At 44.7% G+C, this 72,089-nt stretch overlaps 1 protein-coding gene across 1 annotated transcript; it reads left to right on the top strand.

Annotated features, from left to right (window-relative positions):
- The first annotated feature begins 28,544 nt into the window (after positions 1-28,544).
- On the top strand, positions 28,545-67,554 carry SPARC (secreted protein acidic and cysteine rich). The gene is made up of 10 exons (XM_078653628.1): positions 28,545-28,639; positions 42,908-42,977; positions 51,456-51,509; positions 51,780-51,870; positions 54,911-55,032; positions 56,424-56,544; positions 58,658-58,791; positions 63,335-63,483; positions 65,520-65,668; positions 66,820-67,554. The coding sequence occupies exons 2-10, from the start codon at positions 42,921-42,923 to the stop codon at positions 66,846-66,848; spliced, it is 906 nt and encodes a 301-aa protein (XP_078509754.1). The 5' UTR covers positions 28,545-28,639; positions 42,908-42,920; the 3' UTR covers positions 66,849-67,554.
- The last annotated feature ends 4,535 nt before the right edge of the window (positions 67,555-72,089 follow it).

The raw sequence follows: 72,089 nt of genomic DNA, 5'->3' as shown, positions 1-72,089 counted from the left end.
AGGATTTGTAACAATTCTTTACATTAATTAATTAGGGTAGGGTGAACACCTACGTGTAGGATCAAGTTCATAGAATCCATGTGATAACCAAATTGTAGAACGCCAGAATTTAATAGTGCATACCCTGGTGTGAAAAAATATACAAGAAAAGACCCAAAGTTCCAAAGTTGTCAGTAATGGGTATATAGAAGTTATTTACCAGATTAAATACTCTTCATTTATATAAGATTTCCAAGATTATAACCAAAAGTCGGGCTCTGAAACGATAGGAGGCAATCCTTAGTACCGCAACATATAGGAGCTTACACCATTGAAATAAATACTAATATTATACTCACTCTAACGAAGGTAAGGTCGAAAAGTAAAGACGATCCTCAATTGTATAAATCCACTGAAGTATTCCAATCACTATACATGTATCAAACACTTCCTGTAACAAATTAAATACAGCGGTCTCACTAAAACATCCTAGTAATAAAGTATCTAGTTAATCAATACTTGATCAGTTCTCTATTCAAAATCACTTTATCCTCAACGTAATCAAAACCTTCATTATTGTTAAGTCATGAATTTGCCGTATTCTCCCGAGTCTCGAAAACACGAGTGCGTGTAATATTGCTATTGTCAAAAGAAAAAGAAAGAACATGTAGTTCTTAGATTCCACAATTGGGTGACTAAGGTTCAGGCAAAGATCTCACTAGAAACTACACAGCTTACCTCCCGTAACCGGCGAGTACGCTCTCATCAGAATCACATTCAGCAACTGGCGTGCAACACAAGCGCCCTTTTAATTAAATAGCCTGTTTCCAAAATATCCGTAAATGGTCGCCATCTTGTAGTGTCAAAACTCACTGTATAACTGTTTAATGAAATGTCTGCTAGTATAAATAGTCTTGTATTCACGACAAGAAACTCTAATAATTAACCACGACTACTGACATGTACCTTAAATTTCCAATTATTTCAATTTACTAGTGTCCAACTCATGAATTACTCGCACTAATTACGCATACAAAATATATAGTTTGCAGTACAGTACTTCCATTTGCTAGTATCCAACTCATGAATTGCTCTCACCAATTACGTGTAAAAATTTTTATTTTTTACTCCAAATATCATAAATAATAATATAATGTAACCATCTAAACGTGTATTCGAACCCATGTAGTATTAGAACACATCAGTACTCCAATGCGTGATGCCACCGCTGCCGTCTGTAGTCCTGAAGGAAAATTATAGTACAAGGATATAAATGAATATAGAGATACTGTAAGTTAAATGTGTATCTCCCAGTATCGCAGGAGCTTCGGACTACCCACACACGTCTCAGAGATCCAACCCCGGGTACACTAGGAAATCATATTGTAAGAAATTAAGATACATTTGACACGGGGGATGTTAGTATAAAGTCACATCGAGGAGTACAGATATAAGGCAGAAAAAAGCAAAATAGAGTATAACATCAGTACAGTAGTCAAAAACATGCTTTCACTCCTTCATCAACCATATACATAGTCTTGATATACTAAGCTTAATAATTACTAATATCTAAACGGTCACTAGTTTCTAATACACAGAGGTCACAATAAGGCGAAGCATCTCTGGTGTTATTCATTGTTTTACTACTCCTGACCTAAACGCACTGATTTACCTGTTGCTGCCCGCCCTGTTCCATCGCGGCTGGTGCCGTTTGCGTGGAGGGTGAGGCGAGCCGCCATCTTGGGTAGGGCTGGACCGGATTTAGCGGTCTAGTCCCCCCAAGACAGAGGCTACAAAACAATCCCCGGCACAGAGCCTACCGAGAATACTAGGCTGGTGGCAGCTGCCTGGCTCTCTCTGGGACTTTGTCATATACTTTAAACCACGCGCAGTAAAGGACAGCAATTACTGGTGCTCTGGCGCGATTGTGGCGCCAGCGCTTGGAAAAATTTAAAAACGAATATTTTTAATGTGTTATTCATTGTTTTACTACTCCTGACCTAAACGCACTGATTTACCTGTTGCTGCCCGCCCTGTTCCATCGCGGCTGGTGCCGTTTGCGTGGAGGGTGAGGCGAGCCGCCATCTTGGGTAGGGCTGGACCGGATTTAGCGGTCTAGTCCCCCCAAGACAGAGGCTACAAAACTAATGTGCATATCGGAGCGCAGGGGACGAGCGCAGCGGGCGCGACGAATGCGCGCCGAAGTCGCGCACAAGTCAAGCCCGTCTGCGCCCGTCCGCGGCAGACCGGGGCCCGGGGCCAGAACCCCTGGACAAATACTTTCCTATTCTTCCCCTGAACTGCTACGCCTCCGACCTTTAGAAGATACTGGGCCCGCCTTACCCGCGCACGTCCTAAAGCGTGCTGCTACCTATGGCATCCTACGTCCTAATTTTATTGTTGACCCCTTTTTGTGTCCCAACCCTTCTGCCATCTCTGTACCCTCGTCGGGGGTTGAGACAACTCTTAAATGTTTTTATTTAAACACCAGGTCCATGGTGAAGCATCACATGGACATTTTTCTTTTACTCCAGGCCGAGCAACCAGACATTTTACTCCTCACGGAGACCTGGCTGAACGCCGACTCCCTACCTGACATCTTGGCAGCAGTCCCTTCTAATTATTATATTTTGCATGAGGACAGAGCTGCCAACAAAAGGGGTGGAGGAGTTGCTGCGATCATATTAAAAAACCACATCTTCTCCCCTCTTCCATCCTTCGACCTTATAGGTTCGGACAATATGATCTTTAGGATGGACACTAATAGCGGATCCTTACTCATGGTCCTCATTTATCGTCCTCCCCAAAGCATGCCTACATTCGCTGCATCCTTAGCAGAATCTTTGGCCCCTCTGATAATTAGTCATAGGAAAATTGTGTTGCTGGGTGACTTCAACCTCTGGCTGGACTCTGCTGAGCTGGTTGGGCAGGCAGCCGCACTGAAGGAAACTCTTTCAGACATGAATCTCATCCAGCAGATACACCTCCCCACCCACAAAAAGGGACACAGTCTCGACCAGATTTGGTCGCAGGATATCCCTCTTACCATCAACTCCATCACCCCATGTATCTGGTCAGACCATTTTCTGATTGACTTCTCTATTACCATCACTGAGAACAGGAAACAGCCGCCTCAGCAAGGAGGGAAAGTCAGACTCTGGAAGCACGCTGACCTCCCTGCCTTCATTGATACCTTAACTTTATCCCTCCCCTTATTTGATCAGGATATTGAGGGGTATGAAGAAGCCTTTTCCAGTTGGCTACTTCAGGCTGCTAATGCTCACGCTCCCTGCTCCAACTTTCCCCGCTCCCGCACCCATGACGCTCATAGGTGGTTTACACCTCATCTTAAAGCCTTAAAGCTGCAAGTTCGTCAGAGGGAGCGTAAGTGGCGGTCGGCGTACTCAGATTCTGACAAGGCTGATTATTGTAGGGCACGAAAGGAGTACCAGAAACTCATTCAGAAGCACAAAACCGATTATTTCTCTGAGCAAATTCTTCAATCACGCAATAAATCCAGAGATTTATTCAACATTGTGGAGAGTCTTAGTGGCAGTAACAGAACTTCCCTAGCTGCGGCTCCCACTCAGGATCTCTGCAACACACTAAATACCTTCTTTTTCAATAAGATTTGCACCATAAAGCAAAGCATTGTCACCACCTCATCCCCCTTTTCCCCGGCTGATATCTATTACAATCCTTCCACCCTGGAATCTTTCCCCCCCATTGACGTTGCCTGTTTATCTAAACTCCTCCTCAAAGTTAAATCTGGTTCCCCTGATGATACCTGCCCTCCCTACATCCTGCGGGAAGTGGGAGCCGCCATCCCTGAGAGCATGCTTTCCATGATGAATGGATCCCTCTCACAGGGTTTGGTCCCTGCCAGTTTTAAAAAAGCTCTTCTCATCCCTTTGTTGAAAAAGGCTGGGGCAAATCCATCGGATCCTCTCAACTATAGGCCCATTTCCTTGCTGCCGTACTGTGCCAAAATATTGGAGGCTCATGTTTGTGATAGCATGTCCAAATTTTTGGAAGAATCACAGTACCTTGCGCCCAACCAGGCTGGCTTCCGCCCTCTCCATTCTACTGAAGCTGTCATCGTCTCAGTTCAGAACACCTTGAGGCGGAATGCCGATGAGGGGATCCACCAGGCTCTGGTACTATTAGATCTATCAGCGGCATTCGACACGGTTGACTATACCATCTTGGTCAACCGTGTCGAACAGGCCGGTCTCAGGGGCTCTGCACTGAGCTGGATTCGCTCATTTATTACTGGCCGTACCCAATCCGTGAGGTTGGGCCCCTTCACGGCCCCCACTATTCCTACTACTTGCGGAGTCCCTCAGGGTTCTTCCTTGTCACCGTTACTTTTTAATTTATATCTACGCCCCCTGCTGTACTCCCTTAGGGACACCAGAGTCACCATCTTCAACTACGCAGATGATCTGCAGCTCATCTTTCCCCTAAACACCGAGGACTCAGTGGTAGTGTTTCAAAACACCATGTCTCACATCCTGAGTTGGATGAGCTGCAGTCACCTGAAGCTCAACCCAGGCAAGACTGAGTTGGTCTTGCCTGGGCAGAGTGTACTCAGCTGGAACCCTGGCTTTTGGCCTGCCAGCATGGGAGCCCCACCATCTAAATCGCCCTCAGTTAAGAGCCTAGGAATCTTCCTTAGCGAAGATCTCTCTCTGAAAAGGCAGGTCAGTGCAGTGGTGTCCTCCAGCCTTTTTCAGCTGAAGAAAATTAAGAAAATTGCTCGTTTCTTCTCTCTGGAAGCGCTCACACAGATTGTCATCTCCCTGGTTCTGTCTAGACTGGATTTCTCTAATAGTCTTTACCTTGGGCTCCAGGTCGGCGAGTTAAAACGCCTCCAGCTGATTCAGAATCAGGCAGCCAGACTCATTCTGAATCTACCTAGGAGGCAGTCTGTCAGATTGGGCCTAAAACAACTACACTGGCTGCCTGTTGAGCAACGGGTGGCTTTTAAGACTGGTTGTATTTTATTTAAGTCCTTACACCAATCTGGCCCCATATTCATCAGAGATCTGTTCAAAAAATATGACCCCTCCAGGAATCTTCGCTCTATGCATAAACATCTTCTGACTGTTCCTACTTACAAAAGGAAGCGTCTTGGAGGTTGTTGCTTTGACCATCTTGCGGCTGCCTTCTGGAACTCCCTTCCTTTTCACCTTAAAACGTGTGGAAACATTCTCAGTTTCAGACACTCCTTCAAAACATGGCTCTTCTCCCAAGCGTTCTGATGAGCTCCTTTATGCTTCCTCTGACTGATGCGTTGTGTCCCTGTCTATAGCGCCATGAAGCCCCCGGGCGAACGAGCGCTCTACAAATACATTTCAATATCAATATCAATATCAATAGATACTAAACAGATATGAATATTATTCACAGACTAGTTTATTACATACTTCTGACAATTCTCTTACACCAGACAAGGCGAACAGTCTAATCTCCTAGGAAAAATTGTAGTTCAGGGTCTAAATTTAATCCTTCCTCAACTGCTCGTAAGACCATAATCCATCTCGCTTCTCTACGTCTTAGTTTCAGAATTCTATTCCCGCCTCCCTTATCTACACTAACATGTTCTATTCCATGATATGTAAATATATGGTTGACAGAGTTATTCCGATTTTGGATAGCATGGGAGGCAATGGGGTATCGTGTATCCCCATTCTTGAGGGCACGGAAAGGTTCCATCATCCGATCTTTCAATCGTCTCACAGTACTTCCAACATAAATTTTTCCGCACGTACATGCTATTATATAAATAACAAACGTGGTCTCACAATTTATAAATGATCGAATCTTAAAGGTACCTGTATTGTTATATTCAAAAGATGATATTTTCTTAGTGGCCCATCTACAACAACTGCAGAGGCCACAGTAATAAAAACCAGAAGGTTTAGTACGTCACCAATGTTCTGTCTGTAAGGGTTTAATGAGTCTGGGGTAACTAGGACTCACCATATTTGCAATTGTTGTACCTTTTCGAAATGTCAAACTGGGCTTGTTAGTTAAAAAGGGTACTATGTCACCATCTGTTCTCAATAAATGCCAATGTTTATCTAAAATGGCATACAATTTGTGACTCCCTGCTCCAAAATTGGTAATCATTCTCACCTTCTGCAGATTCTTCGTCCCCTCACTGTTATTCCTAGATTTTAGTGTATCTTCTCTCCTAAGATTAGAAGCTTTGTTGTAGGCTTTCAAAATAACCTTGTCCTTATAGCCTCTGTTTTTAAATCTTCTGGTCATATCCCTAAGATTCGAGTTAAAGTCACCATCATCCGAACAATTCCTCCTGGCTCTCAACATCTCACCAAAAGGAATAGCATCAATCTGACTTTTTGGGTGGCAACTATCTGCACGTAAAAGTGCATTACAACTGGTTTCCTTACGGAGCATTCTACTACATAATTTGTCATCTTTCACAAACAGTTCAATGTCCAAAAAAGTAAGATGTTTAAGATCAAAGTGAGTAGTAAATGACATGTTCTGGTTATTAGAATTAAGATAGGAGAAAAATGAGTTAAGTTCCTCTGTGGTACCCCTCCAGATCAATAGACAATCATCAATGAATCGTCCCCAGAAATAAATATGGTCTATCCAGTTCTGACCTTTAGGGCCCCATATCCACTCCGCCTCTAAGCGTCCCATGAAAAGGTTCGCGAAGGACGGAGCAAATATGGAACCCATCGCAGTTCCAAGTTTCTGTCTATACCATGTATCTTCATACAGAAAAAAGTTATTCTCCAACACCATTTTGGTCATTTCTAAAATCATCATTGTGTGATCTAGGTATTCAGCTGGTCTTTGGTTCAAAAAATGTTCTAGAGCCTGTATGCCTAACTCGTGATTTATATTGGAATATAAAGAAACAACATCTAAGGTTGCTAAAATCATATCAGACTCCCAGTTAACACCATTCATAATATTAAGAATATGTTTAGTATCTTCTATATGAGAGGGCAGATTCTGTACAAATGGTCTCAAATACAGATCTACAAATTGTGAAAGTCTTTCTGTAGGTCCACCAATTCCAGATATTATGGGCCTGCCTGGTGGTTTCTGACGATTTTTATGTATTTTCGGCAGGGTATACAGGCATGGGGCCCTCGGACATTCAACTCTCAAATACAAATATTCCTCACGATCAAGTAAAGTACAGTCATACCATTGTTTCAATTTAGTATTGATCATAGTCATAGTCATAGGTAATGGGTTAGTACTTATTTTCTCATAATACCTAGAATCACTAAGTTGCGAAAAAATTTCTGAATCATAATCCTTTTTGTCCATAACAACGATGTTGCCACCTTTATCGGCCATACGTATTATGATATCAGGTTGCGATGATAGTTCTTTGAGAGCCAACCTTTCATCGTGATTTAAGTTACCTCCGATATATCTCTTCTTGTTATTACGTTCTCTTTTAATCAAATTATCTATGTCAGCAGTCACCGATTTATAAAAAGCATCAACCACATTGCCGGCTGACAATTGCGGTGCCCATTTAGATTTAACTTTACTCCCACTGGAGGAAGCATAACCAGAATTAATCTCTAGGTCCCCCAAAAGTGAGCTAACGGTCACTGGATCCTCCTCATTTTCAGTCAATGACAGCAGAAGTTTAGTATCATATTCCTCTTGTATAGTAAGATTACTGAATATTGGTTTGTTGACCACCCTCTTATCACTGCTGTCATGTCTAGAAAAATGTTTTTTCAATTTTAAAAGTCTCGCAAATTTGTACAAGTCAATTTTAACTGAAAACCAATCAACACGTACAGTTGGACAATATCCCAAACCTTTCTTTAATACCGACACCATATTTTCTGTTAATACAACTGATGAAAGGTTCACAATCTCAATTTCATTAGTACCTTCATTCACTTCCTCCAGGATCGTAGTCTCATTCCTGGCCTTACTTCTTCTGCCTTTGCCTCTGCTCCCTCTCCTTGTCTTTCTCCTAGATTGTTGCCATATCTGCCCCCGGGTTCTCGGTTTCCCATCCTGATCCGCCGGACCTCCTCTAAAAAAGGATTCAGGGTTATACTAGGGGCTGCGCCAGAGTCAATATTATCCTCATTTTCACTGGTAGAAATGTTACTTGAGGATGTATTCAATTCTGAACTAGTTGGTGTTAATCCCTTTCCGATTGATTGCCCTTTAGCAATTAAATGATCAAATTTACGTGCAAATGTGAACACACGTCCCATTTTGTAATCATGCTCGTCTCTTTTCAGTTTACGAGCTTTCCTACGTTTGATATCTGTTTGCAAGTTTGTAAGTATCTCATCCAACAGATTGTAATTTTTAATTGTAGCTTCAGGTAAATTAAGCTGTTTGATTTCATCCTCACAGGTCTGTATTTCAATTAGTAGTTTGGCAATTTTCCTCTCAGCATTATCGATCAAAATCCTAATTAAATTACTAGAACTGCTGGTAAGTTCTTGCTCCCATCTATCTAGGAGGTCCGGTTCTAAATCCTCGTAAGTGGGGATAATCTGAGATCTAAGGCCACGAGGGATACGTTTTAAAGTCAAATATTGCTTAAGTGTTGCTGCATCCCACCACTTATTTAATTCAGACCTTTTGAGTCTCTCAATCTGACAAATTTGGCTCTGAGTCCCTCTTGTTTCGGTTGGAAATTCGATGATACCGCTACATTAACTGAAGAACCTGTACTGCGGTTCTTAAATAAATCCAAGGCTTCTTGTTCACAATTCATTTTAGAAAACTAAATTATACAAGCCACTTGTGGCAGCCAACACCTGAAATTAGAACAATTGTGATGCGATGACCAGGTATAGAAGAGGCGCACAACAAGATTATAGCATTCAATATATACTCCCTATAAAAGTTATGCTACAAAGCAAAGAAAGGAAGGTCACCACTCTTCCTTACAAATCCAGAAGAACTCTTCCGGTTCTAATTTCAGGTGTCCGTGTTACCGCCCTGTGACCTAGGTAATTAGAACGCCCCCTCGGGATTCTGACCTGTGGATTTATCGAGGATGTCATCCTATCCTTGGAACTCCTGCTAACATCTTACTCTCTTATACCTGACAGGACGTTCTACAAGCCCATTCGTGCCTCCAGTCAAGAACTTAACCGATACCACTGCGGCGCCGTCACCATCGCATACCCAGGTAAGAGACCGGCCCCCTCCCGATCGGCCGGCTTTCAGGGCATGCTCATAGATCGCTATCACCCTATCCTCCTGTCTGGGAAGCTTAACACGCACTCATTTTTTGCAGGAGGAAAAAAAAACCCTTGCACTGCTCACCTTTGATTGGGAACTAGCTCGGTGGCGCCCTGTGAGAAGACTCTTCCCTAACCCTCGGGACCACAGATCCAGACTCCGATACACTGTGAGTTCGAGCAATAACGTGGTTATCTTTTGCTTGCCTGCCCTTCACCCACTGCCGACCTGAAGACCGCCTGCCCCACTGTTCCCCCTTAAATAACTTACTCGAGCAGGCCCTCCACAACATCGGCCGAAGTAGAACTCCGACCCCGTATCCTATACTCTGATTTTAATGTATATCTATGTTCTACACAGGGAACTGTTACTGCGACCCCGAGTGAGGTATCCTAATGAATAGGAGTCCCCTCCAAGAACCGTGCATCGTGGAACATTGGCTCCCCTCACTCAATTCAGGTATATTCCCCCTTCTTGGATCCATCACATTCTGTTATTGACATAAAGGTCATGCCTAGTTGAATCGATAGTTATGTTGAACCCAACTATATTTACCGCATCCTTTGTGTCTTTTTTTGAAGTGAGTGGCCCCGTGTTTTGATCATTGAAACGAACCATACTATACTATACTTACCGCTTCTTTTGTGTCCTTTTTGAAGTCAGTGGTCCCGTGTTCTGATTCTTGACACGCACCCCCCGTGTGTTATCTTAGAACCTCGGAGCCTACGGGCCGACGGATACCGAAAGCTCCATTAAACATCACCACCGTCCCCCAGGGTGAAATTTCAGTACGTTTTATCATGGGACCGTTTCGCTATTAGACCTGTATCAATAGGATACTTTTTCACCAGTCCTCCAACTTTTCATATAAACCCTCCGCCCACTCCTAGATTGTGATGAAATGACCCCCTGACCCTAGAGTTCTAGTCACTAATTTGAATGATTGTAAGAATGAACTCCTGTGAACACACTCCCTTTAGAGGAATCCCTATATGTACTGAGTTACGCCCACGTTTCAGAGCTGGAATACACACATTGAGCTGACTTTTGCATTAATAATGTTTAAGAAATGTGCCTTTTCATACTTGTATTAGATATAAACTGTTGGTTTAGAAATTAAAATGAAGGTTAGGAAATGTCCTAGGATTATTTAAAAATATCATGTCAAAGATGCATTACATTTTATTAATACAAAGATTGTTTTTTAAAATAAGATTCTCCTTCATCCACAGCGATCATGTCGCCGCCCCCCCCCTGGTCCTCCTCGCCCTGATGAAGATGCAGCCTAACTAGGCTCAGCATCGAAACGCGGGTTGGCGTGACTCCCTTGGATGGCTACTGTGTAGTGTTTGTTTCACTATCTCATGCACATTGTTTTGCCTCCATATTACAGCTTTAGCACAAGTGGCCATCAGATACCGTCAGTGCAGGCTGCATTGCACCACCATTACTACTTATATATGAGCATATAAATATTATTTTGAGTGTGGTTGTGATTGATAGTGTTCTGAGTGGATGTGAGTGAGAGTATCATTAGTGGATGACTGTGGGAGTGAGCGGGACCTGAACAAATGTATATCTTTTTAGCACATTGTATAATAGATGTATTATCATTTGATGTTGTATGTGTTTCTGACTATTTATGCTGAACCCCCTATCAAAATATTAGTTTGACAAATGAAAAATAAAACATATATATATTTTTTCTACCAAGGTATGGACTTTGTGTGATGAATTGCCAGCTCTGACGTGTAACCCCTTGTCACCTTCTGTTTGAGTGTTAGGATCTCCCTGTGGGACCTTACAAGCTACCCTGGCAGGGTTCTCTCTTGTTCTATTTAGCCGAGGATCCGGTGACCGTTAGCTCACTTTTGGGGGACCTAGAGATTAATTCTGGTTATGCTTCCTCCAGTGGGCTTAAAGTTAAATCTAAATGGACACCGCAATTGTCAGCCGGCAATGTGGTTGATGCTTTTTATAAATCGGTGACTGCTGACATAGATAATTTGATTAAAAGAGAACGTAATAACAAGAAGAGATATATCGGAGGTAACTTAAATCACGATGAAAGGTTGGCTCTCAAAGAACTATCATCGCAACCTGATATCATAATACGTATGGCCGATAAAGGTGGCAACATCGTTGTTATGGACAAAAAGGATTATGATTCAGGAATTTTTTCGCAACTTAGTGATTCTAGGTATTATGAGAAAATAAGTACTAACCCATTACCTATGACTATGACTATGATCAATACTAAATTGAAACAATGGTATGAATGTACTTTACTTGATCGTGAGGAATATTTGTATTTGAGAGTTGAATGTCCGAGGGCCCCGTGCCTGTATACCCTGCCGAAAATACATACAAATCGTCAGAAACCACCAGGCAGGCCCATAATATCTGGAATTGGTGGACCTACAAAGGACTTTCACAATTTGTAGATCTGTATTTGAGACCATTTGTACAGAATCTGCCCTCTCATATAGAAGATACTAAACATATTCTTAATATTATGAATGATGTTAACTGGGAGTCGGATATGATTTTAGCAACCTTAGATGTTGTTTCTTTATATTCCAATATAAATCACGAGTTAGGCATACAGGCTCTAGAACATTTTTTGAACCAAAGACCAGCTGAATACCTAGATCACACAATGATGATTTTAGAAATGACCAAAATGGTGTTGGAGAATAACTTTTTTTCTGTATGAAGATACATGGTATAGACAGAAACTTGGAACTGCGATGGGTTCCAGATTTGCTCCGTCCTTCGCGAACCTTTTCATTGGACGCTTAGAGGCGGAGTGGATCTGGGGCCCTAAAGGTCAGAACTGGATAGACCATATTTATTTCTGGGGATGATTCATTGATGATTGTCTATTGATCTGGAGGGGTACCACAGAGGAACTTAACTCATTTTTCTCCTATCTTAATTCTAATAACCAGAACATGTCATTTACTACTCACTTTGATCATAAACATCTTACTTTTTTGGACATTGAACTGTTTGTGAAAGATGACAAATTATGTAGTAGAATGTTCCGGAAGGAAACCAGTTGTATTGCACTTTTACGTGCAGATAGTTGCCACCCAAAAAGTCAGATTGATGCTATTCCTTTTGGTGAGATGTTGAGAGCCAGGAGGAATTGTTCGGATGATGGTGACTTTAACTCGAATCTTGGGGATATGACCAGAAGATTTAAAAACAGAGGCTATAAGGACAAGGTTATTTTGAAAGCCTACAACAAAGCTTCTAATCTTAGGAGAGAAGATACACTAAAATCTAGGAATAACAGTGAGGGGACGAAGAATCTGCAGAAGGTGAGAATGATTACCAATTTTGGAGCAGGGAGTCACAAATTGTATGCCATTTTAGATAAACATTGGCATTTATTGAGAACAGATGGTGACATAGTACCCTTTTTAACTAACAAGCCCAGTTTGACATTTCGAAAAGGTACTACAATTGCAAATATGGTGAGTTCTAGTTATCCCAGACTCATTAAACCTTTACAGACAGAACATTGGTTACGTACTAAACCTTCTGGTTTTTATTACTGTGGCCTCTGCAGTTGTTGTAGATGGGCCACTAAGAAAATATCATCTTTTGAATATAACAATACAGGTACCTTTAAGAATCAATCATTTATAAATTGTGAGACCACGTTTGTTATTTATATAATAGCATGTACGTGCGGAAAAATTTATGTTGGAAGTACTGTGAGACGATTGAAAGATCGGATGGAACATTTCCGTGCCCTCAAGAATGGGGATACACGATACCCCATTGCCTCCCATGCTATCCAAAATCGGAATGACTCTGTCAACCATAAATTTACATATCATGGAATAGATAGATAAGAGAGGCGGGAATAGATTTCTGAAACTAAGACGTAGAGAAGCGAGATGGATTATGGTCTTACGAGCAGTTGAGGAAGGATTAAATTTAGACCCTGAACTACAATTTTTCCTAGGAGATTAGACTGTTCGCCTTGTCTGGTGTAAGAGAATTGTCAGAAGTATGTAATAAACTAGTCTGTGAATAATATTCATATCTGTTTAGTATCTAACACCAGAGATGCTTCGCCTTATTGTGACCTCTGTGTATTAGAAACTAGTGACCGTTTAGATATAAGTAATTATTAAGCTTAGTATATCAAGACTATGTATATGGTTGATGAAGGAGTGAAAAAATGTTTTTGACTACTGTACTGATGTTATACTCTATTTTGCTTTTTTCTGCCTTATATCTGTACTCCTCGATGTGACTTTATACTAACATCCCCCGTGTCAAATTTATCTTAATTTCTTACAATATGATTTCCTAGTGTACCCGGGGTTGGATCTCTGAGACGTGTGTGGGTAGTCCGAAGCTCCTGCGATACTGGGAGATACACATTTAACTTACAGTATCTCTATATTCATTTATATCCTTGTACTATAATTTTCCTTCAGGACTACAGACGGCAGCCGTGGCATCACGCATTGGAGTACTGATGTGTTCTAATACTACATGGGTTCGAATACACGTTTAGATGGTTACATTATATTATTATTTATGATATTTGGAGTAAAAAATTACATTTTTTACACGTAATTGGTAAGAGCAATTTGTGAGTTGGATACTAGCATATGGAAGTACTGTACTGCAAACTATATATTTTTTATGCGTAATTAGTGCGAGTAATTCGTGAGTTGGACACTAGTAAATGGAAATAATTGGAAATTTAAGGTACATGTCAGTAGTCGTGGTTAATTATTAGAGTTTCTTGTCGTGAATACAAGACTATTTATACTAGCAGACATTTCATTAAACAGTTATACAGTGAGTTTTGACACTACAAGATGGCGACCATTTACGGATATTTTGGAAACAGGCTATTTAATTAAAAGGGCGCTTGTGTTGCACGCCAGTTGCCGAATGTGATTCTGATGAGAGCGTACTCGCCGGTTACGGGAGGTAAGCTGTGTAGTTTCTAGTGAGATCTTTGCCTGAACCTTAGTCACCCAATTGTGGAATCTAAGAACTACATGTTCTTTCTTTTTCTTTTGACAATAGCAATATTACACGCACTCGTGTTTTCGGGACTCTGGAGAATACGGCAAATTCGTGACTTAACAATAATGAAGGTTTTGATGACACTGAGGATAAAGTGATTTTGAATAGAGGTGAGTGACACGAGAACTGATCAAGTATTGATTAACTAGATACTTTATTACTAGGATGTTTTAGTGAGACCGCTGTATTTAATTTGTTACAGGAAGTGTTTGATACATGTATAGTGATTGGAATACTTCAGTGGATTTATACAATTGAGGATCGTCTTTACTTTTCGACCTTACCTTCGTTAGAGTGAGTATAATATTAGTATTTATTTCAATGGTGTAAGCTCCTATATGTTGCGGTACTAAGGATTGCCTCCTATCGTTTCAGAGCCCGACTTTTGGTTATAATCTTGGAAATCTTATATAAATGAAGAGTATTTAATGTGGTAAATAACTTCTATATACCCATTACTGACAACTTTGGAACTTTGGGTCTTTTCTTGTATATTTTTTCACACCAGGGTATGCACTATTAAATTCTGGCGTTCTACAATTTGGTTATCACATGGATTCTATGAACTTGATCATACACGTAGGTGTTCACCCTACCCTAATTAATTAATGTAAAGAATTGTTACAAATCCTGAGTTGTAAATACTACTATCTTCTTGGCTTGCAGCCCTGAAGAAGTCGAAAGGCATGACATTAATGCCAGACGAAACACGTGTTGGCTGCTATTTCTGATTGATGGAAAACAGGATTGAAATAAAAGGAAATGATGCTGTGATAAGATACCTTGGTGTTTCAATAGAGGCTACTCTACTAACTTGGATTTGAGTTTGGACAATTTGAAATCTAAATACTGTGAAGATTACTAAATATATTTGGACCGACGGAACAGTGTTGTACATATGTAGAAAATATTGGTAATGCTCAGCAAAGATATGTATTGAACAAACAATTATTTATTATCAATTAGTCCCCATATGGGAATGGCAGTCTTCACCTGAAGTAAAATCCTTAAAAATACATAAGAGGCTCCTGGAAAGACTCGGAGAAATCTTACTCTAGTAATGTCAAACTTGTAGTCCATTTTTATTCCAGAATACATATCTATATTTTAATTAAAAAAATTGGAAATAAAAAATAAAAAGGCAAAAGTATTTAGCTACTAGCACCGAATCTCAGACGCTGTCTATCCAACAAATGAACCACACATAATAATTATCGAATTTCTGAACCCTCCAAAACCAAAAGATCTGGAAGAAAATACCTGGAGAAGAATACAAACGGAAGGCAACCTAACCTATCCAATTTCACCACAAACTTACCAACACGTCACCAACTGAAGTTACTCTTTTTCAACCCCAGTACCCCGGAAGTTTTCCCTGGCATAATAAAAGCTGTCTGCTTTGTACCTCTAGTACAACAAACAAGTGTATAAATAATTGCAATAACAATGGTTTTCTTACAGGTGCATTGAGATTGCAGGATGCACCCTGTATTATATGCAGGTCACAGAATGTAAAAATATATATTTTTTATAAGTAATTATTACAGCCCATTAACAATGTTGTACTCGTTGTTTCCGCTATCCAGATTAGAACAAACAACATTTTTACTAGTTATGGACCATCAAATTCTATTATAGCCAAAAAACAAAAGCCATGCAGCAAATCAGTGACAAGCTTGTTGAATATTATCACTTCCCACCCAGAAAAGAAACATATTGCTTTATATATATATTATTATATATGCTTTATACAGCAGAGACCCTACGAGCAGCCATGGACCAGGGAATGAAGGCTGTTTTAATCCTACTTGACCTGTCGGCAGCCTTCGATACGGTCTCACATAACATCTTAGTGGACCGTTTGGCTACCGCAGGTGTAGGAGGGAAAGTCTTGGCTTGGCTAACGAACTTTCTTAGTAATAGATGCCAAGTCACAGTGCTGGGTCAACACCAGTCTGAAGCTAAGGTCGTCAGCTCAGGGGTCCCTCAGGGCTCGAGCTTAAGTCCAGTACTTTTCAATCTGTACATGGCACCCCTATTAGAACTGATCGCGTCATTTCAGATCAGTTCAATTTCATACGCTGACGACACCCAACTCATTCTGGTGTTGGATAGGGAACGGCCGAATGCTGAAGAAAACCTTAAGGAATGTCTATCAGCAACATTTAAATGGATGACTGACAATCATTTAAAATGTAACGCTGGTAAGACCGAAATCCTACCGTTCGGAAGTAACAATCTGTTCTCTCCTAGAGTGTGCTGGCCAGTGGATGCGGAAACACCTCCAAATACAATTACATCTGCCCGCAATCTAGGCATCAAATTTGATGACCAACTGTCCTTTAAACATCAAGCAGTGACAGTGGCCGGAACGTGTTTCCAGATTATAAAAACCTTGAGAAAATGTTTTGATTTTCTCCCACTGTCGGCCAGGAAAACAGTTGCAGTGGCTTTAATAAACTCTAGGTTGGACTACTGCAACGGTTTATATGCCGGAGCCAATAAAATCGTTCTCCATAAATTGCAAATGGTCCAACATGCAGCCGCTCGGCTGGTGTTACGTTGGCCTCGTAGGTCCTCAGCTCCAGCAGCGCTCAAACTGCTCCATTGGTTACCCATAGGAAAAAGAATTTTGTTTAAAATTCTCATAATTACTTTCAGGGCTTTCCACCAGCAGGGTCCAAAATACCTGTGCAATGGTTTCAAGAGATATTACCCCACACGTTGTTTGAGGTCTGCCAGTCAGAATCTTCTCACAATCCCCCGATTCAAGCTGGTAACAAAAGGTGGTAAATCACTCTTTGTATTGGGTTCCAAGGCCTGGAATAAGCTCCCGCCCCACCTACGAACACTTTCTCACGAAACACACTTTAGGAAAGCGCTAAAAACTTGGATTTTCACCCTGTCTGAAGCGGCGTGCTGGGAGCTGGTGTAGTGTGTAGCACAGTATACAGGTCATTTCTTTTTCCCCAGCCTCTTCATCTAGGCTGGATAGAGCGCCAAGATACTCCTTGGAGGGTACAGAGACATAATATCGAACTTTTAATATCGAAGTGACATAATATCGAAGTTAAAATATCGATGATGATAAATATCGGAATCACAAATATCGATTACAAAAATATCGTAATAAGTATGTGTGCAGAAATATCGATAACAAAAATATCTAAGTAAAAATATCGTTGTAAAGAAATATCGATAAATAGTAAAAATATCGAAATAAAACATATAGTAATAAATATGTAGTAATATGTGTTATTGTTCTGTAATAATTAATAATATTTAGAATTTATTAATAGTAATGTGTACTTATAAAATATCATAAATTAAAAAAATAAAACATATATAAATTTAGGAGCGGGATGTTGGGTTAATAGGGGATAAGGGTGGGGAGTGTATTAAAAATGTATATATTATAAATATAAAATTGCAGAATTTTGTTTTAAATTAGAAAATATTAAAAAAAAAATATTTTAAAATAAAATTTATATATAAATTAATTAATTGATATATAAATTTAGGAGCGGGATGTTGGGTTTATAGGGGATAAGGGTGGGGAGTGTTTTAAATTTTTTTTTTTATATATAATTGAAAAAAAATAATAAAATTAAAAAAACATTTAAAATTAAAAAAATTTAATTTTTTTTTAAAAATCTAAATTTTAAAATTATGTTTTCAAATATATTTTTTTTAAATTTTTATATTTGAAATTGATGTTATTTTATAATAATTATTTGAAAATAATATAATATAAAAATAAATTCTTAAAAAATATATTTCAATAGGAGAAAATGTTTTACATTGTTAAATAATTCTACATAAAAAAAGAGTATAACATTTTACATTTATGGGGAAATTTTTTTAAAAAAATTACAATAATTCTAATTTAAAATTAAACATTTTAAAAAATGTTGTTAAAATATTTGAAATTATTTGTAAAACCAATATGTACATAAAAAAAATGTGAAATTTCGAATTTCGCAAATATTGTGAAATAAGTTGCGAAATTTATTCTATAAGAATTTACAATATTGTTCTACTTTCAAAAATGTTTAAAAATGTATTTGATATAAATAATCTGATTATTTTTTTACATTTATTTCATATTTACACATTCGGATAAAGTATATTTGTTTGTTGAGTGTATGGAGTGAGTAAAATTATTAACAATCTATATTGCTGTACAGTTTTATATATTATACTACATTTGAATAGTGAAAATCAACATTATTAATTAGAAATGATAATTTTTTATACATTATTATTGTATATCGTTTTTAAGGTATGTATTTTTATGTAACTAAACATATATATACATGCATTTTATGTACCTTGGAGTGGCAATTTAAATGTATATGTAAATAGTGTCCTAAAGCATTCCTAATTAATGTAGAATGGAGTAGGAATAGTAAATTATATATAATTAGTGTACACCATCTATCTTTAATTAATGTAGACTGGAGTGAGAATAATAATTTTTATTTAATTAGTGTCCAGCACCTACCCCAAATTAATGTAGAATGGAGTGGGAATTGTACAGTTATGTAGATTGAAATGTCATTAAATAAATATTTTATTGAAATAAAATATAAAATATTGTAGTGTATTTTGGAACAAATTTTATTTTTTATTAACATGAGAAAGAACAACAATAAACATTAGTATAACATACTTTTATTACATTTATATGTATTAATATATTTGTTTAATTTGTGTACATTTTATTAAACATTTCAAACAATATTGGTAATAGTACTTAATTCTAAGAATACATATTTAATAAACATAAGTATTGTTAGAAGTAAGAAAAAAGGAAAACAAACATTACAACGCAACTTTTACAACGCACTACCATTACAACGAAATTTTTACAACGCAATTACTATTACAACGCATGTATTTACAACGCTATTTTTTACAACGCAGGTACCTTTACAACGCATACCATTACAACGTAAGTATTGGTAACTATATAATTATATTTTAAATTTTATATGTTTGGTTGTTTTTGAAGGGATATTTTTAAGGGTACAGGCTCAGTGTTAATTTTTGGGGTAAAGGGGTATTTTTAGGGTTCAGGGTCAGTTTTCAGTTTTTGGGTAAAGGGGTATTTTTAGGGTTCAGGGTCAGTTTTGGGTTTTTGGGTAAAGGGGTATTTTTTGGGTTCAGGGTCAGTTTTCAGTTTTTGGGTAAAGGGGTATTTTTAGGGTTCAGGGTCAGTTTTCAGTTTTTGGGTAAAGGGGTATATTTTGGGTTCAGGGTCAGTTTAGGGTTTTTGGGTAAAGGGGTATTTTTAGGGTTCAGGGTCAGTTTTGCGTTTTTGGGTAAAAGGGTATTTTGAGGTTTCAGGGTCAGTTTTCAGTTTTTGGGTAAAGGGGTATTTTTAGGGTTCAGGGTCAGTTTTCAGTTTTTGGGTAAAGTGGTATTTTTAGGGTTCAGGGTCAGTTTTCAGTTTTTGGGTAAAGGGGTATTTTTAGGGTTCAGGGTCAGTTTTGGGTTTTTGGGTAAAGGGGTATTTTTAGGGTTCAGGGTCAGTTTTCAGTTTTTGGGTAAAGGGGTATTTTTAGGGTTCAGGGTCAGTTTTGGGTTTTTGGGTAAAGGGGTATTTTTAGGGTTCAGGGTCAGTTTTCAGTTTTTGGGTAAAGGGGTATTTTTAGGGTTCAGGGTCAGTTTTCAGTTTTTGGGTAAAGGGGTATTTTTAGAGTTCAGGGTCAGTTATGGGATTTTGGTTAAAGGGGTATTTTTTGGGTTCAGGGTCAGTTTTGGGTTTTTGGGTAAAGGGGTAGTTTTAGGGTTTAGGGTCAGTTTTGGGTTTTTGGGGTACAGGGGTACAGGGTTAAAATAAAATTTAATTTAAATTATTTTAATTAAATGAAATTAAATTATATTATATTATTTTTAATTATTATAATAATTTTAAAATTAATTAAATGTAATTAAAATACAATAAATTATATTAAATTAAAATAAATTATAGTATTTTCAAAAAAATTAAATAAAAGAAATTATTATATACTTACCAATACTTATGTTGTAATGGAATGTGTTGTAAAGGTACCTGCGTTGTAAAAACATGCGTTGTAAATACATGCGTTTTAATAGTTTTTGCGTTGTAAAAATTTCGTTGTAATGGTATTCGTTGTAAAAGTATGAGTTGTAACGTCATACATCCAAATCAAATATACTGTTTGAAAAATACATATACAATGTATATATTCAAATACATGTTGTTAGTAAACAATAGTTTAGTATTTATATTAATATAAATATATTAATATTACATTTTGGAACAAACATTTTAATTGAAGAAAATATTGTAGAATAAATTTATTTATAAACATTTTGTTAAACTTTTTGTTAATTTTTTTACTCCATTGCAACATTTTTACAATTATAATAATAAATATTATGTATTTTATAATATTTATTTTTATAATTTTACAAATTGTGCACATTTTTGTAAGTAATTTATTACAAATAAAAAATTACTATTTCTTCATAGTATTGCTTGGTTTATTACATTAACACATACTTTGATTGCATTAAATAATAAGTGTGTAATTTCTATCATTTTCTTTACTTTTGGGTCCTTTATTTTGTAACCGCTTTAGGTCCTTTTGTGTCATTTTGAGGAAGTTCAGCTAGCGGTTGGGAAACACTTCACGTCTCTGAAGGTAAGGTTTATTTTATATGTTTTAACTGTGTTTTAAATTAATTTTGAGAGTAGTTTGGTCGTATTTAGTGTTGTTAGAAGTAAATGTGTTGTATTGGCGATTATGATATGTTGTGTTTGCGGATGTACATTTAACGTACTTTTTAGTGTTGTATTGGCTTGTGTGTAGAGTTAGTGTTTCGATGTTTAAGTTTATTAATCGAAATGTTATGTTGCTATTACTTTTAGTAGGACTGTATGTGTTATTTTATGTGGGTGGGAATAGTTCTTTTATGTCTTTCACTTGCAGGAGTTCCTGATGTCCGAAGGAAGCGTTTTTTTGGGGGGAGAAGTGTTCATTAGTTTTATTAACTAATACTTTGTAGACACTTCTTCACATTTTTCGGCTTTCCTGGAGCGTTTTTTCTACATTTTTCGGGTTTTTTATGGAATTTCGAAAGAGATTTGTGGAATGGATTTATCTATTTTGGGACAGTTGTATTTTTTCATTATTTTTTGGGTAACTGGTATTCGAAACTGGATTATTTTGGTGGAAATGGATTCTACATCATTTGGAATATCTTTGGTAAGTTTTTTTACATTTTTATAATTGTGGGTGGGTAAGGTTTTAATGAATATTGTTTAGTTTTATTTATTTCAAACATAATTAATGTGTGTATATATATTTAATTATATAATATATCTTCCATACATTCATTTTTTTCGAGATAAATTATATGAATGTCATATTATTGTATTAGAACTTTTTTCTATTGAGATTGTTTGTGGGTTAGAGGAGTTTACAGTAGTGTTTTGGCTATTATATTGAGGTATTCCATGCCTGTTGTGCTAGGGTACAGCTTTACTTGTTGCTCTAGGTATTTGTGCATTTGTTTTGTTTGTTTGGATGTTTTTGGAGTTAGTTCAGTAATGGATTGCTCCATTCTGAATTCCTGATAACTTTGCTCTTTTTGGAGGCATGTAATGAATTTTTCTAATGTTGGTTTAGTTCGGCCTGTTGATTGGAGGAAGGCATTGTGCCAACCTTCATCTGCGTTGTTTGTTTTAGATTCTCCATTTAAGGTGCTTCTGTAGACATTCCACCAGGGTATTAAGAATGTAGGATTTCTCCTGTGGCCAGATCTATGGAGTCTACCTATCCAAGTGTCCTCAAAGTAGTCTAAGAGAGGACTTAACTTTGCTTCATTTTGTTTGTAAAATTGGCTGTCTATTAAAAGGTTGTAGTGTTCGGCCACATCTGTTTCAGGGACGTAAGCTAGTGCTATCAGTTTTTTTATTTGATATGCAAAAGATGAGCTTGTAGCATATTCTATGCTTAGAGTAGTTTTTTGTAAATGCCTCCAAAGACACTGATTAAAATGATAATAGCAGCCTTGGATACAGGTATGGGGGTGTATTTTTAAAATAGCTGAGAGCATTGCTTGTTCAAAATCCAGGATAATTTTTTCAGGGGAATAGTCATTTGTTTTTTGTTTGATAATGTTTAATAATTCCATATATGTTGAATTATTTTTATTTGGAAGCAGTGCATATAGTAGAGGTATGTTACAGTTTTGATATAAGCCATGTATTGTGTAAAGTTGGTAGAAAGGTCTGGGACAGATGTTAAAAGTACCGTCCATCATCCAAAATTGGCATTGTTGGAGTTTTATTAAATTTATAGCAGTACCAAAGATTATTATTCTTTGCTCATTGCTTTTATTGTCGTAAATTATAAAAGGTATTTTGTTTAACGTTATAGTTTGGTCATGAGTTAAATTTATATCACTATGGGGTCGATTCCGATTCGGGAAAAAAAACGTCCGTACGATTTGTATCCGGAGCCTTCTCCGTAAGAATCGTACCCGTCCGTCCGAGTCGCGAAGTACGATCCGTATTCCATGAACTTGTCCGAATCGTCGCGATCCGTACGTATTGCAAGGCTGAAACCGTGAACCGTACGACTCGTACACATACCGTACAACTCGTACACATGCCGTAAAAAAAAAAAAACGTAAACGTGGTTACTTATATAGCGCACGTATCACCCCCGCAAAGGGGTCTCACGGCGCTTGCTTAGGGAACCCGTCCTGGTATTCCCCTGTGAGATAACCCCGGCAGGGTATCCACAAGGTGAAAGCCAGGCATCCCGCCGCGAGGGGCCGTAGTGGAGATTAAGCAAGCTATTGCCCAGAGTCGCAGAGTGTGAACCCGTGAGTCGAGTAGGTACCGAAGCGAGAATTATCGAGTCCGTGGAATTTTTAGCCCAAGACCCGCCGAGGCGGGGAATTGAACCCTGGTCCAGGACCGATCTCAGCTTCCAGGTCTGCCGCCTCTAACCCCTGAGCCACACTTCTCCACGATCGGTGTACGAGCCGTACCCCCATCGTACACCGATCGTACAATGGGGGTATGCTCGTACACTGATCGTACAATGGGGGTACGGCTCGTACACCGATCGTACAATGGGGGTACGGCTCGTACACCGATCGTACATGGGGTACGGCTCGTACACCGATCGTACATGGGGTACGGCTCGTACACCGATCGTACATGGGGTACGGCTCGTACACCGATCATACATGGGGTACGGCTCGTACACCGATCGTACAATGGGGGTACGGCTCGTACACCGAGGCGCGAACTCTGCTTTTACGGCTGTTTTCAGCTCCCGTAGAAAAAGGGTCGTACAGTGCGTACCCGACATGTATCGTACTTGCTGTGTCGTAAAAACCAGCCGCGAACCGTACAAATGTCGCGTACCTCTGGTTCCGAGGGAGAGCGTACGGAGATTAGAGTCGTACGGTGTCTTGTACGACTCGTACGGAGTACGGCTCCTGGTACGAATCGTACTTTGTCGTACGTACGGGATGTTTACAGGTACGATTCGTACGGGGAAAAAACGCTCCGTACGACGATTCGGAGCCCTTTTTACCGGATCGGAATCGACCCCTATATGTTTTAGGAGGTGGAGTGGTAGTAGTAGTTGCTTTTTTGGTACGTGATATTGTTCTTTTGAGAGAAATTATATTAGGCATTTGGGTAGTGGCTGTTTTTGGGATTTGTGGAATTTGTTCTTTTAAAATTAGGCTTGTAGGTTTTTGAGAACCTGTACTAGCTTCTTTAATGTTTTCTAATGCTGTTCTGACTTCTATTTCTGTTACATTTGGAGGGTGGTTGTGTTCCCTGGTGTAAAGGACAGTTGCTTCTCTAGTTGTTGCTCTTCCATAACATTTGTTAGAGTAATATTTGCAACATTTCCAATTTACTTTCATCCCAATTTGTTTCTCTTGGGTATAAGTATAACCCATGTAGCAGAGTAATAGTTTCCCCTTTTGACTGGTAACAAATTCAGCTCCTTCTGTCATTTTCTCCTTTTTAAATCTATAAGAAATATATGGTATAGTTATTATAGTTATAGTTATATGTATTTTAAGTGGGAATTATAAATATTTATATTGTGCATGCTTACCTTTGGTTGAAGTTTAGTCTGTGATTTTGATGTTCTTTACTCTTTTCCTTGTGGTCTGTCTTTTCTGGTGTTTCTTAGCTTGAAAAAAAACATTTATTTGTGTTAATTGTTTAGTTATATTTTTTGGGCAGCTTTTACATGTTTTGCTATAAGTTAAAGCTTTTACTTATTTTATCTTTTTGAAAAGTGTTTGGATATACTTACTTTGGTCGTTGTATCTTTGTTTGTTGATTTCTGTTCTTTGATATTTGTTGTTAGTGGATGTTGTAGTGGTGCTAGAAAAAAATAAGGATATATGCATAAATTATTACAATATGTTAGCAATTTTTGATTCTTTAGGAGTTACTGTTTGTCACATCATTTAATTGACTTACTTTGTATTTGTTGCTTGTTATGCAGAGTTTTAATGCTGTTGTAGGTGTAAGGCAATCTGTTCAATTTTCAGTTGTGGCCTGTATTTTCTTTGATGTCTTTATCTGTTAAAAAAAAATAATCATTAAAATCCATATTTCGAAACATATTTTTGGTAGCACGTCTGTTTGCTGTTTTAATGTTAAAGCTTCAATTAATTAATGTTGTCTGAGAAAAAATAGAAAATGATTACTTTTTTAGTACTTTCGTAGTTTGCTTCTTAGTTTTTTCTGTTCTTTAGTAGTGAAGTTTTCTGTAGTGGTAGGAGATAATATACAATACATATGTATGAGTAATTTGTCCTTTTTACTAATTGTGTAAATTTTAGCAGTTCCTTTAATTAAGTTACGTTTGTTACTTACTTTCAATCCTCTTAATGGTAGGTTGAATCTTAGTTTTCATGTAGGCGTCGTCAAATGTATCCACAGTATTCTTTCCTGTCTTCTACTTTTCTCTGGTAATTTGTTAGTTGGATGTAATTGTTTATATAGTGTTTTGGACTTAGTAATTAGTTAGCTATTGGTGAGTTTATGTTTGTACTGTTTTGATTCGTTGGTTTGTATTTTTGAAAAACTGTTGGTGTAATTAATTACCATATATGGTAAACGCTAATTAATGTTGAGCATACATACCTTTATATAATATGTTAAAGAAATAATTTATAAATGTGTAAATCATTTACTTTTAAATGTGAAAATATTTTTATTTATAAATTGTTGATAAATGTTAATTGTAGTGCTAATAGTATATTTTTAATGTTTAAAAGTGTTATAGAATAATATTAAAATTGTTCGATATTGCTTAAAAAACGATATTATTGTAGCCGATATTTTTACTCTCGATATTTTTAACGTACTGTTTATAAATTTTAATTATCGATATTTAAATATTGCAATATATATGTGGTCGATATAATTGATATCGATGTTTATGTATTGCGATATTTTAATTTCGATATTTGTGTATGTGATTAAATAAGTATAGGATGACGATATATTTGATGTCGATATTTTAGTGTCGATAATTTTGTACTACGATAATGTGTGTTTCGATATTATGTCATAGATTCTCCTTGGAGTGAAAGCAGCGCTATAGAAATGTTCCTTACATTACATTACATTATCGCTGACGTGCTTTCCCATCTAGAGCCTGAGGCCCAGTAACAGAATGGATGGGCCAATAGGAGCTCTGGATTGACATACTTTGGTTAAGGACATTACATTTTGGCAATGAGAATCAAAGTAGAATGAGATAAAACTTCAACAACAACACAAGAAAGATACAGTTTTGTGGAAATCCAAGCGGATGTTGGTGGCTAGAAAACATGTAAAACATCCTATATTATGACCATTATAGATCGATTGCTTAACACTCTAAAAACACCATAAAATGAGGTTGCAGGATGTCGCAAAGCATGTGCAATTTGTGCTTAATCGAACACATCTAAGGTTAAGCCATGAGTTACGACTTTACTTTCCACCACCAAGTAAGCTTCTTTACATCATCTCAATGTATCAGCAACTGGAATACCTGTCAATATCATTGTCGTTATCACTTGATAGGGTGCTTCTACCCATAGGCATACACCACACTCTGGTCACACGGCGTGACCGCGTTAAAAGGTCTTAGCCAATTTCCTAAAGGAAAGGAGATTCTCTGTCACCCAAAGTGCTCAGAAAGACTTGGACAAGCGCAATACCTATTTCCAGAAAGAGCCTGATGATTCAGCCAGGAGGGACCACTTTGATAAAAAAGATCTTAGAAATATTGTCCCTTCCGTTTCGTGAAACCTTAGTATGTGAAATGAGTTGGGGTCTATCTTTTGAAACATCGTTCTCCCACAACATTTTCCAAACGTAGATGGGAAGAACTGGGATGTGCTAAACCAAGGGGTACTTCAAGTGAAAATCCCTCTTGTCTGCTTCCAATTTCTTGATCAGAAGGGGAAATGCACCACTAATTAGGACATTGCCAGAAATGTCTCTTAATACACTTCCGTATTGCCCAGAAGATGGTGAATTCAGTGACAGTTTCTTTAGATAATTCAGCAGGATGCCAGAAAGGAGTCTGTGGGTAAGACTTGATATCAGTCATGTGGGAAAGGTTGGTGATCCCAGAATTAAAACCACCTTCCATTAATAACTCCAGGCTGGTTGGCTAACTGTCGAGAACAAGAACTTAAATGAACTATTGACCCTCGAATTAAACTGAATTAACAGGCTTTCAACAATATATCTCAGTGCAATAATTCCCTGCTATTTTCTCATGAGAACATCTGATCTGGGAACCTCAATGTATTCATCACTCTAAATTGTCCATTTGCCACATCCAGATTCCAGTCTTGCAATGTCCTATAACTCCTCTACTGGAACACCCTGGCCCATGGCCTTCATCTTAGTATTCCAACATGACCTCACGTAATTGCAGCACTACCGTGGCAGATGCCCTGGGATCTCCTATTTCCAAATTCCCTGGGCATCATATAGTCGCTTCCTCTGGCTTGCCCTTTGGCAACCTAGGCTGTGCCTTTTCTGCGTGTGGGTTTAGGGGCTGTTTAAATAGTCGCAGAGACAGAAGGTAGGCAGAGCTCCAAGGGGCCTGTTACTTTTTGTTGCATCCACTCTTTGCCGTTTACCTACCTTCTCAGTGGCGAATATCAGGCTACTAAGGGCCTAGTGGAGGGACAAAGACTCAATCCATGTCCCTGATGGCCAAATGGCCTGTGATGTAATTTCAGCAAACCTTGGGGCTTGTATCATGATGGGCTTTGCTGGCTCAGCGCAGAGCTTGCAGTGTGTAAGATTAATTAATTTCACCCGATAGTTCTCCGAGTTAGTGCTTTATTTTCAGAATGCACTGCTCGGAAAAGTGAGCAATGTTTACCTCTTTCTGCTTCTGAGATGTTCTGTCTCAAAAAAAGCTCTCACTCATAAATATCAGGTGAGTTCCTATGTGAGAAAGGTCCCTTGAACTCCAAGGTCATGGAGTCTCTGGAGACGAGAGGGGTGGGGCATTGTCTGCGCTAATGCTCCCTGGCCTGTAGTATTGTTTCTTCTCTGCAGCACACTGCACATCCGATTCTAAACGTGGACTACAACGAACATTCACTTGCAATTCATCTGTTTTCAGTTTCTCTTCGAGTGTTAGGATTTTGCACATTTAATAGACTATAGTTAGCTGAACTCCATGTAAACGATAAATACTTATTTCAGCTCTCAGAAGTAACTGTAAAGACACAATGACACTGTAGAAAACTGCTAAATAAGTACTCCAATACCCTGGCATGACATATCAGCCAAGCATTGGCGATAAATATATTGTATACATCTAGTGATATATGAGCATTGTTTTATTTTGCATTTCCAAGCTATTTCCTGGGCAGTACAGTGTTTTTGTTCTAGGTCTATTCTTGTGACATGGTTTCTGCTATCTTGGCAAGCATGTTATTTCTTACCATCACAAGTGTGCAAAGCTTAAATCACAGGGTTCGGGTTACTATCGAGCCATACATAAGAGTATACTTCCCTTTCTTGCGTTGGGGCCCATCTCACTAGTCACGGCCGGGGCTCCGTGCTGGTGACGACAGGGCCTGACGTCAGAATATCTGCAGGCAGCAGGCAGAGTGCGAGGGGAAGCAGGTTTGAGGGATGGGGCGCGGGAGGGCGGAGGACGGCCCACCAAGGAAAGAGCTCGGGGGCTGTGATTTGCATAGGCGCCCGTAGCCCATCCCAGCCCTGCTTGCCATCCCCGCGCCGGCCCCCGCAGCTCTCAGATTCCTTCAGACCTTCACAGAGCTTGGACTGGAGCTGTCTCTACTGCCTGGATCCGCAGCCGAGGTAGGTGCAGGGCCGCTGTGGAGCCCCGGTCCGTCGGGCGCGGTGTCCCCGGCGCCCCTGCTGGCGCTGGGGTTAAGGTTCAACGTCTGCCCCCTGCTTCTCTTCGGAAGCCTTAGAAGTCCCCCCTAACTTCTGGTCCCTGGAGTAAGGCATCTGTCCTGCTCCAGCTCTCAAGGACCCTGCGATCAGTGCCTGGTTACTGATCTCACGGTCCGTGCGACCCCTGCCTGGCTTTGGTCCCCTACCTGGCTCTACTCTCACAAGTCACTCCAAACTCGCTGTCGCTCTCAGGTGTGGCGTAACTAACCCCTGGCTGCCCCTGTTCGGCGAACATGTGTCGACTCCAGAAGCTCCTTCCTGTCTGCTCTAGTCTCAGGGGGTCCTGCTGCTCCTGGTCGCAGGGGCCCCTTTCTGGTCTGTGTGTGGATTCCTTTCGAGCCCCTGGCGTTTCCGAGCTCAGCCTGGGTGTGTGCTGTTATTCGGCGTGTGGCTGCGACTTTAGCTTCTAGGCACCAGTTCTCTTCTTTGGGGTGAGGTGTGGGGTATTTTAAAAGAGCTGTACCTTATTTCAGGATGTGAGCTGTGTTGTCTAGGAGTGTGGGGGTGGGGGTAGTAAAGTCGCCGTTTAACGAGGCAACGCTGCTGCCCCCACCAAAGGCACATCAAAGGCTCCCGCGGGTACAAACTGGATCAACCGCCTGCAGCACTGCCCGCTGAAAGAAAGTTTTGTGGTGAACTTTTGTGTTTTTCATTGAAGTTGATACAATAAAAAACAAAGGCTTTACGGGCCCGGTATCTTTCGACTTCCCATGGGTTCTTTGAAAGGATCCCGGGATACAGGCGGAGCCCCGTGAAACTGAGGACACTGAGAGGGGCCGGGGGCTCCTGGAGAGATGTAACATTCAGACCTCTCCGAGGAGAGGTGCGCGGATTCCCGGCTCTTAAATCTTGGCAGGATTCGAGAAATGCATTCGACTTTATCGACCGTCGAATACATGTGTGCATGCTCAGATGTGGCGGAGAGATCTGTGCTCTGAGTAGATGACTGCAATTGTGTGGTGCTTCGTAAAGTTGAGCGAAATTTTTAGCATTTAGAGTGATGCTTTTGATTGTGTATTGAGTTGTACATCGCTAGTTGCCTCTGGGTGTGTGTTTTTGTGGGGTTCTTCGTCGTGTGTGTACCTTTTTAGACCATTCCTTGATGTGCCTGGGGAGTTTGCGTATGTTTTGCTCTTCATAAGATCTCTTTGATCTTTGGGATCTGTGCGGCTCTCGGTCTGCTCATCTCTTGGCCTCGGGCTGGACGGAAGAGGACCTGACCTGACTTGCATTCGTGACGTTATACTTCTCTGGACCAGTTTTGGAGATGGTCAGTTTGAGGGCGAGGAGGCAGTTGGGGGGGGGGGGCGGGGTGCAGTTAATGAACTTTTCTTACCCAGATATGGCTCTGCAGCTATATTGCTGACGTGACAGAAATCTCTGGAATCAAGCTCAGTCCATAGGACAGCAGAGCCCAGCATGAAGCATTATTGTGTGATTAATGCCTGGCTTTCTGCGGGTGCTGATGTTGACACGTTGACTGTGATGTCACTTGACAATGCACCGCTGGCACTGACTGCTCTGCAGGAAGGGGCAGTACTGGAAGTGGGAGCCCGTGAAGGGGTTAAGGATACACGTATTGTTTGCCACATAGGCAGAAAAGGGGGAGGGAAGGAGCCGGGGGAGATCAGATTTTCCATCACTCCTGCTGGCCCCTCCCCGTGGCTCTCTGTGCGGAGGGATCTCTTCTTACACCCCCACCCTCAGGAATGCTCTCTGCTGCCAGCCCTTTCAGCTCAGGCTGCCTCGGCTCTCTGCCAGCAGCTTTTGTCCCATGGCCTTTTCTCCCAGCATCCTTCCAGAAGTAACAGAGAGGTCAGCGGCGCCCCAGCCCTGTGCAGACTGCACTCAGCCCCTGTCAAGACCCGCAGACTGGGGCCCTGTTCTGTGTCCGCAGTCAGCTGCGTCCAACACTACGCCCCTGTTTGCTGAACTCTTTTCTTTCAGTCTGCCCCGGCCTTTTCTTTTCTTCTTTAATAATCCCAATAGTTTACCATCACTTTCTCACTGCCTCTCTCTCTCTCCTCTCTGAAACCTCACTTCTTGTATCTCCATTATTAGTGAAGGCCTTTTGTTTTCTTTTAGAATTTTAGATTCTTCATCGTTTCGTCTTTTTTGTTTCACATTCATTGTCTCTTCTTCCTCATTTAATGTTTTTGTTTGTTTCTTTGCAATATTTTTTTTTTACCATTAAAAGATGTCAGAAGTACTTTCTTTGACCTGTAAAAGGCCGTGTTGTCCCCTTCATCGTCAAAGACACATGTTGGCTTGGCATTATTTGTCATGAACCATGTGGCTGATTCACTAAAGAAACCCAAAGTTTGCATTCCAGCTGACAGACATTTCACACTGAGAATTCCCTCCAGATTCGACATTGGATTACAGATGCTCGCAGTGCAGAAAATGGGGCCATCTTCACTGCTGAGCACATATGGTCCAACACTCCATGTTCAATATCGAGCATACATGGGCAGACATTCCATGTTTAGTGGTGCTGAGCACATATGATCGCACAATCCATGTTCAGCGCTGAGCACACATGGTCAGACATTCCACGTTCAGCGCTGAGCACACTCAGTCAGACATTCCATGTTCAGCGCTGAGCTCACATGGTCAGACATTCCACGTTCAGCGCTGAGCACACTCAGTCAGACATTCCACGTTCAGCGCTGAGCACACTCAGTCAGACATTCCATGTTCAGCGCTGAGCACACTCAGTCAGACATTCCACGTTCAGTGCTGCTGGACACATATTTACAGATAGTCGTAGTCCATGTTCCGTACTGAGCCCACACGGACATTCCCTGTTCAGTGCTGCGCACTCACTGCGCACACACAGCTCAGACATTCCTTACCCACTGCTCTGGTATCCCAGGTGGGCCAGTCCATGCTCAACGTCCCCTGCACCCAGACCATGAGGTACGTCCAATACCGAGTGTCCGGGCACCTCAGATGGGACATTCCAAGAGCAGCGCTCTCTGTAAACAGGGCAGACATTCCGTGACCAACCTTCCAGACACCGAGGAGAGGGAGGGTGGAGAGAGAGAGAGAGAGAGAGATAGACAGATAGAGAAGAGAGAGAGAGAGAGAGGCAGGGGGAGTGAGAGCGACCGGCGTAGGGGACAGGGCAGGGAGAGGCGCACCCTCGATTAAAAGGCCAGTGAGAGACTGGGAAAGGGGCTGGAATGAGTTGTTTGTTAGAGGTAGACCTACAGAGCGACAGCAGCTGAAACTACAAGCCGGAGCCCGGCAGCTGCTGGCGGAGCAGAGGGGGCGGCGGTGCAGGTGGGTATGCAGCGCGTCCTCTCTGTCCCCGGAGGCCATGCTTGTGCTCTCGGGAGGGAGGCAGGCTTCTCCCCGTGTCCAGACCTGCACCGCACCTGCGCTGAAGCCTGCTCGCTGGCCTCCATACGCCTCCCCCACACACACGGGCTCCAGCCTCTTTCAGGGGCAGAGATGCTCTGAAGAGAGTGAGCCGGGGATACTATCACCTGGTTTGCCAGGCAACGTTCCTCGCTTCTGATTGGATAGTGGCGGAGGGCAGGGGGTTCAGCAATGGATACAATGTTAGGAATGCAGGGCTAGGGCAGCACGAAGGAAGGGGGCGAGGGTGATTTTAGACTTGCAGGGGAATTTTGAATTTTAAGTGTGGAGCAGTGGAGAAACTGGGACAAAATAAAGCTGAATATTTACCCGTGAGTCTATTAACAATGGCACACTTTCGATATGTAGATTCCCCAGCCATCATGTCTCCACGTTTGCAAAGAGAGGGATTCCTATCTGCCCTGACAAGCGAACCCGGGCAGTTGGATACAGCTCGGGCCCTGCTGGGGGTGCAAAATACTCTAGACTATGGAACGAGAACATAGACACTTAATATGTGATTGGCCTTTTGATTTTCGTTTTATAGGTTATACTCATGAAAAAGAGCAGCATTGTAGTGTGAACGGAGAGTCACGTGTGCAAAGCACTTGTGCTCATAGCCTGAGCGCCTGCACGAGGACCTCATTAAAGGGTCGACAGCGGCTTGCCCTATGTCTGAAGTGATTTTAGTATTGTGGACAGAAAGCACAATCCTTGCCATGATGCTAAGCACTTGTCAAAGGTGAGAGCAAAAACTATTTAATAAGTCGCTGTGCTTTCACTGTCGCAGCTTTCTCAGAATTGCAGTAGAGGCCAGAGGAAAACCAGGAAAATTAGATTGGCACTTTTAGGTTTCACGTTTATTGTGCTTGAACCATCAATCAATCAATCAATCAGGATTTATAAAGCGCGGCTAATAACCCAATAGGGTATCCAGGAATTTGCAGGCCCTGAGACTTATTCGAACAGCCAGGTCTTGAGGGTCCTTCGGAATTCCGAAAGTGAGGTGATGGTCCGGAGGTGCGGAGGATGTTCCAGGTATTTGCTGCGATGTGGGAGAAGAAGCGCCCTCTACTTCTGCCTCAGTAGATGTGGGAAGTATCGGCAGGGGAGAAGGAGGCGGAGCGTAGTCTTCTCAACGGTTGGTGGAAGTTCAGGTGGTGGTTAATGTAGGCGGGTCCTTGGTTGTGTAGAACCTTGTGTGCGTGGCTCGGCAGCTTGAATTGGCATCTCTTCTGTACGGGGAGCCAGAAAAACAAGCTGTTTTCTATACCATACTGTAAGGAGTTTTGGGTTAGCCTCCTTCAGTCATTGGCTTGTTTTGCTTCAAAGCCTTCAGTCATTGACTGGAGACATAGTCAATCATTTCCTGGTCTAACCACTAAAGGATTATTTTAGTCACACTGTTATTATTTGGGTCTGATAGTCTGCCTCCGTTGGGATGCGCGAGGGACCAATTTACACCTGAAATGAGATGGTAGAGGTCTGGTTGCATGAGGGAGCGAATACTGTATAAAAAGTATTTGATTATAAATGTGGCTGTCATCTGGCAAAGCCTAAAGAACTCAGCACTAGGATACCCTCCAGGGTGAGTTGTGCGCTGTACAAATGACATATCAATTAGGGAGACCAAAGAACGGCTAAAAAATATCTATGACCAGCCTAGAATGATGTCACTGTCCATGTAGCTCATGTCTTCTTGTTTCAAGATCTGATGTGGCATACCCTTCAAATAATCCCTCCCCTACCCTTCCTCCCACAGCATTATGGAAATTTCTGCATTCACTTCCCCAAATACAAGTTCAAGGCTCATAATCAAGAACCCTGCCCTCAGACCTTTCTGGCCGTGTATGACTACCACTGGAAACAAGTTGTCATCCTTGGTAACCCAGGACGTGTTTGCACGCCTACCCAGTCATTACCACCCAGATGCAGAATAATTGCAATCGTAAATACATTTGTATAGTGCTTCATACTCTGTTGTGAGGCGCGGAGCAATTTTATCAGATGGCTAGCAAGCCACACTGGGGGTAAGCGCTAGGTTGATGGTTGTTGTGCTTTCAATGAGACCTGTGCTGGAAGCGTTTTGGTGTTGTGCATGAGCGAGGAGATTGGTGCTGTTCTCCTGTCTTGGGTCACAGTGCACAACAGTGAGATGGAGGAAGAGGCGCACGAGGTAGCCTGCACATAGTTTACATTTTTTGGCGGTTTTGAATACCTGCAAGTTGCACTAGAGGTTTTGGGTGAGTACTGATCCTTCCATCACACCTTTATGCTGATTAAAGCAATTTAAGACAACTATTCTATGAATCTTGTAGATTTTAGGCACAAAAAAGGGGAAAAAATCCTCCTTGAGGGCCATTATTACAATCATCCATAGTGCAGGACATTGTTGCACTAAAATATTAATGATGCTTGCAGAAGGATGAGAGCAGGACATTCAGACGTGGACTGTGTTAGAGTCATCTACGGTGCAACCGTTATGTGGCAGATCTCTGCACAATCTGTGAATGACTTAATTGGACTTGAGGTACATAGTTTAGGTTGCTTGATGGTGACTAACTAGACGAATAGGTGCTTTCTATAGGCTCTCTACTGCAGGCTGGACGGTCAATCAATCAATTAGGATTCATAAAGTGTGGCTAATCACCCAATAGGGTATCCAGATGCTTGCAGGTCCCGGTGGCTTATTTGGACAGCTAGGTCTTGAGGGTCCGTCAGCATTTTGGAAGGGAGGTGATGGTCTGGAGTTTATTCAGAGGCTGTTCCAGTTCTTTGCTGCGATGTGGGAGAAGGAGCGTCCTCCACTTCTGCTTCGGTAGATGTGGGAAGTATGGGCAAGTGAGAGCGAGGCGGAGTGTATTCTTCTCGATGGTCGGTGGAAGTTCAGGTGGTGCTAATGTAGGTGGGTCCTTGGTTGTGTAGATCCTTGTGTGCTTGGGTCAGCAGCTTTAATTGGCATCTCTTCTGTACCCCTCTCTCTGTGGTAGGATTGTTCTGTTGTTTCAAAACTTGGGTTAGAAACATGCTTTGATCTAATTTGGTTACAGAGAGCTGGGGTATGATGTTGTATCAGGAACAAATAAACAATTGCAGCCGGACTGATACAATTGTTTTACAGGTTTTAAACCTTTTTTTAAAGCATGCTCTGATTTGTTTTGGTTTAGATAGAGCACTGCATTGGGAGCCAAGAGGATGTAATTGTTATACTTGGACTGGACTGGTTACAGCCAACCATAGTGGTGTGGTAGGTGTGCGACTTTCAGGAGCGCCCCAGTGTGAGTGCTCTGATCTGACTTTAAATGCTGTTCAACTTAGTAACGCCTGCATGCTAGCTTGCTTCTCTGTCATTATCTCTGGAAAACTTAGACCTCAGGTACTTCCTTCATGACCTTCTGATGGTCTTGTATTCAGAATCTTGGCTGGCAAAACATCCTAAAGTTTTGTTGACTGTACAGAGAATGGTGTTCTAGCAATCATGCTGCAACACCTTAATGCTGGTGTAAGTTGCAGTTGAGAGAAACAAAGGCCCTTATGTCCACAGAGCTGGATGCTTCTTCCCTTTTCTAAGGCAAGAGCTCAGGTTTGACCAGACACAATGACCCAGAAGTGTTTCAAGTCCTCTGTTGACCGGAAGTGTGAAAATGTCGGTATGATGTCTGATACTCGCTTCCTGGGTTAATGGTATTGCATGAACTAACCAAGCTGTGTCGGACAAGTGCACTGAGCGTCCTTTGAGCTGTGCAAAAACAGAACCATGTGTGAGGTGGGCTCTCAAGTAGCCTTATGGGTGTGTGAGCCTAAACAAGTAATGGCATGACACAGCACTACAAACCAGCAGGCTTGTCAAAACTGGACTGACTGGGGACCCAAAATTAATGTGGGGCCTTCAGCATACTTCTGTTTTGGCCAGATGGAATAAGCAGCACCTGTTTCCAAGTATTTTAAAGAAGCATTGACAAAGCCAATCAGTCTTACCTTTGAGACCTATTGACTTAGCCAAATGTTTCTTAGTGGTGCTCTACACCTATCCCGATGCTGTGCAGCATGGCTAAAGAGAACAAAAGGCGCTATGAGGTAGCCACTGTAGCCTCATTATTTTGTAGGTGCACTCATGTTTCTGTATGTAAGCACGTGCCAAACAAAAGTACACATGCAGTTTTTTCCTTTATATTGATCAATAAATAAAACAAAAAGTGGATAACATTTTTATTTTCTAAAACAGTTGGAGAAGCAACACAGAGGGCGTGGGTGGGTGATGCAACACGAAGGGCACAGGGGTGGAGGCAACAAGAAGGGTAGGGGATGGAACACAGAGATAGGATGGAAGGAAGCAACACAGAGGGAGGGGCGGAAGAAACAATGAGGGTGGGAAAGCAACATTGAGGATGTTGGAAGATGCATATGTGTGAGAGAGAACAATGTGGAGCATAGGGGGAAGAAAGAATACAAGCAAGAGAGGGAAAGCAACTTGGAGTTAAAGTGAAGAAGCAAGATAGGGAAAAGGAGCACATGGATGGGGCAGACAGAGCAAAAAAAGTGCAAGTAGGGGAAAGTAGCACATGAGAGAGGCAGCTAAAAAACACATGCATTCTTGTGGAGTACTTAAGCAAAAAAAAAACCTGTAGTTCCTTAAAATTGAGTAGAAGGATACAAGTAAAGAGGATGTGTTCCACGGGAGGGATAGTCACAAGGTGGATAAGGCAAGCCATCAAATAAGAAGCAAGCACATTTGAGTGACCATCATACCAACCAATGGTAAGCAGTGGTCAGATCTGGTAAACCTATAATAGGTCTTTTGCAACCAGAGAGCTACACTGTCTGGTAGGCGTGACCTAAAATTGCACTACAGAAAAAGAGAAAAGTCGGCGTTGAACACCATTTGCTGGACTGGCCATACAAACCGCTTCATTATTAACACATACAGCAGGCTTGCTTGCAAATACAAATCTATAAATAAATGTTGCTGAAGGAGAGGGGGCCTGCAGCATGATGTTCCTTCCACCCCCCTTGTGACTGCCCTGCACCAGGCCCCTCTCCCCTCTGATACCTGACACGTGTTTGGCCTTTAGGATCAAAGTTCTCCTCACTTCTCTCTTCTTTCCTTTATTGAAGGAATATCCCACAAGTCATTATGAATCTACCCTTTGCCAAGCTAATGACCAACAGCTCTCTTCTCGGCAGTAAATTTCCACCCTTGTGGAGCGGCTTCCCTTTCCCTCTCCCTGGAGTCCCAGGTGGGTTCGCTCCAGGGTCCCCTTGCCAAATCAAATTTCCGGCAGCTGTTTTTCTCCATGACGGGAATAAAATGTTGACAAATCCACTGCAGAACATCTGGTCTGTATGGCATGGGAAACTGTCGGTAACAGAAGCTGGGACTGTTCACTCTCCCTCTACCCTCTGCACTAAATTGGGTCATGTTAGGGAACAAATCAACATTGATGTTTCCTGCTTTCCAGTTTTTATTGCCTGTTTGCTCTTTTTGAGAGGCTGAAAGGCATGGAGACTTAGGGGCAAAGTATTAGCTTCTGTGTGTCTTAACCCCCCTCGTGGTCTCTGCTTCTGCTTAATATGTCTGGCCTACAGACTTCCTTAGCTGTCTCTTCACCCTCACGTTTTCCCAAAAATAACAATACAAATACAATACAAGCAAGTATTCTCCGTATTCAAGTGGCATTCACATTTTGCGTTCCCCCCACCAGTTCCTACAGCATTGGGAAAGTGGGTCAGTCCACACTTTAGTGTTAAGGCTCGCAGGCCAAATTGTGTTTTCATTTTTTTATTTATTTTTGTGATTGGCCACTTTTGTGATTTTTTAAATTTATTTACATTTTTGCAAACATACGAATGGCACTCTTGGGCTTTGCCAGGACCTCTTAGTAAATGTGCCAGTGTGAAATCAGCCCTTGCCTCTTTTCTGAGGAGAACTGGCACAACTCGTGAGTTAGTTGTGTTTTTACCAATAATTTGGAACATTGAGGAATACCACGGCGAGATATGCTGAGGGTAAGGCAGCCTATGCCATACGGATCCATAACAGGAGGTGTTTACACATGGTGAAGCGATCACCATCATACAGTGCATCTATGTATACAGATGTGCCATGCTTATCAACAGTTTGATGCCTATACACATGCCCCTTGGTGATAGACCACGTGCCTGGAGCCAATGTCAGATACTGACAACAGAAGCGATTCTTTTATCGGTGGCATATGTAACAAGGCGTTCAACCAGGTGCCACCGCATGAAGCTGACATCTGACTGGCTCTTCCTCTCATAGGCATCACCTTACTGTGAGAGGGAGGGGGTCCCCAACCTCTCCCGGATGTAAACTGTCACAGCCTTTTTCTATTTTGTGGATTGTTGGGTAGTTCAAGTGGACCAATTGCCAAGGTTTGTGGATAGGAGTTACCTACCGCAGCTCTGATGCTCTCTCTGATGTGGCGTCCTGGGGTTGCAGGGCTGTGATATCCGTTCTGCTGGATGCCTGAACAGGAACCTCCTTTTAGCAAGTAGGACTGCAGGCCCCATTGCAAGTGCAGTATTTTGGGGAATGCAGCAGTGTTAAGAACAGGAAGTACCACCGTTGGATGAAGCTACCAAGATTCCTCCTATGGTAATGGAGGGTGGGAGGCATGGCCTGGGCGCTGCTGTGATTGCAATCCTTCCCAAAACATTTTTTTTGATTCAGTGCGCTCTAGGCCAGAACGGGTGTTTTTCTATTCAAAGAGATAAACGGACCTCTCACAACAGACACTGTACCAAAGTCCCATTTCCTTGCGTTACGGGATAGACAAGTTCTCATCCCCAACAGGCCGCCTCTGTGTCCTGTCCAGGACTACCCTCCCTGGCCTCCAGATGTGCAAACTTTGAAAGCCAGAGGAGAGCAGGCTTCACACAACGGTATGTGTTCAGCAGGGCAATGCGAGGAGCGGCCTCATCTGTTTGCCCACTCACTGGTAGAGGAAACTTCAGAGACATTTACATAAGTGGAGGCCCTTGGCACTCCTAAGGCAAATAATCCATGTTCTCGGAAGCCTTGCAGCATGATCTGTTTGAGGACTCGAGACCAAGAATCTCTCTGGGGGAAATGTATATTAGACGTAGACAGCCATCACCTAGTGCCTGCCATACTGTTCCACCAGGCAAGCATCATAGAAAAGAGCTGCTAGCAGGAAATAGATTCTAATATGATACAAAACCAGTATTGGAAAGCTTCGAATGGCCTCTCCTTCAAGCCAGCGATCAAATCCACGTCATTGCTCCTACCAGGTCTTCACTTGTTTTTGAAGACCTCAAGTCTTACTGATTGGTTCTGAGAGTCAATCTTTGGAACACAGACTAGCGAGTGCATTGGGTGTGAGTGCCACTTCTTGGAGAATAATGTCTCTGTGGGTTCCAGTCTTGTATTTCTGAGTGCAGTTTGCCACTCGCATGGGCTCTGCTGACTTTCATTGAGTCTCAGAACTGACCGTGATTATTGTTTCTGATAAGAAATAGATTTTTTCCCCATAAGCTGTAATCTAATATTTGCAGACCAACACAAGTTTAATATCTTTGTTGTCTGATACACTAGACAGTTCCATGAGTGTTCCATGAAATTGGAATAGGGGTGGACTAGCGATATCAATCTGTCCTTCTCACGAGCTACAGATACATCCTAGAGCACACATCTAATAGAGCTGTGTTTGGCAACATGATTTTTATTGGAGGAAGAGGCTGTAAAACACCTAAAGAGTGATACACAGACAGTTGAAGATGGAGCATTTGATGTCTGGAAGTTAAAGGAGGTTTTTTAGGTGGCGGTTGATGGACGAGGTAGGAGGTAGTCCAAAGATGAAATGGGCAGCGGCCTTTTGGATGACCTGCAGGTGTTGTGAGAGACAGGTGGGATCACCCAGGTAAGGTGAGTTTCCATAATCTAATCAAGATAGTATGAAGAATGGATTTCCTGGTGGAGATTGAAAGAATTGGGAGAATTTTCCTAAGCATTCAGAGCTAAAAAGTTTCCCATTGCTACTGGAACAAATAAAGACATGTGATAATGTACATAATTCCTGTTTTTCTTGGTGCTGTTCATAGATGTAGAAGCAAGTGTATTTGTATAAAATATCATGACATTTAAACAAAACAATGCAATTATATTTTAATAAGTAGAAAGAATAAGAACAAATGTAGGAACCCTAGTAGCAGCCTGGAGTCAATGGACATAGAAATGAGAGCAGGCCAACGCCCTGAGAGCTCAGCCCTGGGCTTCAACCTATAAAACTCTGGCTCCAAACAAGCCTCATATATCTACAAAAAAAAAGCTTGGGTTGGGCAGAACCTGAATCCATTGATGACTAGATCCTCTTTTGCGTTACAACGTGCTAAATGCTCTCCGAGCAGAGGGTTGGTTAGGGGAGAAAATCCTAAACATAGGATTTTTTAAGCTCTTGAAAAGTGCATAGTTAGTAAGATAGTTTAGCTGGTTGAGTGTGCACTGTATAAATAATTGTTTAGTTTAACAAATGTATTCGTAATTGTGAATAGTTGCACTCTACCTTGCACTTTTTTGCTGTTGAGGACAGTTCCATAGAGCTTGGTGCCTATGAACAACGGTTAATAAATCACCATGGTAGAAGCTATTTTGTGTATTGTGCTATATAGGTTGTCGACCGAAAAGGCTGCCATAAAAGCAATGGGTAGCCGAATTATGATTTAAAAAGTGATGTATCACAAGTAGCCAATTATACATTTGGAAATTTCACATCTAAAACATACTAATTTCTGACTTTTATGGATGGAATCATCAAACGAATCCTTTTTGTCAAATTTTGCTCACCTGTGGAATGGCTTTGCTAGACTGGCATGTTCACTGCTGGTTCATTGAGGAATCAAGTGTTCTGCGCAGGTGGTGCATTATGGGATTTTGTATTGTGAGTGTGGTTCATTTTGTTGTTGGCTCAACATTGTGCTCAGTGAGTTACTGGTCTAGAGGAGCGATGTACTAAGGAAGAATTAAGGATGAGGGCGCTTGTTTAAAAAGTCAAGGGCAGCTTTCGGGAACAGGCCTTGTTTGTGTAGACAGACTGAATCGCAGTGCATTGAATACGATATTTCATGATTGTACCATGGTGAAAGGTAGACAATGTTTGAGGGTTTTAGGTGTTATCAAGGTGAATTGAAGGGCATACTGAGTGAGGCAGAATGGCGTTTGCATGAGTTGGAGGCCATGTTTGTTGAGGCATAATGGTTTTGGAGGTGAATTGAAGGTTTTGTATGTTGAGCTGCAATAGTATTAGCTAGAACTTAGAGGCCATGCTTATTAACACATTTCAGGCAATGCCTGAAAAGCAAACTAAGTTTCTCAAGCAGTGTGAAACTGTATTGAAAGGATGAGCTTATTACTTAAGAGACCAATGTACTACGGTTACAAGGTTGGTAGGACCTTTCATGTGCAACAGAAGCAGAAGTGATCACATCTGGTGAGGAAGTGTAATTTCAGAGAGGTGTCATCCTGGTCGGTTTTGTCTAAAGAATAACAGGTGGTTTTTGTGTTTTGAGTCAATTTACATAATGGAGAAAAGTTTGCAAATTAATGTTTTTCGAAGGTGATGGGCTGCATTTAGGCACTGATGCCTTGAATCTTGTCTGAGACCACATTGAGCCAATCTTTTAACGATAAACAATCAGATTTCAGCAGATTACAGAGGGTTGCTCTTATTCCCTCTTCTTGGCCGGTACTCTGCAAATGCTTATTGTGTAGTGTTGCAATGTTGGGATATTTGAATGACTGAACTGCAATGTACAAATGATGTAGAAGTTTTGTAGCACTCCTGCGGTCCTTCCAAACACAAAACTGCATTTTACAGACCCGCCTCCATTTCCTGCCAACGTATTAAAACCATATTACCTTATTACATTGAACTTCGTATACCTGCTTGTGCTCCATGCCCATGCAGGCATATCTTGGGTTTATTGGGACTTTGATCTCGGCTGGATTCTTTAGGGTGCATTGAGAGGCATAAACTTTCAAAGGTTGTTCAACAGGCAATGGCTCCTTTCTATCCCAGCAGACGTCTCAGAGCAGGGAGGTCTCAGGTGGATATTCAAATCCTGAATCAAAACTGAAGGGACCCCTCGCTCTGGAACATCCTGAAAGCCAGCCTAAGAGTTGAAGCCTATTTCTGACAGTTTCTGAGAAAAATGAAAATTGCCATGTTCATGACATCATCAACAAACATGTATGTCACTTTACCAAAATGCAAGAGGCAATGGACGTGACACTACACCCTGTCTCATCCACTGCAACTTCAGAGAGGTTATAGAACAGCTTGCACGAAAATGTGCTCCTCTACAGCTTCCTTCTTGCTGGCAGAGGGCTCTTTTAAAGGGTAATGTTTGGAAACAGCAGCAAGTAAGAAGGGCTTACTTTCTATGGATTTCGGGGCCTGGTGTAGCTAGGGCAGTACCAGTTGAGTCAAAGCAAGGACAAGCCAGGGTAGTAGTTGGTACTTCTGACGAACACTAATTGACGTCCATGTCAACACACCTTACATAAACCAGTGACTGCTCAGCCTACAAGACCGTAAAACTGTATGCACCCCCTCCCTCCTGTAGGATTGGTGCCTACACCTGTCTATGTATTTTTCTATCTAGTGCCTCCTGGGTGCCACACTAGGTCCTGTTAGATGTTTTCCTATTCCGAAATGCCTTATATGGCTCTGATCAGCTTGAAGGTGGCAGAGCTCTGCTGTGAAGCGCACAGTAATTAAATAAAAGATCATTAATGTTAATGGCCTCTGTTCTCTTCTTATTTTACAGGTTCCACTGCATCATGAGGGCTTGGATCTTCTTCCTCCTCTGCCTGGCTGGCAAGTCGCTCGCTGCTCCAGTAAGTATTGTAAGGAAGGAACCCGGGTGCACCTTTACTGTCCTCAACACAGCTGCTTCCTATCACTTGTTGATTTGATGTTTGTTGTTTGTTGTTTTATAGCCTGTAGAGAGCTCCACTGCCATCTGGCTAGGTGTGTGCTCTAGAAATGCCATATACATACATACATACATACATACATGTGTTAATAGAGTGCTGGAGTATCTGTGAGTGTTCATGTGTGTGTGGGCGGAACAGGGCTATATCGGGGTTGTGACGCGGGGTACCTCGCCTCTCCCGTTGAGTAGTATCTGACAAAGAGATCACTATGCGACAGGAGGCTCCGCCCATCCAGCCTTCCCTGCCCCTCCCTGTCTCCCTCGCGGTAGCAGTTTGGACAGGTAGAGGAGACAGCAGGTACAGTAATCCCTGGCGGGCAGGTGGTGAGGGGGATTAATGACTGCGCACAGGGAGCCTCTGTTCTCTGTTGGGGCCCTGGGAGTTGGGGCTAATCCAGAAACATCTGAGCCGTGAAGTGCATGCGGGTCTCTCGTGTATGTGGGGGGATAAAAGGATTCTAATGTTTCTGGTGGGCCACGGGGCACGGGTATAATAGGGCTGCAGTGCCTCTCTGGTCGTGGGAGAGGAAGGAGGGACTGCAGAGCCCCCCTCTGAGGGTAAGGCATACCTCTGGTGAGGTGGGGTGAGAAAGAGGCTTGTTGAGATGGAATACAATGCCTCAAGGTTGTTAATGCATCTGATGGGGGGATGGTGGGGGAAGGCGTAAGGCTTATAAAACAGACATTGAATGCCTCTGATTCCTGCCGTATTTCTGTCCCTGTGTTGTTTTTCTGGTTTAAAAAGGCTGCCTTGAGCTTTCAGCATCTGCCTCCACTGCGGATCAGTGTGGAAGATGTACTGGAAGCCCCCTGCTTTCATTAATCCTCTCCTTGTCCCCCGGGCCATCCTTCTCTGCGTTAGAAGGCAGAGCATGCAGGGCTTTTGTGTGTACAGGTAGAGTGTGTCCCTGGGGCTGATACATGGCCATCTTATGTGTATGGCGGTGTTAGACGGGGACCCTGAGGGTCGGCCGGATACCGAGGGAGAGATCCCCGAGGGGGACCGTCTCCGGCGATCGTACAGACAAGTACCCTCCCTCCCCACAAACAGGCACCACACCAAGTCGAGTTCAAGGCTTTATATAAGGTTCTTAAGGCAAGGATATCAGCGATACAGGATAACTTGGACCCGGGGGTCCTCTCACTTCTAGTCTCTGTAGGGAAAGGGGGTAGCGGGACAGTCTTGGTACCGGATCGGTACAGGTTGTGGTAAAAGGCGAGCTCACAATCCTCGAGCTGGAGGGTCTGTGGATCGGGCCGCGGCAGCGCCAGCAGGCCAAGGTGATAGTCTCATAAAGCAGAGGGCCGCGGCGGCGCCAGCAGGCCAAGTCGATGGTTTCACGAGGCAGAGGGCCGCGGCAGCGCCAGCAGGCCAAGACGATGGTTTCACGAGGCAGAGGGCCGCGGCAGCGCCAGCAGGCCAAGACGATGGTTTCACGAGGCAGAGGGCCGCGGCAGCGCCAGCAGGCCAAGACGATGGTTTCACGAGGCAGAGGGCCGCGGCAGCGCCAGCAGGCCAAGACGATGGTTTCACGAGGCAGAGGGCCGCGGCAGCGCCAGCAGGCCAAGACGATGGTTTCACGAGGCAGAGGGCCGCGGCAGCGCCAGCAGGCCAAGTCACGGATGAGTTCTTCTCGGGTCTCTCGACTCCAGGATACAACTGCCTTCCTGGTCTGGCCCTGCCCCAGTTATAGGTCTGGTCCCCTTTGATGTCCGGACCCTCGCGCCTGGGGGCCGGGAGGTCCGGGATGAGGGAGTCCAGACACCCAGCAGGGGGGTGGAGCCAGCGCCCAGGCGGCCTGGGGTGATCGACACCTGGCGGAGGAGAGCCGTTGACGATTCCTTCTCCCATTGACTCGCCAAGTGATCACTCTGCCTCCTGGGAGGATGGTGGGGCCTCGATGTCGGGACCGGCCGGGCCCGGGATTAGGGTCGAGTTGAGGCCACGCGGCCTCGTGCTGCAGTGCCCCAAGATGGCGGCCGGGTCGATGTCGTGGGGTAGATGGTGACCCGGGCCAGCTGGGTCCGGAGCTGGTGTCTTGTAGTGTAGGGATTGCAGGGTACTTCGGGTGGTCGTTTGTGGACTCTGGCTGGGGATGCAGGGAGAGCCAGGGTCCTGGTCCCATTGCGGGGAGGGGGGACAGCTCGAACATGCGGCCTGTCCAACATGCGTCCCCCCCAGCTGAAGGCGGGGAGAGTCAGCCATCTTCCTGGGGACTCTCCTCGCTGAGGCGGAAAAAGCGTGACAGGCCGTCGGCGTTGGCGTGGTCCTGGCCTGGACGATGTTCCACCGTGAAGTCCATCCCCTGCAGGGAGATGGACCAGCGCAACAGCTTCGGGTTCTCCCCCCGCATTTGCATCAGCCATTGCAGGGGTCGGTGGTCTGTTTGCACCCGGAAGTGGGTGCCGAAGAGGTATGGCCGGAGCTTCTTGAGTGCCCAGACTACGGCGAAGGCCTCCCTCTCAATGGTGCTCCAGCGCTGTTCTCGTGGCAAGAGGCGTCTGCTGATGAAGACCACCGGATGGTCGACCCCTTCGGTGTTGAGTTGGGAGAGGACGGCCCCCACACCATGATCGGAGGCGTCCGTCTGCACAATGAATTCTCGGCTGTAGTCGGGAGCCTGGAGCACGGGGGCTGTGCACATGGCGGTCTTTAGCTTCTCGAAGGCTGATTGGCAGTCCGGGGTCCAGTTGACGGTTTTGGGGCTCTTTTTGGAGGTGAGCTCTGTGAGGGGCCCCACGATGCTGCCATAGTCCTTCCCGAACCGCCGGTAGTATCCGGTGAGCCCCAGGAAGGCCCGGACCTCCGTTTGGCTCGTAGGGGGTTGCCAGGCCTGGATGGCAGCAATTTTGAGTTGGAGAGGGGCCACCAGCCCGCTTCCCACTTGGTGTCCCAGGTAGGTCACGGACCCTTGGCCAACTTGGCACTTGCTGGCCTTGATGGTGAGCCCGGCTTGCTGGAGGGCGTGTAGAACCTCCCGCAGGTGGCGGAGGTGGTCGGTCCACTGGTGGCTGTACACAGCAATGTCGTCCAGGTAGGCGGCGCTGAAGTCTTCCAGGCCCGCCAGTACCTGGTTTACCAGCCGTTGGAACGTTGCCGGGGCGTTTTTCATGCCGAAGGGCATGACTTTAAAGTGGTAGTGCCCGTCTGGGGTAGAGAAGGCGGATCGTTCTTGGGCCCTAGGGGTGAGGCCGATCTGCCAGTAGCCCGCTGTTAGGTCGAAGATGCTCAGGTAGCGGGCGGCCCCCATCCGGTCAATTAGCTCGTCTGCCCGGGGGATGGGATGAGCGTCGGTCCGGGTAACTGCATTCAGCCCTCGATAGTCCACGCAGAACCGGAGCTCAGGGGCAACGCCCGGGGCAGCTGCCTTGGGAACCAGGACGACTGGGCTCGCCCAGGGACTGTCTGAGGGTTCGATCACTCCTAGGGTCAGCATCTTGGACACCTCGGTCTGGATGCAGGCTCGTACCCGGTCTGGTACGCGGTATGCTCGGTGTCGAATAGGAGGGCTGTCCCCGGTGTCCACATCGTGGAGGCACCAGGGGGTGACTCTGGGGGTGAGGGAGAACAGGGAGGCGAACTGCCTCAGGAGCGTTTGGCAGTCTTGGCGTTGCTCCGGGGACAGGGCCTCGGAGAGCTGGACCCCTTCCACTGAGCCATCCTGCTCGAGGGCCCTCAGTAAGTCCGGAAGGGGTTCGGAGTCTTCTTCTGTCCCAGTATCGGTAGCCATCAGGAGGCTGAGTTCGGATCGCACAAAATGGGGTTTGAGCCTGTTGGCATGGAGGACCCGTAGGGGGTTCCGGGCAGTCTCCATGTCGATTAAATAGGTGACGGGCCCCTTGCGTTCGATTACCTTGAAGGGCCCGGACCATCTGTCTTGGAGGGCACAGGGCTCAACCGGGGACATCACCCAGACCTGTTGTCCAGGTTCGAACTCAATGGAGGACGTGTGCTGATCGTACCACCTCTTCATGTCCTCCTGACTGGCCTCGAGGTTGGCTTTGGCGGTGTCTCGGAACCGCCGGGTCTGGTTGCGGAGAGCCAGGAGATACCGGTAGATGTCCGGGGGAGTTTTCTGGGGAGGCTGCTCCCAACCTTCCTTGACTAGGCTGAGGGGGCCCCGGACGGGGTGCCCGTACAGTAGTTCAAAGGGGCTGAAGCCGAGGGACTTCTGCGGGACCTCCCGATAGGCAAACAGGAGGCATGGAAGCAGTACGTCCCACTGGCGTCGAAGGGGTTCTTCTAGACCCATAATCATCCCCTTGAGGGTGCGGTTGAATCTCTCGACCAGTCCGTTTCCTTGCGGGTGATAGGGGGTCGTGAATTTGTAGGTGACCCCGCATTGCTGCCAGAGGGACTTCATATATCTGGAGATAAAGTTCGTGCCCCTGTCACTGACGACCTCCCGGGGGAACCCCACCCGGGAGAAGATCCCCATCAGGGCCCGGCCCACCACGGGGGCCGTCACAGTCCGAAGAGGGATGGCCTCGGGATAGCGGGTGGCGTGGTCTACGAGGACTAGGATGAACCGGTGTCCTTGGGCTGTTCGAGGGTCGAGGGGCCCCACAATGTCTATTCCCACTCGTTCAAACGGGGTGGTGACGACAGGAAAGGGTTGTAATGGGGCTTTGATTTTTCGGCCACTTTTTCCGCTGGCCTGGCAGGTGGGGCAGGCCTTGCAGTGGTTGGTGACATCCTTCCGCATGTGGGGCCAGAAAAAATGGGTCACCAGGCGGTCGTAGGTTTTATCCTGCCCCAGGTGTCCGGCAAGGGGGACATCGTGGGCTAAGTTCAGGAGGAAGTCTCGGAAGCGAAGGGGCACCACCAGCACCCGACTGGCCCCTAGTTCTGCAATTTTCTGCTCGCTGTAGAGCAGGTCTTGGTCCCAGTAGATCCAGTGGGCCCCCGAGGTATCCCCGGTGCTCTGGGCCAGGGCTTGCTGCCGGAGTCCTTCGAGAGAAGGACAGGTTTTTTGCTCGGCCCGGAATTGTTCCTGCGTGGGGCCTCCCTCCTGCCGCCATTGTGCCAGGTCAGGGACGTCCCGAAGCTGGTCGGGTCCTTCTTCGGTTTGGGTCAAGGGAATGGCTTCTGGGGCGGCCTCCTCTGGGAGGAGCGCGGGAGGAGGTTCTGGCCACTCGGGCTCTTCTGGGCTGGGGACCGCGCGGGCGGTCATGGACCGGGTTGTGACGCAGACCCATTCGGGGAGGCCAAGCATCCCCAGGTGCTCCCTCCGTTCGACAGCTGCCCAGGGAGAGCTTTCAAGGTCGTTTCCTAGGAGGCAGTCCACGGGGGCATCATCGCGGACAGTTACTTTTAACATCCCTGTTACTCCCCCCCACTCGAAGGGGACGCAGGCCATGTGGCATAGGCTTTCGGAGTTGTCGGCTGATCGAACAGGGCAAAGAATGTTCGGCAAGATTTGGTCTGGAGTGACGAGGTGGCGTCGGACCGCCGTTACACTGGCCCCGGTGTCGCGGAGGGCTTCCGCCCGGCGACCATTGATGCTAACCCATTGACCGTACTTCTGTGTGTTGGCGGGAAGGGGGGCCCGCGGAATCATGTCTCTCTCCCCTAAGCAGACCAGTGCCATGGCGGCGGGGGCCCATTCCGAGGGATCGGTCTCGTACTCCTCTTGGTCTTCCGGGATTATTTCTTCCCCTAGGGCCGCCGCTGCAACTTGGCGGGGAGTCGTGTTCGGATTCTTTGGGCAGTTGGGATCACTGGCGTAGTGGCCGGGTCGCTGGCACCTGTGGCACGTAATGTTGGCCCGGAAACCGGCCCGGACGGCAGGGCTTCCCCGGCCAACCGGGGTCGAGGGGTTTCTGGGGGGTGACGAGGGGCCGGGGTCTCTCCCCCGACCCTGACTTCCTCCTCCCCCTCGGGGGCGATACGATCTGGATACTTCGCTGGGTGCGCTCCGGCCAACTCGGGTGCTTTCCCACCGGTCGGCTTCGGCGGCGAGTTGTCGAGGGTCGGTTAGCTTGCTGTCCAGGAGGTGTTGCCGGAGCTCCACGAAGCAGTTGTTCGACAGGTGTTCCCATACGATAAGGTCAAAGAGTTGTTCGTAGGTGGTTACTTTGTTGCCCTTGATCCACCCCTCGAAGGCTCGGCTAAAAAAGTTCACGTACTCCACCCAAGTTGTACCCGGAATCCGTTTGCAGTCGCGGAACCGTTGGCGGTACATCTCAGGTGTGAGCCCGTATCGAGTGAGGAGGGCGGCCTTCATGTGGTCGTAGGAGGTCATTAGCTGGTCCGGGAGTTGCAGCAGGGCGTCCCGCCCTTCGTTGACAAACCTCCCCCATAATCCGGCTCCCCAATCGCTTCGGGGAATCCGGTGGGAGGTCATTGCCACCTCATAGGCTTTAAACCACTGCTGGATATCATCGTTCTTGTGGTATTCCCGGATGACATCTTTGGGGATGTGAACCTTGGGCTCGGTCGAGGCAGACGGGGTCGGTCGTTCGGGGAGCCCGAGGTCTTTATTCTGTTTCTGAATCTCCAGTGCTTTGAGATTGCGCTCATGTTCGTACTCTAGTCTCTTTTCCTCTAGCTCCCTCTGTCTTTGCTTGTCTTCCCGCTCTTCCCTGAGCCGTAAGTGTTCCAGGGTTATTTTTTGTTCTGCCAGCTTGAGTTCCCCATCCAAGCGAAGTCGGGCAAGTTCTAATTCGTGGAGTCTGGTTTTTTCTCTTTCTCGGATCTCTTCCAGGGAGAGATCCGCTCTTTCTTTAGTTGGTGCGGGGCTCGTTTCGGTTGTTTGTGTTCGGGGTACGGCCGTACCCGTTTCTGCCCAAGCTTCTAGGGCTCGTTTGAAGTCTTCCTTTGTGCTAAGACCTGTGGTTGGAAGTCCAAGTTCTATGCAATATTGCTTCAGTTCCCGGTGGTTGTAGTCTTCCAACTTTTCCATCTGAAATTTTTCCGTTGTTCCGCTCTCTATTGACATGGTTGTTGTGTGTGGTGGGGCGAGTGACTTTCTGTACGATTATGCGTAGGTTCGGATCCCGTCGCTGGCCACCAATGTTAGACGGGGACCCTGAGGGTCGGCCGGATACCGAGGGAGAGATCCCCGAGGGGGACCGTCTCCGGCGATCGTACAGACAAGTACCCTCCCTCCCCACAAACAGGCACCACACCAAGTCGAGTTCAAGGCTTTATATAAGGTTCTTAAGGCAAGGATATCAGCGATACAGGATAACTTGGACCCGGGGGTCCTCTCACTTCTAGTCTCTGTAGGGAAAGGGGGTAGCGGGACAGTCTTGGTACCGGATCGGTACAGGTTGTGGTAAAAGGCGAGCTCACAATCCTCGAGCTGGAGGGTCTGTGGATCGGGCCGCGGCAGCGCCAGCAGGCCAAGGTGATAGTCTCATAAAGCAGAGGGCCGCGGCGGCGCCAGCAGGCCAAGTCGATGGTTTCACGAGGCAGAGGGCCGCGGCAGCGCCAGCAGGCCAAGACGATGGTTTCACGAGGCAGAGGGCCGCGGCAGCGCCAGCAGGCCAAGACGATGGTTTCACGAGGCAGAGGGCCGCGGCAGCGCCAGCAGGCCAAGACGATGGTTTCACGAGGCAGAGGGCCGCGGCAGCGCCAGCAGGCCAAGACGATGGTTTCACGAGGCAGAGGGCCGCGGCAGCGCCAGCAGGCCAAGACGATGGTTTCACGAGGCAGAGGGCCGCGGCAGCGCCAGCAGGCCAAGTCACGGATGAGTTCTTCTCGGGTCTCTCGACTCCAGGATACAACTGCCTTCCTGGTCTGGCCCTGCCCCAGTTATAGGTCTGGTCCCCTTTGATGTCCGGACCCTCGCGCCTGGGGGCCGGGAGGTCCGGGATGAGGGAGTCCAGACACCCAGCAGGGGGGTGGAGCCAGCGCCCAGGCGGCCTGGGGTGATCGACACCTGGCGGAGGAGAGCCGTTGACGATTCCTTCTCCCATTGACTCGCCAAGTGATCACTCTGCCTCCTGGGAGGATGGTGGGGCCTCGATGTCGGGACCGGCCGGGCCCGGGATTAGGGTCGAGTTGAGGCCACGCGGCCTCGTGCTGCAGTGCCCCAAGATGGCGGCCGGGTCGATGTCGTGGGGTAGATGGTGACCCGGGCCAGCTGGGTCCGGAGCTGGTGTCTTGTAGTGTAGGGATTGCAGGGTACTTCGGGTGGTCGTTTGTGGACTCTGGCTGGGGATGCAGGGAGAGCCAGGGTCCTGGTCCCATTGCGGGGAGGGGGGACAGCTCGAACATGCGGCCTGTCCAACAGGCGGCCTCGCGTGTAAGGCGTGGTAGGAGTGGGGGTCAAAGTCAACCAGTATCCTGCTGGTGATGGTCAACTACTGCCCCTCGTCTTCTAGAATGGTGAAGCTATCTCTCTGACCGCCATTTTCCTTTTCCTTTCCACAGCAGCAGGATGCTCTGCTAGAAGAGGCTGAGGTAGTCGAGGATGCCGTAGAAGAAGTAAGGACCGCTAAATATTTTTAGATCATCATCACACAATCCAATGCAATACTCCCTTTTTCTCCCTTCCCCTTACCTCCTCTCTTCTCTCATTCCGTCCCTACCCCTTTCTTTCCCTCCCATCCCTTTCCCTTTCCCTCCCGTCTTCTCCTCAGTGCACTCAACTCAAGATTTCCTCTCTCGCCATGCAGCCACTTTCAGTAATAATGTTTCCGTAGCCCTCAATCAGAATTCAAGACTGACTCAACTGTTTTAACCCTTGCTTTGCAGGAGGCAGTGGGGATGAACCCCGTGCAGGTTGAGGTTGGAGAGTTTGATGAAGCCATCGACGAGGAGGAGGAGGAAACAGTGGTTCCAGAGAGTAAGCAGCCTGTCCCTTATCGTTGGATGCGGCTGTCATTCATACCCATCCCACTGCATGATGGCTTAGTGGTGTAAGGAAACCTTAGGGGGCCCTCCTGCAAATGATAAGGGGCCCCCGCAATACCCATACCCTCGAGCTGACAAGCTGAGGGGGCTCCCCTTTATGTTGAGATGAATGGATCCCCTGCACCGTGGGGGGTGTGGGGTGTCGGTTATGCCCCTGGGATAGCTTATTCATGGGACTTGCCCCCAGCTAGTTTTAAATGCATGGACTCTGCGTGTTCAATGGGTTCCTTCTCACAGGAAGCAGGGGACCTAACTTCATGCCTGTCCTGATGTTAAACTCACAAGGCATCAGGAGACTTAATAAGCAATGCTAGATGCTTTTAACTTTTTTGTCCTACTGACTGCATAGTCTGGTCCTCTTGGACTGCTCGCCTCTCGCACTGGCCTGAGATCCAGGCTTCTTTTGGCCTCTTCTTTGACACCAGCTTCTCAAGCCAGGCTCTGTGCCTCCCTCCCCTGTCATTCTTGGGCAGGACCAGGCTGTTGCCGTCACAATGGCTCTTACATCTGGTTTCTCCAGTTCTCTCACTGGATAAAGAAGCTGGGATCTTTTGCTCATTCTCCTTTCACATTAGATGCAAGTCATGTTCTCTCTGCTGTCTATACTCATCACATTGTCTGCAGAACTTGGCGTCTATGAGTCTGTTCCCACCACAATGGCTGCACTGTCTGATCTCTCTGGGTTTCTCTAATCAGTGGTTAGTGGTGGCGGCAGAGCGGCTCTAATCTTATTGGACCTCTCTGCCGCGTTTGACACGGTTCCCCACCAACGCCTCCTGACCAGGCTTGCCGACATTGGCATTGGTGATCTTGCATTACATTGGCTGAGCTCATTTCTGTCGGCTAGATCCCAACAGGTTTGGCTCCCCCCTTATTCTTCATCGGCTAGACCACTCGTGACAGGAGTCCCCCAGGGCTCGACTTTGAGCCCTTTGCTCCATAATATATATCTGACCCCTTTGATTGAACTAGCGGAACATCTGGGAGCTAAAGTTATAGCCTACGCGGACGACACGCAGTTGTTGTTTACCTGGCCTGGAGAGGCGCTGGACACTGAGCAGATCCAGAACTGTTTGTCCTCAGTCTTCAATTGGTTAGCGGCAGCTCAATTGAAGTGCAACGAGGACAAGACTGAAATCCTGCTCTACGGCCAGTTCCCCCCTGATTTTCGATCCCTATTGTGGCCGGAGGGCTTCCCTACACCATGTGCCTCAAACACCTTGGCTAAAAACCTTGGGGTCTGGTTTGGGGAAGACCTTCGTTTTGAGGGGCACATCAAGAGGCTCACTGGTGGCTGCTTTGGGACTTTGAAGTCTCTAAGAAAGTTTTTCCCTTATTTGCCTGCCTCGGCCTGCGAGTCAGTCGCGAGAGCTTTAATTCTCTCGCGCCTGGACTACGCCAATGCCCTGTTCAGTGGTTCACCGGCCTATTTGATCGGGCGGCTCCAGATTATTCAAAACTCCACCGCCAGACTCTTGGGGAATATCTCCAGGCGGATCAGTGTTAGAAGTTATCTGGAGAGCCTGCACTGGCTGCCGGTGCAGCATCGAATCACCTTTAAAATTCTGACTCTGGCCCATAAAGCCATCAATGGGCGTGGTCCTGCCTATCTGATGAAACGTTTCACGCGGTACTTCCCTAACAGAGATTTACGCTCAGCAGCACAACATCTGTTGCTGGTCCCGCGCTTCCGGCGTGTCCGGCTGGGAGGCCACTCTGTGACAGTAAAGGTCGCGCGCGCATGGAACGCTCTTCCTGCGGCTCTGCGTAGCATCAACGACTTCACTGCTTCTAAGAAAGCGCTGAAGACTCATTTGTTCAGAATAGCTGTCTAGTTCGTTTGTCTGGTCTAGGGCTCTGCTGCTACTGTTCCTCTTTCTTTTCCGCGCCAGGATACTCCGGAGTAATTGAGCGCGCTATAAAACAGCTTAATAATAATAATAATAATAATAATAATAATAATAATAATATAGCTCTCCAATTCTCTTATTTCACCCATTGACTGCAGAGCTTGGCCTCTCTCAGACTAGCTTTGGTACAAGTCACTGCATAGTCTAGCCTCTTTATCTCTTTCCACAACAACACTGGCTGGAGAACCAGGACTTTCTCGACCTCTACTTAGCCACTCTTGCCTCAAAGCCTAGTATCTCCTCTAGCACGCTAATAAGTGAACCTGGCCTCTATAGCTCTCTCCCCTTTCACACTGTCTGCCACTTGTGCCTTCATGTTGTCATCTCATCCGAAAAACTGACTGCAAAGCCAGAGCATTTTGGACTTGACACAGTGTCACACTTTGTCTCTCCCTATCACATTGGTTGCACATTTGGCCTCTGTCTCACTGGTTGCTGAACTGGATTATCGAGGTCTCGCACACTGGCTGCTGAGCTACACCATCTTGAGACGCTTACACTTGCAAGAGGCCAGACTCTTCCATGAAGAGTGTTTCGTGGTTTCCTGAGCTGAACTAGAGGTGCTTTTGTGGTGCCAAGTTTAGTGAATCTCCTTGCCTTAGTCTCCAGTTCCTTGATGAATTTCAGGCTGAAACGAAATGAATGTATCTCAATCCTAGATGCATTGTACTGCATGGTAGACAGGCCTGTCTAGCACATCTGGTACCCACAAATGGATGCAGCCAATACTAATGCTGTATGGCAAACGTGCCATTCCTGGTGTGTGATTAGGGCCTTGTCACTAACATGAGGACGGTCCATCCTCTTGTCCCAGGGCAGAGCACGTTGGGATAATTAAACTGCAACGCCCTGCCTAGATCTCTGTTATTGCTTTGCATTTTCATGGATCTGTCTTAGTCTTTCTGTATCACCACCCTGATGGGAACTCTGCTAATCTTCCTACTAATTGCCCCATCGCCGAGAACAGTGGTAGGAAAAGTGCCAATCTTGAGTGCGCTCCAGTAGGCTGATCCTGCTGCACGTCAAATGTCTTTCTCATTTTACCTCTGTGATTCCCCTTAGATCCATGCCTGAACCATCAGTGCAAGCATGGCAAGGTGTGTGAGGTGGATGAGAGCAACAACCCCATGTGCGTGTGCCAGGACCCTTCCAGCTGTCCAGCCAGCGTCAGTGAGTTTGAGCGGGTAAGTCAGAAAGGAACCATGCTCTTTCTACTACTGAAATGATATTGAGGGGGGGAGAGGCTGTTACTTCTACTACAAAGACTCTGGGTAGAATGGAGACAGGTTGCTACTAAAGCGTCTACAACAAAGTCTTTGGGTGGAATGGAGACTGGTCACACCGCCACGAATACACGGGTACTCCTAAGAGACTCAGTGGGTGGTCTCCTACTGCTGAATTAGCAAAATTAGTAGTATTTAGCTGATACTGGTATACAAGCCTTATTGAGGGATGTGGGGGAGAACTGATGTGCTAAATTAACAAGGATCATAGGTTAGTGGATGAAACAACTCCGTGTAGATACATCGCACCAACAAAGTTCAGGGGTTCTGGAAAAGGGCAGTATTCATGCGAGTAGTCGCCAACCAATTAAAACAAAATAGTTAGAGAAGGGTCAATCCCGCTATACTAGGAAGCTTCTTAATGTGAGACAACAAAGCCCTGAGTCTCGCGAGATAATGACTAAGGAATTCTAGGGTTTAGAAAATGACCACAACCTCTCCACCAGGAAAAGTTCATAGGTTAGCTAAGACCTGATAAATGACGTCTGAAACATTCAAGGGGTTTGGGACGAGCAAATACCTCTACACCTGCAATATTCATGAGGATATGTGAGGCCCGGGAGCAGGAGGCCAATAGTCTCTGTCTGCAAGAATCCAGATTTAAGGGGCCAGGGGTCGGGTAATACTACTACAGCACAATATTATGTGGGTTACTGGTGGATAATTCAAAGGTCGGATATTTTCTTAAGGTCTGATACCACTCCACCAGCAATATTTATGGAAATTGGAGCAGACTGAAAAAAGTGCATCAGTGAGATTCAGAAGGAAAAGAGTGCGTCGACATTGTGACACTCATAAGACTGAAATGATTAGAAGAGCTCTAAATGTAACACCAACAAGATTGCAGGGGCAAGAAGCGGTGACATACGGGTAAAAACATGACTTTGGGGGCAGGATGGATTGCATAAATTGGTTCAGGAGGATACCACCAGCGTTCTGCGGGCATAGCTGGCAGATACAGCTGTCTTTTGAGATGGATTGAACCAGGGAGGTGTTATTAATACCGTATCAACAATAATGGGGTGGGGCTGCTCATACGGTTACACTATTCCTAATGAGAGGGAGTGCGGGTTGCGATGAGGAGTGAACCCTTAGCATTATTTTACCCCTCTGCAAATCCACCCTGAGTGTTTAGACGTGAAAAAGGGACTATATTTTACTTACTGAAATGTGTAAGGATGCCTATATTTTTGTAAATAAAAATAGTATTGTGCAGTTGTTTCGGTGATGCTGTGTCTTCTGATGCATTTCATTCATGTTTTTCTCTGGTTATCATGTTCTTCCTGCCATAGGTGTGCAGCAATGACAACAAGACCTATGACTCTGCCTGCCAGTTCTTTGCCACCAAATGCACTCTCGAGGGCACCAAGAAGGGCCACAAGCTGCACCTGGACTACATCGGACCTTGCAAATGTAAGCTTAGCCAGACCTACAATGAGATCTATCCACTCACCATCAAGATATCTCAGCTGTCCAGGAAGAACCATACTTGCACAGTGTCCTGATACTGTCTTTCTTAATCCCTTTTCATGTGCCCCCTGCTGCACTTTTCACATCCGTTCCCTGCTCCCTTACCCACTCTCTCTCACTCTCTTTCCCCATCTCAGTTTTCCCATTCCTCCTCCTCTTCCCTAAGTTCGATGCTCCACGTTCCCTTTCTCCAACCGCCCTGATGCTTTTGTCCTGTTTTTCTTCTCTCTTTGCACAACGATCATGAAAGCAAGTAGGTGTCCTCTGGACTGCTGGTACCAAGGAAAAATGGTGAACCCATCATGAATTATCACTTAACAATATATAAATTCACAACATTCGCAGGTCATTTTCTGAAAATAAACCCCACATTTTACTTACAAATACTATATTTTAATTTATTTTTTTCAACCAATATAACATTTGACCAAACAAAAGGTTGTCACTGAAAATACATTATTTTGTCACACAGACACCAGCTTTTCATTTTTAGTAAAAGAAAAATATCCTGTTCTCACACATAATCTTTCTGAAAATACAATAATTTTAGCCTCAAATTGTATATTTTTTGTTTTTGGTACATAGACAACTTGCATACCCACCACAGATAAGATAGGCGTCATAAGGCAGGCATAATCACAGCATATCAGGGATTGTGCCTCTATCCCTGCGATGGACTGTACATGCAGGGAATGACCATTAGATGCCAGTGATCATTTCCGAATGGCAGAATATGCGCTAAATGCCAGGGATGGCCATATGTTTGCCGAGACGTGCTGCTATCGTCCAATACACGTAACACACGTTATTACTGTCCCTTCATCTAAAGAAATAGCAGCTCTCCTGAAAAGTGCTGCTACAGTCCATTACTGTGTGCAAAGTCCCAGTGAGAAGTATTGTTAATGTAATATTCATTTATTGGGGCCATACTGACGTGCCCAAAAAAATAGTGGTGCCATGATACTTTACTGCAACCATTACGTATTATGCTTCCCCTCTGCCCCTTCCATTTCTTACCTCCGGGCCATGTTGAGTGCCTGTAGTCATTTATTTCTCATTTCAAGCACTATGCAGAGCATAGGTTTCTTACTTTGCTTCCAACCCCCTTACCGACCAGATAGATCGCAGCTGCCTTGCTTTGTTCTGATATGTAAATCAGCACACACAGCACAGTGATAATGAAGCAGGCAACAAGTGCAGCTAGCCCCTTCCCACATTTGGACCCCGGTGCCACTGCACTCAAGGTATGTATGAGAGCTAGGTTCTCAATCTTCTGTGACCCATTGAATGGAAAGAGTTATGAAGTCTCTCTATGCATCCTACATATCCATACACCCACCTCAGGAGTTTGGTTTCCTTCTGCGGAAATCGATTGAATGACTTGATTGCTGTGGACACAATGATTACAGTTTTCTTTGAGATCTATTCCTTTCTAATTTAGGCCATGTTATTAGTAGTTGTGCAATCCCAACATGTGTTGAGCGTCTTCAAACTAAGGTTAAATATATTATCCTTGAGCATGTTTGTTGATGTGAGCATTATGTTGACTGTCTCTGTTATTGATCTTTTACACTTTTGTGTGTGGAGAGGGTTAAAGTCGTTGTCTCCTGCGTGTAATGTGTTGTTGTCATCACTGACTTGCAGGCTATTTTGGTTACACCTGATGTGTACTATGTTGCTCTCTTTAACGTAAAGGTTATAGAGTTTGGCTCTTTGGCCGACATGTTGTCCTTCTTGTGGTGAATGGTTTAGTGTATGTCTCCTTTGAGCATACTTAATGGGTTAACTGTAGTCCAATATTTCCATTGAGTTGTTCTGGTGACATCATAAGTTACGAGGCCGAAGGCACAGTGGTTTGTAATTGTCACCAGAACCTAAAGCAGACAGCCACTTACCCATGGCATCCATGCTCATCCAATGAGATCTTCAGTCTTGTGAGAGCTCTACTAAGAGGTAGCACGGAGATGATTGTCTGACTCCAGCAGTGGTCACTAGTCAGATCTAACTGCGCGGGATATAAAATGGTGCTGAGGGTTTTCATTGTTTTTTGTTGCAGACATTGCTCCATGCCTGGATATTGAGCTGACCGAATTCCCCCTGCGTATGCGCGACTGGCTGAAGAACGTCCTTGTCACTCTGTACGAACGGGACGAAGACAACAACCTGCTGAACGAGAAGCAGAAACTCAGGGTAAGGACAAGGAACAGACAGTCAATCCATATATATCAAACATAAAACAATACACCTTGCACAGCTGGATGCACATCACACACACAGCAATTCCAGGTGGAGCAATTTCACTCTGAGAACAGTATCTGTTGGAAAACGAGGCAGCATCTGTGAGGCCTGCACAAATAACATGACACATTTGTCCTTCACTGGGAACCAAACACCCTAGGGCAGAGCCTGACTCTCAGAGGGTAGCGTTGCAGAGCAGTCTGAGGCTTACTCAAGGGAAGTGGTGTGGGCTAGTAATCGCCATTTGCAGGTGTGCATAAATAGCACTCAATAATTGATTGTCCAGTCTGTACTTTGCTTTATAAAAGTAAGAGTACATTTATTAAACACACACACCACTCGATACTATACACCAATTTACAAATATACATAAGCTGATGGAATTACTCTGTGACATTGCATAACCTCTCCACCCCTCCCGCAGGGGGGTGGGGTCTAGTACCACCACTCCCATGTATGCACATTATCTTGCCCCCAATGCAGTGAATTGGTCTTAACCTGGAGCGAGGGCCCTTTGCACTGGCACCATCCCAGTGGTGACCCCCCCATTACCTCAACAAGCATTAAACAGGCTACACCTGCCTTGGTGACACATGACCCTGACTGAGCATCTCCTACTGACCATACAGTATGCACCTCTTCATCTTAAGGGCTAACAGTCTGAGGTCTTCACCTATGCACAGCAGCAAGAACACATGTTTACGCACACTTTAGAATGACAGTACTCACCACATTTGGCTATCATTAAAAATGCAGTGCAATTACAGCCCCTAAAGGCATCACAGATAAAAGCACAGGTTTAAGTAAATACAGTCAGACACCCTAGCAGGAATGTCTAGTCACTTAAATCCACTTTGCTTATGACATCACCTTGCACTAGCACTTCACATTAACCAGGTGAAATTCAGTCCCTCTACAAGAAATAACCATTAATAATCGCAGTTCAGTGCAATTACACCTCTTCACCTCCAGGGGATCCCCTTCTAGACATCCCCCAACTCAGCCCTTCACTCCTTGATGCAATTATCAAAACACCCTCAGCTGAAGAACAAAAGTTCCAGCCCAGAAGGTGTTAACTGCCAGTCGAGCCCTGGAGGGGTTGATTCCTTAGAATCCCCAAGACACTTGGGGTGGGACTTTGCTCTTCATGTTAGGGGGAGACTGTGCTTCCTCTGCAGCTCCCCCAGCACCTTTGCACATGTAGAGTGGTGACCCCGTTCTTCTGGGGCCACCACGAGCCAAGAAAACGCTGTGTTGCCCTTGCAGGCCGGTCCTGGCCTGCAAGGCCTTGTGGGCTGTGCCGCATATTAGATGAGCGTCTCTACCGCTGCTCCGGAGAGAGCCGCGCTGACGCTTTACCGCTTTTCCCGGCCTCGGTGGGGGGTCCGGTCCCACCCGGACCCCCAGGTGAGCACATACGGCTCGGGGAGCCCACCCCCGGCCGCTCCTCTTCTTTTTTGGGGCCCGGTCCCACCCGGGCCCCTCGCACCACTGACCGTCTTCCCTGGGGGCCCCGGTCCCACCCGGGACCCCCGCGCTCCTCCTTCATTGGAAGGCAGCCTGGGGAGCCCACCCCCGGCTGCCCCCGCCGGCTCACCGCGTGGCCAGCTCTCTTCCGTGCTGCCGCGGGCGCCGGCTGATCCCTTCTGGTCTACCCGCTCCGGCAGGCAGACGCGAAGACTCCCGCAGCTCCCCCGGGACATCTTCGGGGGAGTGCGGCGGCACTCCCCCATCTCCGCCTCACATCGGGGCCCGGGGATGGGATCCCGGGCCCCCTCCATGACTTCGGGGCCCGGGGATGGGGTCCCGGGCTTCAGGCATCTTTGGGGGGGCGTGATGCGCTCCCCTGCATCCCGCATCGGCGGCAGAGCCCCACGCGCTTCGCCGTCTGTCCCAGGTGGGGTCAAAGGTCACCTACCTTCTCGGGGGTATATCTCGGCCCACTGGAGTCCGATTTTCCCCATTTTCGCGTCTTCTTGCTCCTGGTGGCGTCCCCCAGCCACTGGGAGCACTCTCCTTCGTCCTCCGGGTCTCCAAGAGGGTGCATCCTTCAGGGAGCGGTCTTCACTGGCTCCCTGCGCCTCTCTTCTCCCTGCGCAGAGGCCCCTGCTTCTGCGCACCGGTCCTGGGCTCTTCTTCTGGCGCTGTAAGGGCCCTGGGGGGCAGTCAGGGGGTCTCTCCTTCCAACTGCCCATTGCACCAGGCTCCAGCACCTTTCGCCCTCAGCAGACCACACCCCAAGGAGAGCTTCTCTTCCTGTGCAAGTACTTTTTAAAAATTGAGTAGGGGGCTGGCAGGAAGTCTCTGTGTGTCCTATCACACAGCGACACCTCACTTCCCTGCCCCTGCTCCCCCCTTCTTGTTCATCCTCTGGGTTTGTTCAAAATGGCGTTGTCCAGTGTCTCTGGCCACATGGCCTCTGAAAACCCAAATCCTTCCCCCCCCCTCAGTGCCTTCTCTCCTGGGTGCAACTGGTGCCTGGCACCCAGCGACAGCAGTTGATGGATTGACTTTTAGCTCCACCTATCTTTTCTCCCTTACAGGGAAGATCTTCGCTCTGGGAAGCAAGGTCATTAATCTAACCTGCCACGGCCAGACCCCAGCCAGGGACTCAGAGAAATATGACATTTCTGGACGACCCAAAAGCAGTACAAATATGACTTTGGACTCTGCAGAATACTCATTTTCACATCTGCTACACTGGACATTAGTGCGTGTCTGGAATCTGTAGGCTTTGTGGAAGTCATTTTAGCCATGGGCCCCACATCCCCTATGGGGAATAATGAAGTGAAAATACAGTAAAACACACTGACTTTCCCTGGCATGTTCCTTCCCAGGGTATAAAGCCTATTCCATGTCACCACCCAATCCTGCATAAGTCCTGCCACACCATTCACTCTGTAGCTGCTCCTGGACTGCGCACGCTAGGAATCTCCCCTGCGCAGTCCCTACACGTGTGCACACGCATGTACACCCGTGTCTGCATGTAACCAGCACGGTGCCCCACACTCCAGCTGCTGTGCAGCGGCTTAGTCAAGCCAGGGGGACACCAGTAAAATCTCCATGCAGTCTCCTTCATTATGAGTTCACTGTGGGTACTCCCAGAGTATGAGTTCCGCCACAGTAAAAGCTCAACAATTAGGTGCTCAAAAAGCGAAAAATCCGGGCGGCTCATGGTGTCAGAACCACCTTCTAACAGTATCCTTAAAAACACAATGCACAGAAAGCAGTACCACATTTAGGGCGATACTACTAAAACCCCAACACCACATGGAGAAAAATAGAACCAACAAAGAAATAGAACATATTGAACAACAGTATTGTACAGAGAAAATGACAATACACACAGAACAATACCACAGACAGACAGATAGAGAATTTATAACTTATTAAGAATACCGCTAACAGGATAGAATCACACTCAGAACAATGACACCCATATCACACTGAACAATGTCAAGAACAGAATAATACAGAATAGAATATTGCACACACAATTCTAACACAAGCAGAAAAATACCACAAACTGATTAATACTCAGTACATATTGTAGAAAATACTAATCCACATATTGTAAATACACAGAGCAATACTATATATGCTTTAGTTGAATACAGTGCACAACGCAAAATGACGGTGACCCCTGTAGAATGTGATTAGAGGCCCCTGAGCCTCCCACAGCTCACAGATATTAATTGGTCTTGGGCTGCATGGGGACCCCCTGAAGTTTTCAGGTTACCCTGCACCGCAGAAGCTGCAGGGGCCTGCGTTACACCCCTGGTTCAATACAAACGTTCAAAATCCACCCATAGCTATATTCAAGCAATACATGTACATATATAGGCACACTCATGCACATACACCATCAATATGCCCACCAACCTGACCTCGTGTCATGTATAACTAGTGGATGTACTCACTAGTGAAATGCTTTAGTGTATAATTACGCAAACTTTATTCACATGTAAACCAACATAACATAATTCCCGATCAGGGTCCTAAAGATGGCGACCCACAAGTTTGTTCCTCCCTGAGAGATTGAAACATTTTAGGGATGACCAGCCATCGATCGAGCTTCTTTGACGTTCGCTCTTTCTTGTTCCATTCTTTCCTATTCTGTACATTCCATCTCTCATTTACCCTCCCCACACTTGAAGATCTAAAAAACATCCAAAACAGCATACCATAACTATTAATATAATTCTATATGATGCACTAATATGACAAACACCTTCCAGCTACAGATCTATGTACAGTGTAACCTTTCTTTACAAAACAGCTTGTTAGTATCGAAATATCTATGTAATCCCATTCATTCACAAGCTCTCTTATCAAAATCTTCTCAATTCATGGTATAAGAAGAGTTCACACACACTATGGAGCTGTGACAAGATCGCGATCTGCATGTCTGGATGCCAATGACGCTCCACTGGTGAGGTATTAGAGGAGTGGTTGTAAAGCTGATTACTCTATAGTCCCACCATCTGTATTCCAGGTGAAGAAGATCCATGAGAACGAGAAGCGCCTGGAAGCTGGAGATCACACTATGGAGCTGCTGGCTCGTGACTTTGAGAAGAATTATAACATGTATGTCTTCCCGGTCCACTGGCAGTTTGGACAGCTGGACCAGCACCCCGTTGATGGGTAGGTAACCGTGGCTGCACATAGCCTGTCAATTACAGAAACTTAGCTGGGTAGGTGAAAGGGATGGTTACTTTAGGGAAAGATCATGTGGGAACTCCTCTAAAAGTTTAAAAGTTTTTTTTTGTGTTTTTCGACTCGATTTTGTCATAGATTCGCAGGCTTTACAAATATCTGCCATTTAGTGGTTTGTTTGGAAAGTACATCTTAGTTTTTAAAAGTTTTCAAGAAAAAGATGATTTTAGAAGAATATTTGCTTCATTGTAATATTTTTTGTATACCAAGTGCAGGTTTCCAGGCAGACCATTCCACCTGCATGACATTTCTTTTTTTAAAGGCTGCCTATTTCCCTCTTTGGAGTTGTACTTAGCCTAAAAGTTTGCAATGTGGAAAGTGCAGCCAAATGTGAAAAAACACATTTTTTTCCTGTATGGAGAAAGTCCTTATACTACACCCCACCAAATCTTGGGTTGGTCTGTTTCTCCTTGTCATCCTGGAAAGTGAGTAATTTATTTTCAACAAACTCCAGGGCGGGAAAGGTTTGGATTTTAGTTTGTGAATGTTCATAAGTGTGCATGTTGTGGGCATTCACGAACTTACAAGGCCAACCATGCTTTGTGTCACCCAGTTCCCATCCCTTGCATGGGATTGATTGGTTTGGATATAGGCACAATGGAGAAATGGGGTTGGGGTGGGGGGGCTAGATCTGCAGTAGTAAAATCATTTATATCTGCCACGAGACGTTTTGGGTATTCCTGGCAGGCATTAAAGTAGCCATTTTCAGCTGTGATCATTCATTTACAACTCTTAAATTTCAAAAACGTTAGCACTGAGTGCAGTTTACCCAGTCTTTTGATACGCCATGGATGTCATTTGGGAGTAGTCAGGGGTCGCAGCCGTGACCTCTAGCTTGCTCCCTGCTACTCGTTGCACTTCCTTTGCGTCTCCTGGCCTCAGAGGAGGTAAACGATTTGCCCCCTCTGAGGCCAGGGGTCTCAAAGGAAGTTTGAGGAGTAGCAGGAAGCAAGCTAAAGGTCACAGCTTCGACCCCTGACTACCCCCAAATGATGTTCATCTGATACGTGTTTGCATTTGAATCATACACAAGAGGGGGCTGCAACATCTAACCCCTTCGCAGCTGGGCAAATTCCCATGCTGTGTTGGGAGGCGGGTGGAGGGGCGAGCACAGCGCCCCTGTGCTCATGACGAGGTAAGCTCGTCATGAGCCACGGTAGTCGTGTGCTCATGACGAGCTGAGCTCGTCATGACCACACCCGTTTCTTTAGAATGTTTGCACAACAGGGGAATTATCCCAGCGTGCGAGCCTTCTAAAGGTCATGACGAGCTCAGCTCGTCATGAGCACACAAGCACCGTGGCTCATGACGAGCTGAGCTCGTCATGAGATTCGAAGGTGCTATTGAGGAAACTGTTGTAGAATTCAAGTTACTCACTGGTGACAAAAAGGAGAAGAACTCTTCAGTGCCAAAGCATTGAACATCGTTAAAACAATGCTCAAAGTGAAAATTGTTCACTACACACTAGTTGGGACCTTGAAATCTCACACAAAAGGACAATCATACCAGCAGACAGGAGGTGGCTACCTTGTTTTTTACTTTTTACACGTATTAGTCTAATGGTGTTCTGGCTGGGGGTGTGCTGAGAACCGCCAGAGATGGTGAGCTTGTCTGCAAGATAAGCGGGGTGCTGGTTGTAAAGGCTTTTTAAATGATGCAACATAGCGGTAGCTGTCATTACCTGCCCTATAGTGAATATATCATATATCGAAATACATTTTGCAGTAGCAGCTCAGGGAACTGAGAAGTGTGGGCTTAGTACAAACAGCCCCAGTTGTCCACCGCTGGTGTTGACCTTGTTCATACCTTCCCCTTTCCTGTGCCTTTAAATATGTGTCTCTTCAATCACATCTCCTAATCTTTCACCCTTATTGTAGGTTGGCATCCCTTGTAAGATGGCTTCCTCTCATGCCTTCCTCTTGCTTTGTGTGGCTTCTGATACTCACACCCTGTAATCTCTGCAGGTACCTGTCTCACAGTGAGCTGTCTCCCCTCCGTGCCCCACTGATCCCCATGGAGCACTGCACCACACGATTCTTCGAGGAGTGTGACTCTGACAACGACAAGTACATTGCCCTGGACGAATGGGCCAAGTGCTTCGGCATCAAGGAGCGTAAGTACTGGAAAAAAAGAAAAGGGATATAATATGCATCCTTCTCTGCTTTGCCTGCACTGCTGCATTTTCCATCAGTAGCTGGGAAGGTGCCCTGTGAGAAAATTCCATGTCAAGGCCCCAGAATCTATCACCATAAACAAAACAACATTACTGCGCATGCGCACAATCTTTGGCAAAGACCACAGCATTGCAACCGGAATATTGCACATTACTTAGCCAAATCATTAACATAGCGAACGACTCTAGGGTGTTAATCCCACAGCTTTATCTGAGGAATTCTGTAGTATAATATGCAACGTCCAACGTTATCATACTTCACTATAATGTGACATGGTTTGTAGGTTGTATCCTCAAGGCTAAATACTGCATAATTAAAAACTGTATTTCATAAAGGTGCACATTTTAAAAATGTGTTTGCTCGATCTTCTCTGGCAAAAATGGTTACTTGTAACTGGCATATTTGGCAAAATCTCCGGCAAAGTTACACTAACTCAAATTTTAGCTAAAATTATAGCATTCTAAACAAACAAGCATTTAAAAATGCAAATATGTAGCGATTTCTCTAAACGAGCACAATCTTTTCAAAATTAAAGGTGTGTAAATGAATATGTTAAAAAGATACAATTGCTATTCATGAGTTTACGATAAAAAACATTTTGAATAATGTAAGTATTATAACACTTATGTAGGGTTCAATAATTGTTCTTGGTGCCTTAAAAGCTGCAGCTTAGAGAAGATATGTATAGTTTGTTGAGAAAAAGTATGAAAGTCCTCAATGTAAAAAGATTCCCTGGAATTTTGCGGGAGCAAAAACACTCAACTTTGCCAACGCCCTAAAAATATTTTGCACTGACTGCAGATATTGACGGATGCTGGGTAGGATTATTTTGCATATCTCTAGTAGAATGCACTGATGTGATTGCTTGTTTTCGGAGTGGTGGCACTACATGGAAATGTGGGCTTTGGGACCATTCTGAGCCTTGATTACCTGCATGTCTTGTACTGTCAAGGACACATGTATTATAGCCCTGATCATATTTTTTCTCACTTCAGGCGTTCAGAGAATTTCTCCAGTAAATCTTGGCGATTGCTTTGTGGTCAACTAACACTTCTTCCTTTCTCTCCTTTTTGTGTCTCTTTCACTGCAGAGGACATCGACAAGGACTTGGTGATCTAAGCTGGCTGTTGCTGATGTGCCTCTTCTTCCCGTTGGCTACTTTTTTTTCCAGAAAAAAAAAATGACAAATAATACAGACCTCTTGTTTTTTAAAAAAAACTTAATTTCTTGGGACAAGGTGCTAATATAGATCTGAAGACGTATATTAACGGTGCTAAAAAAGGAAAAAAAGACAAGAAAACTCATTCCTAGTGGCCTTAACCTAAACCACTAAGACCTTAATTCTTTTACTCACTCCCTGTCACTCTTGGGCTTTTTCTTCCCAAAATGATTGTCTGCTTTTACCTGATTTAACACTTAAGGTTTCCTAAAATTCCATGATGGTCCAGTGTTTCACTTCTTAAATAAAACTTTGTTTATATTGTTAACTAAGGAAAATATTTTAAATTAAATGCCCACTACCCCGCAATCCCCCAGTTTTTTGGAGGGCTCGCCCCTTTTCTATGGTGAAGGGATGTTGCCAGCAAGAAAATATGTATTAAGACTGTCAAGTAAGCGGTAGAAGGTATGCAGCAGCAGGTTTACAGGAGGCTGACAAGAGAAAAGGTTAGGAAGGAACAGTGAAATCCAGGTGCCCAGACATGGTTGGTGTTGTTTGCAGGGTTCCAACGAAGAGACGTTGAGGGCATAAGCATTGGATTTGGGCGATGAAATGCAATGTGTTGACAAATTAAAACTCTGTAAAAAGAATAAACATCAAAATTTCCTTCTGGGCCCTATTATTTCTGGTTGGGCCTCTTCTGCAAGATGTGGAGGCGCGATGCAGTAGCAAATATGAACGGTTGCCTGAGGACCTTTTTCCTCAGCATTGTCTGCGGCATGGTCCCATTGGAAGAATTCCACCATGCAACATGTTGTCGCACATTGCATAGCGAAATCGCAACTAGAAGGCAAGACTGCAAAAATTTATTCCTACGATAGTGGAGGCAATGGGATTGTTATGGGCATTTGGCAATTGAAAAGAAGCTTTGAGTAAAGAATTAGAACCGTACTATTGTGGTAATATATTTTTGCAAAAAATATGGCTGATTGTGTGGGTGGGGTGGAGCAGGTGGGATTACCTTCAGGCTCAGGCCATGCTGTGGAGGAGTTGGCATTTTTGCAAAGTCCCGCACTCATGGGCTTGGCCAGCTGCAGCTAGACTGAGTTGTCTTTCCTTGATAAGGGATGTTTCACCTGGAAGTGTGGATAGGATCTCGCAGGCTGAGAGCTCTGCCACTCTCAAGGTTTGCAGTGACTTAATTTCTCTGAAGTATTATTGTATTTTGTGTGAAAATGGAACCAGCAATAAAGAATTTATGTCACATGGCGAAAGCCTGCCTTGCATGCATTTCTGTATCGACCGCTAGCAACGTTAATCACAATTACTACTGGCCTCACTCCCCTCGTACTCACACACCACCCTCTCCTTGTGTATATGCAACAATGGTGTTGCTGCTCACCGAGTGATGATGCATGCTGTGATCCTGGTCTTGCTTGTGAGCATTCAAGCAATCCTGCAGTGCATGTCCCACTGCAGTCACCCTCCTAGGCTGCAAAGAACTCATTCACAAACTGTGTTTGTCTGCGAGCACTATAGCATGCAATCATTCTGTTTATTTGCCACACTTTGCATGCAGGCGCACCATGATCATGCTGGATGGATCACAATCGCTTTAAGTACGCTGACAAATATTTACTCATTTTCCCTCCGAAAAAATTGAAACATTTTGCACAATTCGCAACCATGTACAGTTCTTTGCATGCAAGCGTGCTCTCCAATCCTCTTTCAATTTGTGTTCTTAATTATTTTAATAGTGCCCTGTGTGCTTGAAAAACATTTGTGAAAACCACCTGTGCCCCGTTTCGACTCCGTAAATTGAGAAGTTAACCTCATAATGACATAACAAATGTTTGCCCTTCTCTGCCATGCACCGCGTATGTTTCCAATAAAAACTCTGCGTTTTTTAAAATGTCATGTATGTGATGTATGCAGCCGGGCCCTTGCTCAAAATTCACAGAATATGGGACAGTACTAAAAATCATAGGTAATAAACGCTGCACATTATAAACAAATTCAACAATTAGTTCACAGATTAAAGACCTCATTATAAAAAAAAATCAAAGCCCAGCTATCCAAGATCATAGTAAAAACAAATATGAGAAAAATAGGCTCAAGAAATACGTTCTCGGCTCCTTTGAGACTCCCATTGGCAGAGAACCCAATCGAAAAGGGAAAAGCAAGCTTTCCATTACATTCCTGGGGAGCAGGTCTGGAGAAGACCTCTTTCACAGGTATACAAACGCGTCTTAGGCTCCAAATTGTGCCAGTGCCTTCATCCAGGTGTAACTTCTCAGCTAAATAGCTAGATTTCCCTACATAGCTTTTAAAATGAGATTTTCCAGTTTTAAAAGCAGACTGACAACTTAAATAGCCAAATGTATGTGTTTGAATTTCGTCTCTTGCGCTGCTAAATCTACTGCAGTCTGAAGCAATCACGTCAAAGGTTGAACTGTAACATTGTGAGGTGGTATAAAGTCCTCATTTGTTCGCAACATTGTGCAGTTGAAATGTTGCCTTTGGTGCTGTGACTGTCGTTGCAAACAGTCATTTCAGCCAGAGAGTTAAGTCGAGAAGGAATCAAAGATATTGGCAGATGAAATGCTAATTTCGACAAGAACCTGTACCTCTAAAAGAGACGAGGAGGGTGTTATCTCTAATGAACAAGTTCCTGGAGTATAGAGAAGAGATTGTCTTGGGCTAAGGGAATTTATGAAATAGCAGTGTGTCAGTACAAGGGACTGAGTCCTTCAGGCGCTGGAAGCCAAAACCTCAAGGGAGAAGTTTGTGTCCTTCTTAGAGCAGATTCTCAAGCACGGGCCCTTCAGAAAACCCTTGAAATCAGAGCTTTTCTGTCTTTGAGGAATCGGGCTTTGATTTCTCACAAAAATGTAAACGGAAAACTAGTGGATAGGGAGCCCTCGCATTCCAATAGGCTCTTAGGTACCCTGGGCCAGCTTCAAATAAATATTTTGTTTTTTCCTATTAGTTATCACTCCCACTAAGCCTCTCTTGCATACGGGCCTCTTACAAACATCAAATAACATAACCTAGTGTTGCGGTTCTGGTGATCCGTAATGACTGTAGCACTTTACAGTACTCAGTAATACAGGGATCACAGGGCAGCCGGGGACCCTCGGCAGGCAAGAAAAATGGACCCAACTGCTTCCCACCCCAGGAGGATAATAAATGACAATCATAGACCGGTGGCTCCTTCAAACGTCTATCTCTTGGTCCCATTGCACTGACTGCACTACTGGCGGCTACCTAAGTGTTGGCATGTGTGTGCGTGTTGGTGTGGGGGTGAGTGCAGTATTCAGTCTGGACAACGTGAAATGACCATCAAAGAAGGCAAAATTCTCCAGCAGAATATTACAAACCTTTACGAGCTATGTGGGCAGGACGCTGTATGACCCACTGCGGAAAAAGGTCACTTACATAAACTGCTGAGGGCTGTCACCATCCAGCACCCTCCACCTAACAGTAGCTATCTCAGCACTACATCCAAGCTAAAAGGAGGGTTAACAGGGTTGTAATACACCATGAAAACCGACGTGGGTTTGTGACCCTATAGCAGAAGCATTCTACTGTGCCAACTTGTGGAGGCAAAGCTAGTGTTGCTGAGACTTCTGCTGCCCATAGCTCTATAGTGTTGGGAATGGTGACGTTTCTCTGTAGGGTAGAAGGCAGAATTGCAGGTGGAGGAGTGACTACATTATGATATTAAACCACAAAGAAAAAAAAACAGAGTAGCACAGTGACATGGCCTTTTCAATGGTAAGTAAGAATGAGATAAGGGCTATACATTACACCATAGGAAAATAAGACATCTTATAGGGCATGATCTAGAATCCAAATATAAGAGAGAGGGTAATCTGGCATCTGGAAAGCTTTATGCATGAGCACTATAACTGAAATAAATATTAACAGAGATACCGGTGACTACATGAGAAAAGTAACTATGGCAGAATATAACACCACAGATATAACAAGCATTGGCAAAACCAATAGGTCTGGCGTTGGTTCCAGACCTCTGGCTTTGCCAATGTCTGTTTTGCTTAGTATTTGTGGAAAAGCTGCTGGGTCGTTGTCAGTCTAAAAAAAAAGTCTTGAAAACACACATTGCCGTAGTTGCTCCTATATCTGAAGGGGGTCACCGTTGTCCCATCCTGTATGCTGCAGTGGGCAGAAGAAAATGCGTATGACACAGTATCACACCAATAGATGAAGAGGGCTGACGAAAGCACTTATAAGTATGCATAATATTTATATAGTTTCAGTAAAAGCAAAAGTTGTAGGCTCAAGCCCGACCTAAAAAAACAATGGACAGCAGAGTTACACAGAACAAGCAGCATAAGTACTGAGTGCAAGAAGCAGCAACAGACCTCCTGAGCAGCTATCACAGGGGCAGCAGCTGACTAAACGGGCTAGTGCTCCGCAGAGTGGTAGGCAACTTCAGGAAAAGATCACGCATCCTAGATCAAGTCTCTGATATCCTTATATATCCCGCTTCTCTTCACCATGCAATTGTCATTGTACCCAAATAACTACAAGAGCAGAAGTAGTGCCCAGTTGGCACTTTACCACCACTTCTAGAACTGACAGTGCAGGAAGAACTCCAGGAGCAGAGTGAACCTCATTATACGGCAACAGACATGTGCATGAGGCCTGTCCGGCACCACTCCCTACACAGTGAGTCGGATAAAGAGGCAGGAGGGCAAGTTTTATTTCATTTCCAATGGCACTTCTCAGAACCTACCCTTTCACAACTATGTCAGCACATCTGAGATAATTTTAATATTGTGTTTTAACCCTACTGGAAATACAAGATAACTTCACTCTGGGAATTTGACCTATTTACTCGACTGTCATCAGACATCCGAACCATTTTTATAGAATTTAAAGAGCATCAGCAGCATTGATACACTGCCAGTCCCCAAATGCCACAGTGAGGCATGAATGTGGTGGAAGACAACACATACGTATCTTGCACTGCATCCAATATGCTGTGACTATTTGGCTGTGGGGGAAACACACAAATGCTGCTTGAACACCAACCTGATTAAAATGAAATGTTTTGTATTGTTTGCTTTGTTCTCGCAGGACAGTCAAATATCCAGCACTGCACGTGAGACACAACATTTCACATATGCCCAGCACAATTCACATATGCCAAATGTTTGGCTATCACCATGATACAT

This window comes from Lissotriton helveticus, chromosome 7 (genome assembly GCF_964261635.1).
Source record: "Lissotriton helveticus chromosome 7, aLisHel1.1, whole genome shotgun sequence".
Classification (NCBI taxonomy): Eukaryota; Metazoa; Chordata; class Amphibia; order Caudata; family Salamandridae; genus Lissotriton; species Lissotriton helveticus.
Note: the sequence above shows the minus strand (reverse complement) of the source record. Positions and strands in the feature narration are given on the sequence as shown.

Coding starts and splice junctions, on each gene's coding strand:
- SPARC (XM_078653628.1), top strand. CDS start 42,921: ATGAGGGCTTGGATCTTCTTCCTCCTCTGCCTGGCTGGCAAGTCGCTC. Junction 42,978..51,455: donor GCAAGTCGCTCGCTGCTCCA/GTAAGTATTGTA, acceptor TCCTTTCCACAG/CAGCAGGATGCTCTGCTAGA. Junction 55,033..56,423: donor GCGTCAGTGAGTTTGAGCGG/GTAAGTCAGAAA, acceptor TTCCTGCCATAG/GTGTGCAGCAATGACAACAA.